The sequence below is a fragment of the Mesoplodon densirostris genome, chromosome X, assembly GCF_025265405.1.
Source record: "Mesoplodon densirostris isolate mMesDen1 chromosome X, mMesDen1 primary haplotype, whole genome shotgun sequence".
Lineage (NCBI taxonomy): Eukaryota > Metazoa > Chordata > Mammalia > Artiodactyla > Ziphiidae > Mesoplodon > Mesoplodon densirostris.
Window position 1 is genome coordinate 4,865,665 of NC_082681.1, and position 71,146 is coordinate 4,936,810.

A 71,146-nucleotide genomic window follows, 5' to 3' on the forward strand; every position below is an offset into this window, starting at 1 on the left:
AAACCAAGAGCTAAAGCAGGGCAAAGGCCCACTGTGCCAGGCCCAGTGCACTGCTCGAGGCCACTCAGCTTGCGTACTTCAGCATTTTACATGGAGGCTGTTCAAAGAACCCCTGCCTGATCCAGACATGGGCCCTCTTCACCCCTGATGATGTAGGTAGAAGACTGTGGAGATGAGGTCTCAGTCCCAGAGCTCAGGCCTCTTCTGAAGGGGGTGACGTATGCCTGTGAGGATCCACCCTGGTCATGCCAAGCTCAGCAGGCAGGAGCTGAGCCGACTCCAGCAGCCATGAAAGCAGCTGCTGAGATGTCATTCCATGAAGACAGCTGTGTTGCATGGGCAGGCTTGATGTCATCCCCCAGGCATCTGGGTAGGATTGCTGAGCCCCCTCCATCCCGCTTTTGCCTCATTTGTGTGTGTACATCTGTCTCCTTCACTTAACTGAGAGTCCCTCCAGGCCAGCAATGGCATCTGATTCCTGTTTCTATCACACTCATCCCATAGACCACACCCTAGAACCTGGCACTGAATAGATGATAGCTCAGTACTTGCAAGGGTGCCTAGTAACCCAAAAAATCCATAAAGATGAAGCGTGAAGTCACCACTGCAGATATGGGTCAGGAGATCAGTAATTCTGGGACAGTCAGCCTCTGCCCTGGGACACAGCTGGGGCTGGGATTAATGTGAGAGCTGTGTGTTTCTTAATCTAAAGGACAGCTGGCTTGCTTCCTCCACCCATGAGGCATGTGTAAGGCCTGTTAAAGAAGCACTGGGCTCTCCAAAATTTTCCCACACCCACACTCCCCCAACCTTCCTCCTCTCCCTCCTCCTCCTATTCCTATTCCTATTGCTCTTCCATTTTTGCATATGTATTGACTTTCTCCATTTTACCAGCAGTATATGCTCATTAAAGAACATTTGAAATATTTCAAATAAGAGAAAGAAGCAGAAAATGTCCTCTACATTCCACCCACCCGAAGATAGTCACGATTAATATTTTGAAATGTTTTCTTCCAATATTTCCCCTAATCTTTCTGAGCAGTGAGGGTTTACATGTGTTTGCTTTATTTCCACTGCTTAGGGACAACTGAAAACCCGGTGCAGAAGAGGGAGCAGAATGAGGCAATGTAAATGTCAGGAGAGTGTCATTTGAGTCCCTGCTGTGCTTCTGATGTGCTCTGTGGTGTTTGGCGTGCCCTGACCCTCCCTGGGCTGCAGTTTTCCTGTCTGTGTAATGGGGTATTGGATTAGAGAAGTTCACAGCTTTCTTCCAACTTAAAGGTTCTTGGAATCCATTAAGGAGTAGGGAAGGCTGCAGGAAGAGGTTGTTATTTGAATTGAGATTTGAAAATGGAAACTCTGTTGATAAATTTGGAAGAGGGCAGTCTAGGGAGAAGAAAAGGCAGTTGCAAAGACAAAAAGGTTGGAAGACACAAACTGCCCTTGGGGTTGGCCCCTGTAGGTGGACTGTGTGGGAAGTGTCAGTGGGAGATAAACTGGGGCCAGACACCAGATACCTGGAATTCCTTCAGTTGAAGTCCCTCTGCGTCCAAGATGGGACCCAAGCACAGGGTGTCTGTGAGCCTACAGAGTAGAGCGTGGCTGTTGGGAGATGAGCAGGGGAGAAAGCCAGCTGCTGCTCATCCAGGTATGAAATCTCAGGCAGAGCTGGCCTTGCTAGCCAAGCTGAAATGGAAGCCTGTGAAATCAAGGAGGGTCGAAGCCGGAAGCCTAAGGACTCCACCAATTGCAAGCACAATACAAATCTGAGGTTAAAGGGCTTAAAAAACCTGGAATCTGAAAGAAGGAGCAGAAGCCCCAATAAGAATACAACTCAAAAAAAAAAGGAAAAGTTGTAAAAAGAGTAAACTGATGACCTAGACACAGAGTTTAGATTATCCTGGATCTCAACCAGCTTTATTCTCATGACTCCCACACTACTGTGGACAAGCTGGCAGATGAGAATGAAAATTTTGAGAGAAACAGTCAAACTTCCTAGGAAAGAAGAGGGTTGGGGATAAGGAGCTGGGCATTCATTCACCTATTTATTTCACAAGCATCTCCAAGGACCTGCTGAGCAGCCAGCCCTGTGAGAGAGGCTTCGCACCAAGCTCTTGACCCTCCCTGTCAAGACTTAAATTTACAAGATAAGCATATCAGAAACAGTTGACCATTGCCCTGCACTTTGTTCCAATTTAAACAAACTTTGAGGGAATAGTGGTGCTGAGATTACTGCCTCATGGTCTTACAGCTTGGCTTCTCACAAACATCATTAACTGGATCAAAGAAAATGTAGCCTGTGTTTCCATTTATCCATAATACTTTATTATCACAAAACATAATAAGAGTATTGCAAGGTTGGACTGAAATTTGAAAGTCAGTTAGTCCAGAAGCAGTATTACTGATTTAAATAGATAAGCATACATGTTTATTAGACTCGATGTTTCTAAAAAGAGATACATGTTTCTAAATGCACGCAGCCGCAGAGCACAGGGAGATCAGCTCAGTGCTTTGTGACCGCCTGGAGGGGTGGGATGGGGAGGGTGGGAGGGAGGGAGATGCATGAGGGAAGGGATGTGGGAACAGATGTATATGTATGACTGATTCACTTTGTTATAAAGCAGAAACTAATAAAAAAAGAAACTAGTAAAGGATTGGATAAATTATAATATCCTCTAAAATAAAAAATAAAAAATAAAAAAAATAGGGCTTCCCTGGTGGCGCAGTGGTTGAGAGTCTGCCTGCCGATGCAGGGGACACGGGTTCGTGCCCCGATCCCGGAAGATCCCACATGCCACGGAGCGGCTGGGCCCGCGAGCCATGGCCGCGGAGCCTGTGTGTCCGGAGCCTGTGCTCCGCAACAGGAGAGGCCACAGCAGTGAGAGGCCCGCGTACAGCAAAAAAAAAATAATAATAATAATAATAATAATAATAAAAATAAAAATAAAAAAAATAAATGCACGCAGCTGAAGAAAGGTAGGTCCCCAGTCACCAACCTCCCGCCATCATCCACAAAGCAAATGACACAGCCAGGCTTGAAGAGAAAGTCCTGCAGCATTGCCTCTGGTAGGCTCGAGGCCTTCCAGACGTTTTTCATCAAGTTCTATTCCCAGGCAACCAGCCAACATTTTGTCTCAGTTCAGCTGGACAGACTTGTGGCGGCTGGTTGGATAACTTGGGGGGTAATTATGCTTGGCCTCCCCGAGAACCCTGTTCACCTAGGAGATATCTACCATGGCTCCTTGGCCCCTTGTATTTCCTCTTGTCTCGTGGCAGTGCAAAAGGAAAAAGAAACATTGGAGCTCATCATAAATATCCTGCAGTGGTCTTTTTCTGCAGGCAGTCGCTAGCTCTCAGCTAGCTTCTGACACTAAACAGGTGTCCTATGTAAGGAGAACTCTGGTCTTCCAGAAGTAACCGTAGGCCTATTTCCCACACACCTGCTGTGAAAGGCAGAACCTGATTGGCCCTGTGATCCACCCCGCTGCCCAGTTTGTTTTGCCTCAACTGATCCCAAGAACAATCAGTTACATCCTCTGAACCTTTATCTGTGGCCATTCTCTCTTCCTTCCTCCACAGGAGATTCGGAGTCTTTTAGGAAGACCCTGGAAATCCTGGCATGTGCTGGTAGGGGTGGAGGGAGCCCAGAGAAGGCCCTGGCAGCAGTGGTGGTGGCAGCAATGGCAGTAGTAAGAATGGAGGGTGTAGCCCTGCTTACTACATTCACACGGGGGAACCTCTCCCTGGCCCAGAAGGTCCTCAGCTGCTTCCGTAGCCTGACACCCTGCCCAGCCTCTTTGCCTGCTTGCTTGCTGCCTGTCTCCTTGTTGAAATGCATACAGTGTGCTGCAGAACCATGGAGCATCAGGGCTTTTCATGCTGATCATAAAGGCAGCTTCATCATCAACTCCCTTCATTATCTATGTGTCCATGATAAAGTCAGCCCTGTCAGTGTGGACTGTGAGTCTCCCCTGGCCTCTATCTACAGCTATCACTGTGCTTCCCACTCTGGTTGCAGATTAAATATCTATGAGGCTGATAAATGGCCTCTGCAGCAGGGGCAGAAATGCCAAATCACCTTAGAGCAGCCAGGGGCAGTTGATCCAACCAGGGCAGCCCAATACAGGGAGCCCAGCCCCTGGAGCAATCAGTTTTGCCTCTGTGGCTTTGCACCCAAGCTCACCTGTGGTTCACCAGCCTCACAGGTCAGCTCAGATGGAAGGATGCCAAGGAAGCTTGGTGATGCCCTGGCTAGCCAGTAGCCGTAGGAGAGCAAACACCTACAATTCCTCTCCCGGTATGCCCAGGCAAAACTGGAGCCCCCACCCCAAAGAGACATGAGCCTGGGCTTTTAGCCCAGGCGTGCAAGGCAGTGGGTTATGTATGCAAACTATGAGGTAAGGGGCTGTTGGCTGCTTCTACCCCAGACCAGTGGAAGGAGGCAGCAGGGAGCCCTGTGAGAGGGGGACTGACAAACAAGCTCCACATCTGTGCATTCCTACAGCGTCTCTGGTAACCAAATCCACCTCCATGCCATGGTACATGAATTTGCCAGTTAAATCCTGAGGAGTGTGGAGATGTGAGCTGTGGCTCATCAGCTCCGCCCCCAGGGGCCCACAGTGACGCTCCTGCTTCATGAGGAACTCCAGGCTGCCTCTAAAATTCTTGCTGCTCTGAAAGAGAGGGGACAGATTCAGACTCCTGAAGCCCCTGGGACCTCATTCTTTTCCATACTAATTGGCAAGTTCATCTCCAAGGCTTTGGTGTCATTGCAGTCTGGCCATTCTCACCCTTGGTGAGGCATACCTCCTTGAGGGAGGGCTCCCTGGTGTCTCCGCTGCCTGTGATGCCACCAAGTGCCACTATGATTCTGGTGATAGGCAAGAGGGGGATACTGCAAACACCATGGTGCCAATGATGTTAAGGTCACGGCTCAGTCCCAGGCAAGGTGTTGAGTGTAGCTCCTGTGGGGCTCTATGCCGCATCCCAGGCTGGGCCAGCTCTCCAGCTGACAGATGGCCTCCATCTCCAGCACAGGGGTCATATAGCAGAGGGACAGCCCTCTGTGCAAAGTTGTCTCTGCTCTCAGCACAGTTCTTGCTGATGCATAGCTCAGGGGGCATCTTGCTTCCACAGAAAACCTTCTGGCCCAGAAGCTCCTTGTTGACAAGGTCTGAGTCTTCTTTGCTTCTCAGGAAAGGGTTGTTGAATGAATGAATGATGAGCAAATGTGTGACCAGGAGTGTAAGAAAAAGACTTCTCAGCCTCCGAAGGGTGCAGCTCACTCATCTGGCCTCCCACAATGGCCAGGGGACCCACTGCAGGATCCCTGACACCTAGTCCTACAGTCATCAGGGAACACTTCCTCAGACTCACAGCTAGAATGTACTCATGAAGAAGTCCAATCTGTTATTGGGATCAGGGACCACAGAAGGCACTTGTTTTTTGATGTTGACAAAACAGCCTTCCAGGAACCAACTGCTTCCTCTAACTTGCAGCCTGATGGCTCATCTTAGGATTTGCTTCTGGGGTCCATAAGCAGGCAGGCCTATTCTCTCCTCACCAGGACAGAATTTTAGAGACCTCCAGAGGGTGGCCATGTCCCCTGCAAGAATCTGCTCTTCTCCGTGATGAACAGTCCTTTCACTTATCTCTCCTCTTCACCTATCCTGCTAGTTTTCTTTTTCACACTCCAGGTTGTCTCCAACCCTGTTCAAGTGTGTGGTCCAGAACTAAGCTCGAGACTCTGGGCCCAGTCTGCTCAGTGGAGAGTCACTCCCTCCCCTTCTTGGACAGCTCATTCTCTAGCCACATCACACCCTGGACCCCTTGTGAGCTTTGTGGTCAACCCTACTAGGGATTTTTCTCTTGAGTTTCTTCTGATCCAGAGATCTTGAATCAGGGACACACAATTTATTTTTTAAAAACATGATGGCTTTCTATGTGACCCTTTAAAAAGTCTTCTGTTGAGTTTGACCAGGATGCTGCAATTAATAATGGCTACATCCTTCTCTCCAAGCTTTGTATTGTTGGAAATTTTGGTAAATACACCTTCTATCTTCAAATTTGGGGCTCATCAAAATCAAGAACAGAGTTCTGAGACATGTCACATTCAACCTCTTTTCAATGTTGAACAGCAACTCTCAATGCACACCCTTTTGATATAGTTGTTCAGGTTGTTATGAGTCTACCCAGTGGTAAAAAATTCAACTTATATTTCCAAGATGGTCAAGAGAGTCTTGGTTGTGTGTCTTAAAACATTGAGAATCCTAGAATGTCATAAGTGGAAGGTCCCTCAGTGATCACCTGTCCCTTTGCTTTGTTGGACAGATAATACAGAATCCCAGAGAGTGGAAGAGGTTACCCAAAGCCAGCAGTGTGGCAGAACAGAATGAAGTTCTTGCCCCATACAATCCAGACCTTATCCTCCCTGCCTTGCGGAAGGTTCTCTTCACAAGGCGACAATGGACGGTAGCATCGTCTCCATCACCAGAGTATGTGAATCTTCCTTTTTTTAAAAAATTTTATTGGAGTATAGTTGATTTACAATGTTGTGTTAGTTTCTACTGTACAGCAAAGTGATTCAGCTATAAATATACATATATCTATTCTTTTTCAGATTCCTTTCCCATATAGGATGTCACAGAATATTGAGTAGAGTTCCCTGTGATTTACAGCAGGACCTTGCTGTTTATCTATTTTATATATAGTAGTGTGTACCTGTTAATCCCAATCTCCTAATTTATCCCTCCCCCTTCTGTTCCCCTTTGGTAACCATAAGTTTGTTTTCTATGTCTGTGAGTCTATTTCTGTTTCATAAATAAGTTCATTTGTGTCATATTTTACATTCCACATATAAGTCATATCACATGACATTTGTCTTTCTCTGTCTGACTTACTTCACTTAGTATGATATTTTCTAGGTGCATCTATGTTGCTGCAAATGGCATTATTTCATTCTTTTTTATGGCTGAGTAATATTCCATTGTATGTATGTATATTATACACACACACACACACACCACATCTTCTTTATCCATTCATCTGTCAATGGACTTTCAGGTTACTTCTATGTCTTGGCTATTGTAAACAGCACTGAAATGAACATTGGGGTGCATGTATCTTGAAGCTTCCTTCTAATTGACTTTGAAAACAAAAGCAGAGACAGGTCATCACACAGTCCCTTCTCCAGTACAGCAGTAAAAAAAACAGAAAACATCATTCTTTCTTTCCATTTAGCATTGAATGTCACCCAGCTCTCAGATACCAGTGTCAAGGCAAATCTCGGAGTGCTGCAGCAGTGACTCTTTTCTCCTGCCCTAGAGACACAGATTGAGGTGTGGGAATGAGTGGAGGGCCGAGTGGAGTCTCCAAGGATCCCCCCAGATGCCAAGACTGAGGCTAGACTATGAGGCAGATTAGGGACAAAACCCTCAGCAGGGTGCCCAGACAGCCATTAGTTATTTTGGGCTCCTCTCTGTGGGTGAGAAGCCTGTGTACCTACCTTCATGCATAATTTTCACAGTTTGGGCTTGAAAGGAAGAAAAGCAATGGATATAAAAATTTTGCTGGTAAACTTCTTAGCCAGCTAACAAGCTTATTTTTCACTTGGCTTCCCTTGGTATTCTTTCTTTTTTCACTTAACTTCCAACTGCAGAGCTCATACATACCTTTCACTGAAAGGAAGAAGTTGTTTATCAGGAGCTGAGCAAGTCAACCCACCAGTTACACACATCTGTGTTTCTGACTAGGCCTCTGAGCCTTACTCACTGGTGTCATGTCTCTGTGGTTCCTAGGCCTTCGTGGTCATATGTCTCTGTCTTTCTCACCCTCTCTCTGGCTTGCTTTCAGATTGTGTCTGTTTCTCTCTGTGTGTCATCTCTTTCTCATTCTGTCTGTCCTCACTCTGGCCATAGGTCCACGTCCCAGGCCCTGAAATCTGGAGGTTATAGTGACTCTAACCCCTCTCAGAAGCACCAACAGTTTCTATCCAAACTTATATCCATGGCCCTTGACCCCAGTTGTCTAACTTTGAACAATGAGTGTTAATGGAACATCTGGTGCTGAGGATTTAGCACATGCTTTTCTCAAAGGAAAAAAAGGGCTCTTAAGCTTGGGAAAATGTAACATAAGAAAGAAGGTGAATTGTTGGGACTCCATGGGGCTTAGCCTGGCTTGCAAAAATACACCCCAAGCACTTGGAGGTGGCTTATTATGAATGAGAGATGCCTGGGGCCAGATGTAGGAGGCAGAGTCTACATTTGAGGGCATTCTTTCCCATAGCTTACCCCTTCCATAGCCCCTCCTTGCCCTCCAGACAAAAATGAAGCTCTTTAGCCTGGAGCACAAGGTCTGGCATGTCATGCCCCTGCTATAATTTCCAATTTCACCTCCCAGCTTGCCCTGCATATACCTTCTTCAGCCATTCCAAGACCCCCACCTTTATCTCAACCCACCCTCAATTTCCATGGTTTCATGCCTTTGGGCATATTGTTTACTCACCTAGAATCCCTTTTCCTCTTTCTACACCACCCAAATGACAATCTCATGTAAATTAAATTGTTAAAAAAAACCCAAAAACCCTGCTCATCCCCCAACACCAAATCAAAAGTTGCCTCAATTATTCAGCCTTTTAATAACTTTTGAGCATCTACTATGTGTTAGATACTCTTTTAGCTACTGGAAGCAGATTTGAACAAAATAAAGTCTCTGCCCTTATGAAGCTTTTAGTTTTAGTGAAAGAGAAAGATATTAATCAGATGAGCATACCAATAAAGTTATGACATCTGGGCTAAGAGCTATGAAAGTGGAATCTGGGGTGAAATGAGAACACATAATGGAGAATTTAATCTAGTGTAGGAGGTCGGGGAAGTCTTCCTTGGAGAGATAGTATATGAATTGAGGCATAAATAGGAGGAATTAACTAGGTTTCAGCCAAGGAGACCAATAGAGGCTTTGAGGTAAGATGATCATCTGTGTTTGAGAAAGAGCCAAGGAGTCAGTGTAGCCAGAACATAGTGGAGAATGGGGAGAAATGCAGAAGATGAGGGCAGAGAGGTGACCAGAAGCCAGATTAGGCACAGCCTGGAGGCCAGGGGCAAGAGTTTAGATTTTATTCTTCCTGACATGGAAAGAACTGGAAGGTTCTTTCTCCTGTAACTGGAGTTACAGGCTGCGTAGGGTTCCTCTGGGCTGCTGTATTAGGAGTAGACTTTGAGAAAGTGGGCAAGAACAGAGGCAGGGAGACCATTTAGGAGGCTTATGCAGTCATCCAGGCAAGAGATGGTGGTGGCTGGGACCGGGATGGTAACAGTAAGGATGGAAAAAGGAGATCTTTAAGAATTACAGTTGCCACAATTAAAAATATATTGGGATACTAGAAAACAGAATCCAACAGCACATTAAAATGACCATACATTATTGTCAAGTGGGGCTTATCCCAGGAATTCAAGGATTCTTCAATATATGCAAATCAGTCAATATGATACACCGTATTAACAAACTGAAGGATAAAAACCATATGATCATCTCAATAGATGCAGAAAAAGCTTTCGACAAACTTCAACACCAATTTATGATAAAAACTCTCCAGAAAGTAGGCATAGAGGGAACCTACCTCAACATAATAAAGGCCATATATGACAAACCCACAGCCAACATCATTCTCAATGGTGAAAAACTGAAAACATTTCCTCTAAGATCAGTAACAAAACAAGGTTGTCCACTCTCACCGCTATTATTCAACATAGTTTTGGAAGTTTTAGCTACGACAATCAGAGAACAAAAGAAATAAAAGGAATCCAAATCAGAAAAGAAGATGTAAAACTGTCACTGTTTGCAGACAACATGATACTATACATAGAGAATCCTAAAGATGCCACCAGAAAACTACTAGAGTAATCAATGAATTTGGTAAAGTAGCAGGATACAAAATTAATGCAAAGAAATCTCTTGCATGCCTATACACTAATGATGAAAAATATGAAAGAGAAATTAAGGAAACACTCCCATTTACCATGGCAACAAAAATAATAAAATACCGAGGAAAAAAACTACCTAAGGAGACAAAAGACCTGTATGCAGAAAACTGTAAGACGCTGATGAAAGAAATTAAAGATGATATAAACAGATGGAGAGATGTACCATGCTCTGGGATTGGAAGAATCAACATTGTGAAAATGACTATACTCCCCAAAGCAATCTACAGATTCAATGCAATCCTTATCAAACTACCAATGGCATTTTTCAGAGAACTAGAACAAAAAATTTCACAATTTGTATGGAAACACAAAAGACCCCGAATAGCCAAAGCAATCCGGAGAAAGAAAAACAGAGCTGGAGGAATTCAGGCTCCCAGACTTCAGACTATACTACAAAGCTACAGTAATAAAAACAGTATAGTCCTGGCACAAAAACAGAAATATAGAACATTGGAACAGAACAGAAAGCCCAGAGATAAACCTACACACATATGGTCACCTTATCTTTGATAAAGGAGGCAAGAATATACAATGGAGAAAAGACAGTCTCTTCAATAAATGGTGCTGGGAAAACTGGACAGCTACATGTACAAGAATGAAATTAGAACACTCCCTAGCATCATACACAAAAATAAACTCAAAATGGATTGAAGACCTAAATGTAAGGCTAGGCACCATCAAATTCTTAGAGGAAAACATAGGCAGAACACTCTATGACATAAATCACAGCAAGATCCTTTTTGACCCACCTCCTAGAGAAATGGAAATAAAAACAAAAATAAACAAATGGGACCTACTGAAACTTCAAAGCTTTTGCACAGCAAAGGAAACCATAAACAAGATGAAAAGACAACCCTCAGAATGGGAGAAAATACTTGCAAATGAAGCAACTGACAAAGGATTCATCTCCAAAACATACAAGCAACTCATGCAGCTCAATATCAAAAATACAAACAACCCAATCCAAAAATGGGCAGAAGACCTAAATAGACATTTCTCCAAAGAAGAGATACAGATTGCCAACAAACACATGAAAGAATGCTCAACATCATTAATCATTAGAGAAATGCAAATCAAAACTACAATGAGATATCATCTCACACCGGTCAGAATGGCCATCATCAAAAAATCTACAAACAGTAAATGCTGGAGAGGATGTGGAGAAAAGGGAACCCTCTTGCACTGTTGGTGGGAATGTAAATTGATACAGCCACTATGGAGAACAGTGTGGAGGTTCCTCAGAAAACTAAAAATAGAACTACCATATGATCCAGCAATCCCACTACTGGGCATACCCTGACAAAACCATAATTCAAAAAGAGTCATGTACCACAATGTTCATTGCAACTCTATTTACAATAGCCAGGACATGGAAGCAACCTAAGTGTCCATCAACAGATGAATGGATAAAGAAGATGTGGCACATATATACAATGGAATATTACCCAGCCATAAAAAGGAATGAAACTGAGTTGTTTGTAGTGAGGTGGATGAACCTAGAAACTGTCATACAGAGTGAAGTAAGTCAGAAAGAGAAAAACGAATACTGTATGCTAACACATATACATGGAATCTAAAAAAAAAGTGGTTCTGAAGAACCTAGGGGCAGGACAGGAATTAAGATGCAGACGTAGAGAATGGACTTGATCACACGGGGCGGGGGAAGGGTAAGCTGGGATGAAATGAGAGAGTGGCATTGACATATATACACTACTAAATGTAAAATAGATTGCTAGTGGGAAGCAGCTGCATCACACAGGGAGATCAGCTCGGTGCTTTGTGACCACCTAGAGTGGTGGGATAAGGAGCGTGGGAGGAGACACAAGAGGGAGTGGATATGGGGATACATGTATACATATAGCTGATTCACTTTCACTTTGTTGCCTTACAAGGCCCAGTAGGTGATTAGAGCTATGGGTCTGGTGATCAGAGGAGAGGTCTTAGCTGGAGCTGGAGGATTAGCAGTCACAGGCATAGAGGTCATCACTGAAGCCACAGGTGGATGAGCTGGCCTAGGGAGAAGTCACCAGTACACCTTGCCCTCAGCTTCCCAGCATCTGCACATTTATTCATCCAAAGATCATTCAGGAGGACCACTCAGGGCAAATCCATGATGAGGCACCATCATTACACACAGGAAGGCAACTGTGTTCCTCCCCACAGCACACTCACAGACTGCTGGAGAAGACAGCAGAACTCACAGCCAGCTTGAATAATGCTCAATGGCTAAGAAACCTGGGGGTTGGAGTGGAGTTGAGATGTGGTCCCAAAGGATAGAGATATAGATATACTGATTCTGTTTCTCTGGTAGAATCCTTTAGATAGATGATTGATTGATAAGTAGATAGATAGATAGATAGATAGATAGATAGATAGATAGATGATAGAGAAATAGATAGAGGTAGATTATTGCAAGGAATTTGCTTACTCAATTTATTGCGGTCATTTTGTAACTCAACTGTGGGGCTGGCTAGGCAAGTCTGAAATGCATATGACAGGCCATCAGGAAGGGCAGGCTAGAAACTCTCAAGCAGGAGCTGATGCTGCCATCCATAGGTGGAACTTCTTTCTCATGGATAGCTCAGTTTTTTTCTTAAGGTCTTTCAACTGATGGGCTGAGGCCCGCCTACATTATCAAGGGTAATCTCCTTTACTTCAAGTCAACCAACTGTAGATGTGAACCATATCTACAAAATACTTTCACAGCTACACCTAGATTAGTGTTTGATTGAATAATTGGGGACTATAGCCTGCCAAAGTTGACAGATAAAACTGTCTGTCAACCACAGTGCCCACATTAGGAACATTAAAGGGCTTTCATTTAACAAATACTGAGCAATCTCCAGGCATTGAGCACACAGTAGTAAACAAGCCAGATGACAATCCCTGCCCACTTGGAGCTGACAACCCAGCCTGGTCATTGCTTTGGTGATTGTGTCCCATTAGGGAGGTTTACTTTCTATCTCCCCACAGGAATGTGAGCTGCATGCATCTCCAGAGGTGGGGCCACGTGTGATTCTCACCTACCTTGCCAGGGCTCAGCACAGGGACTAGCAGCTAGAAGATGTTAAGTGTTGAGGCAATGAATTTGTCTTTGTGGCCATGAGAGAAAGTGAACATAGATCAGTCACACCAGGCATCTTAGCCAACATCCCTTTTTGAACATTCAAGTGGTACAGAGCCTCAGTGATCACTGTGGCACATTCCATTCCTTTGACATCAGATAGCTCATTTCCCTCAACATAGTCTTTCCTTGGCCTGCCCTAGGAGCTTTTGTGCAGCTGTTATTCTGCAGTAAAACCCACCCTAAAGCTCTTCCACCTTCTGGACAACAGCCTCTGGAGTGCAGCCAAAGAAGTTGGGCCTCTGGTTTGGGAACTCCACTTTGGAGACCGCAGTGGACCCCTTTGGCCCAGGCCAGGTTTTCGCAAAATCAATGTATGCTTTGCTTAGCACTCACAGTGCAGAATGGGAAGGCCTGGGCCCTCTAAAAGAAAGACTAGACAAGCATCTTGCTCCATTGCTCTTTGAGCTCTGGGAAGGAATTATGACATCTGCTACCTTCACAGAGAGTGGGAAATTGAGCAGCCAAGACAAACATAGAGCCAACTGGGTTCTCAGCTGGTGAACCAAGCCCAAAGACCCTGGCCCCAGGGGAGCCTCACAAGTTGGAGTAGAGGCAGGACAGCCTTTGCTGACCAGAAGCAGAGGCACAGTGGCCTAGAACCTCCAAGTTGGCAGTGACCTCTAGAGGAATGGGTCCTCTGAAGTCATGCCAGGCAAAGCTATACTGGCTGATAAGTAAGTACAGCAATAAGAGTATGTGTTTAAGTACTGTTTTGGCAACTTGACATGGCTGCAACAGAGAAAGGTGTGATTTTGTCTTTTGTAAAATATAGATTGTGACAAAATAGAGATTGAAAAACTAGTCTTTCCATCCCAGATAGTTTGAGAAGCACTGCTCTAAACTACTGGTTCCCCAGACTAAGGGTGGAATCAGCAGAGTAGGAACTGGCATCTGTGTTTTTAACCCAACCCCAAGGTGAGTCTCAAGTCTGCTTGTGAACCAGTGGGCCAGTGGTGTAGACGATCTCCACCCCAAACACACGTGTTCATCCTCCACCTTCCTGTGGCCATGCAACCACTCCTTGCACACTTCCAGGGGCAAGGAGGGCACCCATTCTGAGGCAGTAGCCCTGACCTTGAAAAAGTGCTTACTCAGATGGAGCTGGAGCGCTGATGGGTAGCTGGGTCCTGTGAGACTCCACTGGGGCAATGTCTGATCTGCTGATCAGGCTGAGTCCCTATTTAGATTCCCAGCCCCTCTTCAAGGAACCCCTGCTATGTGCACCATCTCTGCCTGCAGAACCTACTGCTGGCTTTCTCACTGCAGTCACAGGATCCACCATGTCCTTTTCTCCCTCCTTTGACCCATGCTCCCTGCTTGCCTGCTGAAGTGTAGGAGTGTAGGAGAACTTGATTTGTTAAGATCCATTAAACTGTAATGTCACTAGCACTGAGTTGCCATGGCCATCCTTGCAATGTCCCCACATCTGGCTCCAGAACTACTTCCACTGTCTCACAAACCATCCTCTGCTTTGACCATAGCCTCCCAACTCTGCTGATGACCTCCCTTGAAATGCCTATTGGTCTTCAGTTTTTGCCTCTTCAAAGCAATTCTGGCCATACTGTCTCTTTACCTTGCTCATTTGAGTGGAGACTGGGTGGCAAGTATTTGGGCTTTGGAGCATGAGTTGTCTATGGTCTTTGAACGCTGTATGTTAGCATGGTGTGGTGATAATAGCCAAGGACAGAGGCTCAGAAAGCATGGGTTCAAGTCTCACCCTTCTGGCTAACTCACTGTGCATGTCTGGAAATCCCTACCTCTCTCTGAGCCTCAGTGTCCTCATCCATAAAATGGGGTTGCCTTCCTCAGGGGCTTCTTTTGGGTCCTGAAATAAAACAAAAGCTAGAAAGAAATTTGTCATGGTTGAAGCATTAGCTCCTATGAAGGAGTAGCCCTACTCAGGACCCAAGAGGAAGGAGGTCTTCCCATTCTGCCAATGCAATGAGCTTGTTTTTATGGGAATTAAGAAAAGAAGAAGAAATTGAAAGATTAAAGGCCTTGAAAGAGGTAAGTCAATTTGTGTAGAAGAAGAGGAAAGAGAAAGACTTGTCCTACCAGATATTAAGATACAATACAAAGTTATAGCAATTTCTTAAAAAGCAATATGTACTGGTGTAGGAAAAAACAAAAAGACCCCAAGGAAAATAATGGAGAGTTAAAGCTGGAACCACAAATCAATAAGCAAAAGAAGGGTTTTTAAGTAAATAGTGCTGAAAAGAAAACTGGCTACATTCCCACCTCACACTGCAAATAAAAAGCGACTTCTGATGGATTAAATAACCTACATATAGGGACTTCCCTGGTGGCACAGTGGTTAAGAATCTGCCTGCCAATGCAGGGGACACAGGTTCGAGCCCTGGTCCAGGAAGATCCCACATGCCGCAGAGCAACTAGGCCCGTGTGCCATAGCTACTGAGCCTGCGCTCTAGAGCCCATGAGCCACAACTACTGAGCCTGTGTGCCTAGAGCCTGTGCTCGGCAAGAAGAGAAGCCACGGCAAGGAGAAGCCCGTGCACTGTGACGAAGAGTAGCCCCCGCTCGCCACAACCGGAGAAAACCCACGAGTAACAACAAAGACCAAACGCAGCCAAAAATAAAAATTAATGAAAAAAAAACCTAAATATAAAAGGTAAAACCAAAAAGGTATTGAAAGAAAATGTAGAATACCCTTAGGCCTTGGAGAGGACAAGGATCAGACTGAAAATAAACCCTTCAAGCCATACAAATTGATAGGTTCGAATAAACAAAATTAAGGATTTCTATTCATAAAATGATATCATTGACAAAAAAGATAAATGACTGAGAGGTGAATATATTCGTGATGTCTAAAACCAAACCAACAAGAGGGGATCATTCAAAAAGAAGACAGGAATCTAAATTTAAAAAAAAAACAGCGAAAGCACTTAAACAGGCAATTTACATAGTAGCCAATAAACCTGGGAAAAGATGCCCAAACTCACTAGCAATCAAGCATATGCAAATTGGAAAAGACTATAAGATTCTCTTGGCCCCTATCAGTTTGGCAAGTATTAGAAAGTTGGAAAATACCAGGTGTCAGAAAGGACTAGGTGAAACTGCAGCCCCCATGCCTTCCTGGTGGGACTATAAATTGACCTACCTTTTTTTTTTAATTGGGGTATAAAAGATTTACAATGTTGTATTGGTTTCCATTGTAGAGCAAAGTGAATCAGTTATATGTATACATATATCCACTCTTTCTTAGATTCTTTTTCCATATAGGTCATTACAGAGTATTGAGTAGAGTTCCCTGTGCTATGTAGTAGGTCCTTGCTAGTTATCTATTTTATATATAGTAGTATGTATGTGTCAGTCCCAATCTCCCAATTTATCCCTCCCCCTCTGACTCCCCACCCTGGTAACCATAAATTTATTTTCTACATCTATAACTCTATTTCAGTTTTGTCAATAAGTTCATCTGTAGCCTTTTTTTAGATTCCACATATAAGTGATATCATATGATATTTGTCTTTCTCTGTCTGACTTATTTCACTCACTATGAGAATCTCTAGGTCCATCCATGTTGCTGTAGATGGCATTACTTTGTTCTTTTTTAACCTACCCTTATAGAGAGCAAACTGACAGGGCTTAGTAGCATTAAGTACATGTGTACTCTGTGATCCACTGAGCCCATATCTGGGGGCCTATCCCAATGCAGGTACTGTCGGGACATGTCCAAGGAAGGCCACTGGGGCACGGCATGGAACTGGGGACAGACCATTTTTCCATCCCCAGGAGAATGGATAGTCCAAATAGAACTCTAAGCAGCAGTTTGAAGTAACCAGATGTATGTGCAACATGGGCTGATCTCAAAATTATAGTACTGATTTTCTTCAAGTAAGAAACAGAACAAGATTTATAGCACAATAATATTTACGCAAATTAAGAACACATACACAAAAAAACAGTATATTTTACAAGAACACATACATATTCAGAGACTTATCTCAAATGCATTAGAGTGGGTGCCCATGGAAGGGGGGAAAGGAGGTGAGGATCTGGAATAAAGGAGAAAAAACATAAAAGGAGAACGGGGCCTTGCATACCCCGTAGGTGATTCTAGTAGCCAGCCCTGAAATGAGATGTGGATTTAATTCAACTATGTACCTCAATTCCACAAATAAGTCTTAATAATAAGTTTGTTTTGTTTTTTTTTTTTTTTGCGGACCTCTCACTGTGTGGCCTCTCCCGTTGCGGAGCACAGGCTCCGGACGCGCAGGCTCAGCGGCCATGGCTCACGGGCCTAGCCGGGCTTAGCCGCTTCGCGGCATGTGGGATCTTCCCAGACCAGGGCACGAACCCGTGTCCCCTGCATCGGCAGGCAGGCTCTCAACCACTGCACCACCAGGGAAGCCCCAATAAGGTTTTTTTTAAGGGAAAAGAAGGGAGAGGAGAATTAGAGGTGGATGCTTCATAAATATGAAGTTTACTTTTGGGGTGATCAGAATTCTCTAGAACTAGACAGGGGTAGTGGTTGTATAACATCGTGAATGTACTAAATGTTAATGAGTTGTACACTTTGAAATGGTTAAAATTGTGAATTTCATGTTATGTGAATTTTACAACAATACAAACAAAAAGGGGTGGGGGGAAGTAAGAGAAGAAAGAAAGAGGAGCCAGCCATTCAGGGCTCCTTAGAACGCAGTCCACTCCCCTCACCTCTCCTCACTACAACCCTGTCTCCAGTCTACTGGCCCTCGAGGCCAGGTGCCCCACTGCAGCTCAAGGACCTCTCGGGCCTGGGCCTGGGCCTATGCAAAATTGGCACAGATGGCAGTGCCCTGGGCTGGGGGCTTGAGGCCTGGCTTCCAGCCCCAGTTCAGCCCATGCCTCCTTGGGTAGCTAGTCCTGGCCCTGTTTACCTTGCAAGCCATTGAGAAGATCTGGCGGGCTGATGTACAGGAAAGACCTCAGCACCCGACAGAGAGCCGTGCTGTTGTGAAGGATTATTGCGGATATTTATGACCAAGCCAAATTGCTCACAAGGCAATTTTCTCTTCCTTATTCCTTCCTGATATGGCAGTCAATTTCCATTTCAGTGACTTGGGACTTTGAGGATGCAATATCACAGTTCTTACCCTCTTCCCCAGGGCTTGCCAAAAAATTGGTCATCTCTCCTGATGTCAAATTAAAACAACAACTGCAAGACTGAAAGGCATGCGATGCAGGGGGGTGGCCAAAGCTCAGAGCCCATCCCTCAGACACAGGATAGCTCCTCCAACAAAGGTTGCTGCGTCCCAGAGCCCCAGGCCTATAGTGTGTGTGTGCAGGTTCAGGTCCATGCACCAGGCTGCATGCTTAGGGACCTCCACCCTCACTCTGCATGGAGATGACCTCAAAGGGGCTGGCTCTGGTAGAGTGGGACACTTCTAGGCTGTAGGACAAGCTGGTGAGAGGCATTAGGACATTTCTTTTCTTTAGACGGGCTGCTGGCAGCTCTATATTTGTTTGGAGGCCCCTGCAGTTCCCTCATTGGTACCTCTGGGTCTCAGGGTGCTTAAGAAGGCAGCCCTCCTCCAAGGTCTTGGTGTTCAAGTCCAGCACCTTTGGTCAGGGAAGTTCAAGGCTGGAGCTGGTAATGCTAAATTCTAATGCATGTTTCCCTTACTAGAAAAGTCCTGTCCTGCTTCTCTGCCTGGAAAACTCCTAATCATCCTTCAATACCTTCCCTAGTTCTCCCAGACAAGGTTAGTCACTGCCTCCGTGGGCTTCACAGCAAATACTCATTGAGCCCCTGCTGGGTGCCAAGCACAGTGCCAGGACTCAAGAATACAAAAGGGATCAAGACGGATGTTGTCTCACACTCACAGAGCTGGCAGTCTAGTTAGGAGAGAGAGAGACTGAACAAAGGAAGAAATAAAGGAGGACAATATAAGCAAGTAGTGCTGGCCAGAAAATTAAGATGGGATGATGTAACAGAGTGGCTGAACAGCCACTTCAGAACAGGTGGCCAAACATGGTGACATTTAAGCTGAGTACTGAATGTCAAGGAACCAGTAGAGATTGGGGGACAGAGGATGCAGACAACAGGAACAGCAAGTGATTAACCAAACATTATGAGCCTCTGCCATCACAAAACAATGATAAAACACACAATGCCTTGGGCAAAGTGCCCAACTGCTCAGCTTGTAGTGGGGATGAAAGGAAAACAATGAGCAAAAGGCAATCACCTCCCTTGAGCGCTTTGGAGGTTTTCCCCCTCCAGCTTTCCTTTTCACCCATCAAGCTGCTTCTGCTGGACAAGAGCTCAGAGTACACCAAGCTTAGAATCAATATTTTGTATTATGAAAATATTTCCTCTGATTACTTTGTCATAGTATCTGAACAAACATTTGAAAATTAGTAGACATATTACAATGAGGATAATAGTCAAAATGTATCTCTGAACGTATTGTTTCTTAATGGTTAAAGCAGATGTATAATGTACGTTTAATAGGCCACAAACAGGCTGTTTTGGTTAGCCTAAAGTTCAAATTAAATCATGTATAAGCCAGAATGATTTCCCCGTATTTCAATATGTGAACATTTCTTCCATCATTTTCCCCTTTTAATTGCAAATCTTTTCATAGAAAGCATTGATAATCAGTATATTTTTCTAGCTCAGTTGGTAGAGCATGAGACTCAATCTCAGGGTCATGGGTTCAAGCCCCACATTGGGCGCCAAAAACTGTAACCAAAACTGGGGTCCAGCTGCTCGCCGCTCAAAAGCCATTAAAGAGGCAAGGTTGGTGGAAAGGAAAGTTAGGTTTATTTTGGATGTTGGCAAACGAGAGTAGGAATGAAGGTAAGGGTGGACGCCTGTCCAAAGGCTGACACCCCCTCTGACAATCAGTGGACAAGAGCTTTTATAGGCATAGGGAGGGGGCTACATGCAGATACAGCACAGTCAGCTCTGCAGTCATCTTGAAATTGGCCACCGATGGTCTGACCAGCATCATCTTGATTGTTTTAGGTACAGTTAATCTTCAGTTCCAGGGTAGGTTTGTTTCCATTTCTTGATGCTAGTTCTAGGAATTGTGGCAGCTCATGTCATGGCTACAGTCTGGTCATCATGTAGTTAACTTCTTCCACCTGGTGAGGGTTTCAGTCTCTATAAGACAGCTCCCAGGCTGTGGCTCAGAATATTACCTATAGCCCTTGAGAAGGAACTAAAGTCCTTGACTTTGCTTAATGACTATACTATTATGTTGTCTCCTTTGACTATTTCCTTTGTTTCTGCATTTTCTCACTTCTCTGATTAAACTTATTCTTTGGCTAAAGTTTTTCCACAGACAAAAGGCAGGCGGAGGACCTGGGGGGCAAGAATCACAGGGTCCCGCCCCACTTCAGGATGAAGAGGAAGAACAGCCAAGAAGACAAGAGTAAGGTGGGGGAGAGCAGCCTTGGGGGAGGCAAGGAAGGGGGGGGGCCAAGGGAGGCAAAGGGGGAAAGAGGAAGGGAAGGAGAAAGAAGGAGCAGAGGGGGGGCCTCCCTGGTGGCGCAAGTGGTTGAGAGTCCGCCTGCCGATGCAGGGGATGCGGGTTCGTGCCCCGGTCTGGGAGGATCCCGTGTGCCGCGGGGCGGCTGGGCCCGTGAGCCATGGCCGCTGGGCCTGCGCGTCCGGAGCCTGCGCGTCCGGAGCCTGTGCTCCGCGACGGGGGAGGCCACGGCAGTGGGAGGCCCGCATACCGCAAAAAAAAAAAAAAAAAAAAAAAAAAGAAGGAGCAGAGGAAAGGCAGAGAAAGGGCCAGAAAGTGCAAAGACAGCAAGAGAGCTACTGAGGGAGAAAGACGAGGGGCAGGAGAAAGAGGGCAAGTGATTGGGAAAAAGAGAGGGAACTGGCAGAAGAAGGAAGGAGGGAGAGAGGAGAGCTAAGAAAGAAAGATCCAGGGAGAGGAAGCCAAAGGGGGTAAAAGGCAGGGGTGGACCACTTCAGGTGGCACCTGAGACCTTGGTGTGAGGGATGACGGGCCAAGCCTGTGAAGACGCGTTTCAAAGAGGACATGACCGTGGCCGGCTGGCCAGGCTCCCAGGAGACAATGCGGCATTTTGCCAAGAGTAAAGCCAGCACACCGGCATGCTGCCAAGATTCTCTCCACTGCATGAGTGACACTTGCGCCACCCCTCGGAGTGAGCCCTGCCACCCCGCAGAGCTGTACACTAAGCACTGGGTATTGGGTGCTGCCTGCTGTAAGTCACCAGGATAGGGGCCCCGAAGTCTCCCTGCCCCTCCCCCTCTCTCCCTCTCTCCTTCCTTCCTCCCTCCCTCCCTCCCTTTCCCCTCCCTCCCTCCCTCCTTCCTCCCTTCTTTCTTTCTCTGCTGAGGACTGGCCACAGCCTTACCTCCCCTGCAAGTCCCTCTATGCCCCAGTGAGACCCACAGCGGAACCCAGGCAGAACCCAGGTGTGTGAGGCAACACCTCACAGCTGGCCGCTCCCTATACAGCCCTCACTCCTCTCCAAGTTGTGGCTTTGCAGGGCCACTAGTCCAAAGGACTAGGTCTCCCCAAATGTAAGGGGGGGACACGACACAGAACTAGTTATGGTCACTGGCTATGAAAACTATCCTCTTAAAATGACAGGCAAATACGAACTAGTGGATGGGATTTTCATGCCATTCAGAAATGATTCAATACACGGCAACATTTGAAAATATAAAACAAAAAGTTTTTTAAAAAAAGAAAGAAAATAGGAAAAAACCAAGTTCCAGCCAGATCCAACTCATAATCTTCAAATGTCTCCAATCAGTGCTTACTCCATCTGGCTGTGATGTTATCTCTGCATTTGGGTAAACAACCCACCAGAAACCTGGGTTTGGGGGCCGCCGTCACTGGGGGATGAACTCAGGAGTAGCTTCCAGGTCGCATGCCTTCGGCAACCAGCGCGCTGACCTGCCCACACCACGGGGATCTCCGGAGAAGAGTGTCAAAGCTGTCCTGTAGCGGGCACAATTAGCTCTCAGCACGTTTGGATACCATGGTCGTGGTCTCACCTGCCTTGTCTCTGGGCCAAGGAAAACTGTTTTCTGTTCCACAGGGTCAGAACTGAAAAGGAGGGGCAGGACGATGCCTGTGAAATGAGCTATAGGCTCCCGGGACTCTTTTCAGGAATATTTCCTCTTTCCCAGACTCTGTTTGCCACCCCCCGCCCCCGGCCCACATCTGCACAGAACTGGTTTATTTCCTGAAACCACTGCTGTGGTATGTGTACACTGGACACACGCTTGTTTCCTAAAGGGCTGTCCTTTTATTTCCTAGGTTTAGTAGGAAACACAGACAAAGCCAAGCAAGTTTAAAAATAGAGAAATACACTGGTTTCCTCATTCTTACAACAAATATTTATTGGCATCTGCTCTGCACCAAGCACTGAACGGGGACAAGGAGATGGAGCCACAAGAGGTGACTCAATTCAGCAGGGCTGGAGCCCCTCAAATCAGGGTAGCTTTAGGAAAGGTCAATTTCAACTGGAAAACTGGGGAACTGGTCCCAGCCCTTGCCAAAGAGGGGCCAAGGAGGGGAAAGGACAAGGGCCATGGCTTCAGGGTCCAGCATGAGGAGGCAATGTTCCCAGGCCACTGTGGTGCACCCCAAATAGTTCCATTGTCTGGAGACAGGGCTCCAACTTGGCCTCTCTTTCTAAGCACATTGCATATCCAAGTGCTCCGCGATGAATCGATCGGCAGAGGTGACTCACAGGCAGACAGCCAGCGTGGTCACGGAGCCCTGTCTGCATTCCCAATTTGCCTGCTCGGGTTGTCACTTTGATAATGTTATTTACCAAGCCTGATACCCCGAATGCCTGTCCCCAGCCCCTACTCGAGCCCTCCAGCCATTGTCTCTGTGCGCCTGTCACATCTTGTCACTGCCTCCCTGAATTCAACAGGTCTGGGCAGTCTGTCTACAGACTTGCCTGCTCACTTTTTCGGCCTCAGGGGCCAGAAAGGTGGCCTAGGGGCCCCAGCCCCATCCTTCTCAGAGCGGGTCCCAGAGGGGAATGTCACACAGCTACACCCCTCCTGCCTTTCCCCGCGCAAGAAGGGGGAGTGCCAACAATGGCTCTGCAGCGTGGCACTGTGCTGCTTGCAGATGTGCTCAGGGACCTGGGCAGTGAGAGGAGGGGGCGAGGGGCGAGGCTCCGCTGGGGGAATGGGGATGGGGAGACCTAGGGCAGGCGCTGAAGAGCTTCCTCCTGTCATGCCCTGTGCCCACGGCTGCACTTCTCTCCTCGCCCAAACCTCTTCTCGCCCGGAGGCCTTGGGGAGCCCCCGCTCCCTGGAGTCCAGGTGGAGCAAAAGCGTTCCCGCGATGTGGAGGGCTGGCCAGGGCTTGGAAAGCGCCGCGGCCCGCTCCACTGGCGGCGCGAGAGCGCCCCCGCTCTGCTTTGTGGCCGGAGGCGGAACAGCAGCTGGGCGAGCGGTCTTGAGCCCGAAGCAGCCTGGTCAGCGGGCACCTCTAAAATGCTGGCCCAAGCAGAGGCTGCTGTTCACCCGACCCCGGCCGCCTGCCCACCCCACTTCGCTGGGCCTCCAAGACCTGGGCCCCAAAGGCTGTCCCCTTCAGCACTGGACGGACCAGCTGTACCCTGGTGGGGCTGGGGCAGTTCCCACCTCCCCAGAACTAGAGTGCCCCAAAAAGCCAGAACAGAAGGGTCTCCAGAGACCTTACCCGTCATACAGATAGGAAAACAGAGGCTGCAAATTCAAGGTAGGGCTTTGTTCGTGGGCAACGCTAAGAACTTCTGATTATTATCGTGTCACCACTGCTCCCATCCAACACTAGTCCCAAAGCCCCTCTAACCCAGCTTGCCCTCTTAAACCAACAAAGAGTCAGGCTATGCCCTAGGGACTCAGACCCTCAAGAGTACTACAGATCCCAGGGATACCCACTCCTCCAGCTGGCTTCTGATTCTTCCACTCCGGGAAGAAGTTGGAAGGACTTGGATGTGGCACAAGCCCAGGTTACGAAACTGAGTTGGCATTTAAATGACCTAACGACAAGTTGCCCAATTTAATTTGCTTACTCAATTAAATAAAAGAGAAAAAAGAAAACCCATCTAATCAAATACATTGATCCATAGAAACTGGCAACTCTGAAGTTCTGACTGGATGTTAGCGATTGGACAAACTTGAGTGATGCAAGGGTGTAAGTGGAAATAAGACAAATCAATTCTCCTCCCAACCCCAGAAGGGCTGCAAGGGGCCCTGAGAAAATTGTTCCTTACAATAAGTGGGAAACCAAGCCCAAAAAGGGAAGAAACTTGTCCAAGTTCCACCAGGGAGGCAAAGTTAATTCTAGGGTCTGCGGAGCCCAAGAGAGCACTGGGTTCATGCTCCACTCCAGCCACAGACTGGGACCCTTGGCCTTACTCTTCAGCATCCTTCCCCTATTGGCACCTTGAACCCCGACCTGGCATGCCACCCTGCTTGTCCAGACAGCTCATCTGCATCCTTCAAGACCTTAGGCAACTATCAGTTTCTCCAGGACAAATCTGTCCATGGAGGACAAAACTGCAGCTTGCTCAGACCCCCCTTAGAGCACTGCCCAGTTTGAGTAATGTGAGTACGACTAGATGGAAGGTTCTGGAAAAGAGCAGAGCCTCACCAAGCCTGGAGGAGCCAAGAAAGGATGATCTGATTGGAAATAAAGACAGTGCCTTCTTCCTCAACTTCCTCACTGTGCTGTACTGCAGGTCTCCAAAGGTAGAAATTTCCAAGTCCCCAGCAAGTTCCTGGGCTCCCAGGCCAGTGCCCATATCAGGACCTCCACATGACCCTAGTCCCAGCCACAGCACTGAACCCCTTTGGACCTGTGCTTAGCAAACCTTTTAGCTCGAAATGCATCTTCATCACCTTTCTGATTGGGACTAGCTGTAGCAGGCTTGGTGTCAGGCCCTAAATCAGGACTGGCTTGTCCTTCTAGGGAAATGTCTGCCTTGGAAAGAAGCTAAATCACTTAGTCCTTGGCAGCTCTGTCTCTGCCGGGGGGAGGTGACCTGCAGCTGAACCCACAGCCAGTATGGCAAGCCCTTCCTCCCACTGGGACCAGATGCCACCCCATGCCTGCCTACAATCACTCCCTGTTCAGCTGTGGAGCTCTGCCTTCAGCAGGTCCCTATGGGGCCAAGCCCCCACCCACACCCCCGGTCCCAAGTAGCCTCAGTTATGGGGAGGGCATTATGAATTCCACACAGACCTCTCCGCAAGGAGCAAGGAGAAGAAAAGACACAAATACAGATGAGCACTGGGGACAGGGACATTACACCTGCTTGTAAGGGATCAAAGAAAGCTTTGAGGGGAGGTGGCATTAGGACTGACTTTGAAGGATGAGAAGGATGTTGCAGGCAGAAATTTGAGGGAGGAAGTGTGTGTAAGCTGAATTCCCTCTGGGGCAGCTGCAAGTGGGTTATGAGTCCTATGTGGCCGCAGCATGCCCAGAGCATATGAGGGTTGGCGGGGGGGCGGGGGGGGGCGGGGAGGGATCCAGCCCTGCCGAGAGTTACAGGCATTCAGCATGTAAAGAGCACTGTGATGGCTAATGGCTGCTAGAGGTACTGGCGACAGGAAGGGGACCAGCAATAATGTCTGCCTCGGGGGTGTGGACAGTCAAATGGGGTTTGAAACAGACAGTAAACAGGGAAACAAATATACAAAAAGATGAGAGAGTGATGAATGCCCTAAAGAAAATCAAACAGGGTGATCAAACGGAACGTGACAGAGCAAATGGGAGCTGTTTTCAATGTGGATCTCAGCAAGGGCCCCTTCAGAGCCCCGAAGACAAGGAGCCAACCACAGCAAGGTCCAAAGGAAGAGGGATCAAGGCAGAGGAAAAGCAAGGGGCAAGGCACAAAAACAGGAAGAAGCTGGGCATGAGTGTGCAAGGAATTAAAAGGAGACTGGAGGGCCTGGGGTAGAGAGAAGTGGGGGGAGAGAGGAGTCGGCAAGGCCACAACACACGGGAACTGGAGACCATGTCTTGAGTTTGGATTTTATTATAAGAATAATAGAAAACCACTGGGAAGTTTTAAGCAGAGGAGTGATGTGATAGGATTTTCATTTTTTAAAAACCTCGATGGCTGGGTGGAGAGGATTTCAGGGAGGCAAGGTGGGAACAAGGACACCAGTCTGGAGATGACTGCAGCCCTCCAGGAGAGAGCTGGTGGCAGCCTGGACCAGGGTGAGGCCAGTGGAGGCGGGAGAAGTGCATGGATCCTGATTTTACTTTGAAAGTTAAGTAGAGAGTGTTTCCTGGATGGTTGGATATGGTGGATGAAGCAAAGAGGGGAGTCCAGGATAACTCCAAGAATTTGGCCTGAGCAACTGGAAAGGTATATGTGCCATGGATGACATGGGGAGGATGGGAGGGAGCCGGTTTGGGAGAAAAGTAATTAAGAGGTGTTTTATGACGGTGTTCATTTTGAAACGCCATGGTGGTGTCAGGTAGGCATTTGGATATTTCACCATCATCCGTGCTCTACCTTCATGGGCCATTGGAATAGTTATTTACATAATTCTTTTCTTTAAATCAACCTTAAATCGGCTCTCATTTTTCTTTAGCTCCATGCTAAGGAATAATATCCATAACATCAAGTGTTTTGTGGGTTAGTAGCATTTTTTCTGAATACAGATTAAAATAATAACCACCAGGTCCCCTTGCAGTTCAACCCTGACATTTCCTCCATACCCAGCCAAGTCTGGGCATCTAGCATACACAGACTTGAACTGAGCCATTTGGCTTTGACACGCAGGAATATCTGAGGGCATTTGAAGGAATCACAGCAGGGCATTCGGGAGAGAGACGTGGTCCCACAGCTCAGTGAGGCTCTGTAAGTAGCCACCGAGCTGCCTCCATGGCCCTTCTCAGCCCTCTGCTTGGGGATGGGGGGTTCACAGAGCAGAGCCCACCACCCTTTCCTTAGGTCCAAGCGCCCTCTGGTGGCCGGGTTCCCTGTCTGTGTGCACTGGGGGCTTCCCAGCTCCCGTTTCTGGAAGAGGGGGACCCTCTGCCTTGGCCTCTCCCTGGAGAAAGGGGCAAGATGTCAGACTAGCTTTACGCTCCAGACTGAGGGACAGATAGATGGTGCTGAGTCTGGGACTCAGGCTGGGCAAAGGTGGGGCCGGCAGTCTGCAAGCCAGGCAGGGGCCACCGAGGGTCGGACCGAAAGGGGAGGGAAAGTGGTGGGCGGTAGAAAGGGCCCTTGTTTCCTATAGAAGTTCACCAATGCAGAGAAATGCAACTTGATGACCATATACAAATAGGGCAACTTACCTTCGGTGGGTATTTTCAGAGGAAGAGAAAAAATATTCCAATTTAATCATTTTAAAATTAAGAGCAGGGAACATCAGACTGTGCTGAATAAATATGACCCATAATGGAAAATGTACTCTTTATATTCCAGCCAGTTATGGGAGAGAAGCGGGGTTGGCGGCCAGCGACAAGAGGGAGAGAGTCAACTGAGGAGGTGGCTGGACAGGCTGACGGAGGGCGCAGAGATAAGCACTGTCCGCCTAGGCTGACACCCACGTGCTCACTCAGGCGTCCATGCTGCATCCACACAGGGGTTAACATTGGTGCACGCACACACGCATTCACACACTCACACGCCCCAAGCTGCACGGATATTCCTGCTGTTACTCCTTCATCCTCTTCTCAATGAACAAACTGTGTCTAGATGAGAAGAGACCAATTGCCAAACAGACACTGGCAGTCCAGTGTGCAAGGGAGTCTCACATAGAAGGCTGTGGTGGGGCTGAGAGAAGGAGGAACTGAGTTTTAGAGGAAGAAAAGGCAGAAAAGAGTGATCCATGCAGAGGGAACAGCATGAGGAAAATCCTAGAAGCCTAAGAGAACACAGGCATTCGAGGCACCACAAAAACTTAGCGGTGACTGAACTCGAGGATGTCTGGGGAAAGGGAAGCCAAGGAGAGAGTGGGAGCTGAGAACCCTGAAGTCTGCGTCTCAAACCAGTGGGCTCCCCATGTGACCCAGATGTGTCACCTGCTTTGGCCTTGGGAAAACCATATCCAAGACACAATGTTCACCTGATTGACGTGGACTAGAAGTCATGTACCCGTTGGTGCTGGACTGAGGTGAACCAGGCTCCAGGGAGAAATGCTGCAGATTTCTTGCTGAAACCAAGGCAACATTCTTCAATGCAGTCATCCCCCTGCCTCTGGGCCCAGTGCCATCCTAGGGCTACAGAACTAACATCTACTTGCGGTTCTAGCACATGGTGGAAACTGTTGTCCTTAGCGCAGCCTTAGCCGTGAGAGTCTGGGCAAGCAGCTGGCTGCTCTCCAAGGCTTCTACCTCCTAGTGGCTTAGCCTTTCTGGAAGTGAAGGGGCTTAAAGCCTTTTCTTCCAGTCCCATACCAAAAGCGAGAGCATACACAGAACACTGGCCTATCATGAATGCTGCCTCCCTACCTCTGCCACTCTCAGGGACCAGGGCCTAGGCACGGGTAATGTTCCAGATCTCTCCAAGTAAGTCTTCCCCTGACTAAGATTTATTACTACAAGCTAGGGAAGAGGCCAAGAAATTACATTAAATTTAAAAAGAAGTCTGGCTAGAAGAATGAATCCCAATAAAAATGAATGGTGACACCAAAATTTGGGCAACAAAAGAAATAAATAAATAAACTGGACTACAACAAAATTAGAGTGTTCTGTGCATCAAAGGACACGATCAGCAGACTGAAAATGCTACCTATGGAATGGGGAAAATTTACAAATAATATGTCTGTTTTGGGTTAATTTCCAGAATATATAAATAACTCCTACAACTCAATAACTACAAAAAACAAATAATCCAATTGAAAATTGAGCAAAGAACTAAATAGGCATTTCTCTAAAGAAGACAAACAAATGGCCAACAAGCATACAAAGAGATGCTCAACATCAATAATCATCATGGAAATGAACCTCAAAACTGCAAAGAGACACCACCTCACACGCATTAAGATGACTACTGTCAAAAAAAAAAGCAGAAAACAACAGGTGTTGGTGAGGGTGTGAAGAAATGGACCCCTTGCACACTGTTAGTGGGAATGTAAAATGGTGTAGTCACTGTGGAAAACAGTATGGCGTTTCCTCAAAAAGTCAAAAATAGAATTGCTATATGCTGCAGCAATTCCACTTCTAGGTATATACTCAAAAAAAGTGACAGCAGGAACTTGAACAGACATTTGTACACTCATGTGCATAGCAGCATTATTCATAGTAGCCAAATGATGGAAACAACCCAAGTATCCATTGTCAGATGAGTGGATGAACAAAATGTGGTCTATCCATACAATGGAATATTATTCAGTCTTTAAAATGAAGAAAATTCTGACACCTTTTACAACACAATGAACTTTGAGGACATTATGCTAACTGAAATCAGCCAGTCACAAAAGGACCAATACTCTATGATTCCACTTATATAACATATCTAGAACAGTCAAATTCATAGAGACAAAAGGTAAGATGGTGATTGCCAGGGCTGGAGGGAGGGAGACTGAGGAGTTGTTAATTAATGGGGACAGAATTTCAGTTTCACAGTTTGAAGAGTTCTGCAGATTGGTTGCACAACAGTGTAAATGTACTTAGCACTACAAAATCATTCATTTAAATTTTCTTTTTTTTTTTGTGGTACGCGGGCCTCTCACTGCTGTGGCCTCTCCCGTTGCAGAGTACAGGCTCTGGACGCGCAGGCCCAGTGGCCATGGCTCACGGGCCCAGCTGCTCTGCGGCATGTGGGATCCTCCTGGACCGGGGCACGAACCCGCGTCCCCTGCATCGGCAGGCGGACTCTCAACCACTGCGCCACCAGGGAAGCCCTAAAAATTTTAAGATAGTAAATTTTATGTGTACTGAACCACAATTAGTAGAGAGATAGAGAGAGAGAGAACTGGTATGCACAAAGGCATCTGAGTCTGCACCTAGATCTTCCTGCCCACTAATTAGCACTTGTCCTTGGGGTTCCTGATCATCTGGTGGTACCCACTCAAGTATCTGAGCCTTCAGGAGATCCTCACCAAATCCTCAGACATAGCCGGTGTTTCTGTAAAGACATGGCTTCTGGCAAATGGAAACATAGGTGTTTTGGTGTGTTCACTTATTGTCCCAGTGAATAAACATTCTCCAAATTCCTCCTCTGTGCCAGGCATGTCTCCAAGGCTACAGACAGAGCAGTGAAGGAGACTGTCTTGGCCCTGCCCTCAAAGAGTCTGGAAACTGGATCCATCAAAATGGACCACCCAGTGTGGTAAAGAGCCAGGACAGAGACACGCGAGCAGCCTAGAGAGGGGGTGATTGACTGCCTAGTGTGGGAGCCGGTTCAGTCAAGGGAGCCTTCTCCAACAAGTTGTTACCTGAGCTGAGTCCAGAAGGACCAGTAGGGCTTAGGCAGGCAACAGAAGACAGCAGAGGGGATTCCAGGCGGAGTGAGTCCTGGGTAAGGGGAAAAGAGAAATATGGGGAAAAGAGAGGGGTTGAGGTAGGAAGGGAGAGAATGTTAGCAGCGTGGAGCAATAACCACATATAGTTCAAAGGAATTTATTAACTTGTAAGTGTCTCTACTGCAGATGTTAACTTGAAGAGTCATTCACCCACCACTAGCCACAGGGCCTCTTCAGAAATGCTCTGCATAGAGAGGTGATGACCAGAGCTCCTGCCCACCACCTTCTCCAGCACTGCCTGATGGCCCACTGCTAGTTCCTCACTCCCTGCTCTGGAATGGACTCGAGACCAGGAGCATCATCATCCCCCTGGTCTAGAGAAGACCTCAGGGGTCGCAGTCCTGGTTGGCAGACAGGCAGACGGATCAACAGAGCAGGACTTGGAGTGAGCACCTCCTACCTCCCCCCTTCATATTTTTGTCTGCCTTGAAAGACAGACACTGAGACCAGTGCTAAGTGTCTGCCGCCAGTGCTTGAACTACATACTCATGCAGGGAAATGGAGATATTCAGAACACATATTAGAAAAGAACCAAGTGAACTGTATATAAAATAGATAACCAACAATAACCTGCTGTACAGCACAAGGAACTCTACTCAATACTCTGTAATGGCCTATATGGGAAAAGAATCTAAAAAAGAGTGGATATATGTATATGTATATGTATAACTGATACCTGAAACTAACACAACATTGTAAATCAACTATATTCCAATAAAAATTTAAAAAGAAATTTTTTAAAAAAGAAAAGAACAAAGTGGGTGGTGACTAGGTACAAAGGAGCCCAGAGAGATGCTGCTCTCCTCTTCCTTCCTTAAACTTGGACAGGCTGAAGCTTCTGGAAGCCGAGCCAAACATGGTCTGCACTCTGCACAAGATGGGCTGTTATTTGGACTTGGAGAAGGGCTTCTGGGTGATTGAGTCAAAAACCTGCTGACAGAGAGGCTTCTGGGAGAAATCAAGGGGACATGGGGGTAATGCATATATATGTGGGGACCTACACAACTCTTCTAGCCTCCGGGGTCAAGGCCAAGACTGGAGAGGCAGTTGGGCCCAAGCCATTATGGCTTCTCAGCAGCAGCTGGCTTGGGGCTATTCATTCCATCTGACAGGTAGTCGTCCTCATTATTCTGCTTCATCTTGGTTTCCAAAACCATGATGCGCTGCTTGAGCTTCTGCTGGGCCCCTGTGTACTCAGCCAGCAGGCAGGCAAAGCGAGTGTACAAGGTCTCCATGTTGGTTTCCAGCTGTTCTAGCTTCTCCTGCACATCCACCTTGATGCTGGCTGCCTCCTCATTCTCATCCAACAATCCCTCCTTCATCAGGATCTCCCGGCATCTCTCCTCCAAGACCCTCTTGGCATCAGGGTACTCCGTCACAGCTTCCATAAGATCATCCTTGGACAAGCAGAAGAGATCTGAGTAGCCAAGACTTCGGATACTGGCTGTGCGTCGATTGCCCATTTTGCTGCCTTTAATGTTAAGGATACTGATCTCTCCAAAGCAACTCCCAGCCAAGAGTAGGGCATACTGAGTGACACCATCATCAGCCACCACTGCCAATTTTCCTTCCTTGATTATGTACATCTCCTTCCCAATATCCCCCTTGCGGCAAATGTAATCCCCGGGACTGAAGACCTGAGGACGGAGCTTTAATACCAGCTCCACCAGCAGGCCAGCCTCACAATCCTGAAAGATGCACACTTTCTTGAGTGTGGACAGGTGGACATTGATGGCTATCTCAGCCCTCAGCTTAGATGGCAGTTTCTTGAGAACTTCCCGCTCATCCACACTCTTCTTATTGGTCCAGAGGTAGTCAAGCCACCTAATGACCTTGGCTTCCATCTCCTTGCTGACCTTTCGGAACTGCATATAGTGTTTGACAGCATCGGTCTTGGCCTGGAACTCAGCCCGGGTGGCGTTCATGTTGGAGATCATGGAGCCCACATTTCCCACGATGGTGGCAAAGATGAGGACACCAATCAGGAAATCAAAGATGACAAATAGATACTCCTCATCTTTTACAGGGGGTGGTGTCTCCCCAATGGTGGTGAGGGTCAGTGTAGACCAGTAAAGGCAATAGATGTATTCCCTAGACAGGTAGCCATACTCAGGGTCAGTGATGTTGGGGTAAACCCAGGTGTCGACCCCAAAACCAATGGACTTGGAGATGGCGTAGTAGATGCAGGCATTCCAGTGGATGATGACCAAGATGTAGAGGACCAGGTTGCTGATGCGGAAGATGTTGGGGTAGCTGGTGCGTGTCTCAGTGTGGTCAAAGAACTCAAACATGCAGGCAAAATGTAGCAGGCGGTTGAAGCACAGCTCAGGGCTGTGGAGGCCCACAGCAAAATAGATCAGGTCTGTAGGGATGATGGAAGCCACATCCAGCTTGAACTGCAGGGTGTGGATGTAGTTGTCCCACAACTTCTTGGTATCTTTGACCAGCAGCCCCTGCTCCAGGAAACCTGGTGGAGACACAGCCAACATATCACCTCTGCCTTCAGGCCTGTCCCTCCTGGTAGACTAATGTTCAGCAAGGAACAAAGTGATCACTCAGCTCTCTTTCCCAAGGAGGGGTATAGGAAACTCAGAGCATGGCTGGCCGTAAGTACCCTAAGAGATCACCCCCAAATCACCACCAACCTGTGCCCCAGACAAACATTTGAGGCTAACACCATGCCAAGATAGCTTCCTGAGAATTTGGATCCAAGCCTTTGGTCTTATGGGCCATGGCCTTCCTGCACATCCCAGTTATCCACTTACCTGTGCACAATTGGATGAAGAGGTCTGCGATGTAGACCACATCTGAGAAGTAGTCCAGCACCAGCCACACTACGTAGTAATCTTTCTGTAGGTCACTGGAGCAGGATCTGCAGGAAGACAGGGCTGGGCTTCACCAAAAGCTAGCCAAGGCCCCCTGAAGTCCCCAAACTGATTGCCCACTGTGAGCAGGGCTTGGGATGGCCACCAGAGGCACTGATGAATCACAGTCAGTCCGCTGCCCAGAAGACACATACTCACATATTCTCTGACTACTTGGTTACACTTAGAATAAAACCCAGCCCCCTCCCCTGGCACACAAAGCCTGTCTGGTGCTTCACCTGAAGCCCTCCAGCCACACTAAGCCATCCTGAAACAGGGGCTTGGCACCTTGTTGTTCCCTCCTCCCAGAATGTTCCCTCCACCAAACTCAAGCATCTAAATAGCCGACTTCCTCTTGTCACTGAGGTCTCAGCCAAGGTACCACCTCCTCAGAGAGGTCCACCCTGAGTGCCTTTTCTCTAGTAGCTCCCTTCCTCTGGTCCTTGGACTCATCTCAGGCATTGGTTTGTTCATGTTCACTGTCAGTGTCCCCCACTAGCCTGAGAGCTCCAGGAGCGCAGACACCACGTGTGTCTTTTTCACCATATTGTCCCCAGCCCTGAGCACTAAGCCTAGCACCCAGTAGGTGCTCAGTCAAATCCTTGCTGAATGAATGACTGAGGTAGGGGATGGGGGGGGCAACACTGTCAGGAAAAGCTACGTGTGGAGGATGACTTCGGAACTGAGACTGCAAAAAGAATCTCCATAGGTTGAAAATGGGGAAAGGGAATTTTCTCTTGAGGAAACATCATGTTCTGATCCAAGAGTAGTGAGCGCTGGGGCTGGGGTATGTCCAGAAGGTGGAACTAGAGGGAAGGGCCAGGTCCAGAGGGCCTTGAAGGCCACGCTGAGCTCTTGAACTTCATCCTGTGGACAATGAGGGACCATTGAAAGGTTTGTGAGGAAGGCCTGACATCATGAAATCCCAGTTTCTATCAACCATGCTAGTTTCAAGTGTGGAAGATGCATTAGAGGGGCAAGAGTGTCTGTAAGGAATGGCTGCAGGGCTGTTGTACTTGCCCCAGGGAGAGAGGGGGCCGGCCTCACCTAGGACAGTATCGGTGTGGATGAGGAAGTAGGAAGAGATTACAGACACCAGGAAAAGGATAGACATGAAGCTTTTGGCAGCATGTTAAATCGGGGTGGGGTTGAAGGAGCTGGGGGTTAATAGGGAAGAGGGAGGGGCCACTGGCAAGCAGGGAATCCAGAAAGAGGGCTGGGTTGAGGTGAGCTCTGTGTCCACAACTGGGACTGGGTTGCTTTGGCCACACCCTCCCAGACCACCCCCTGCTCACCTGGCCACCAGTAGGCAGCAGTTGTAGAGGACAGGCATGGCAATGACAAATAGCCAGCGGTAGTACCAGTCCCCAGCTGGATCCAAGACAAACAGTTCACATTTCTTCCTGAGGAGACAGAGGCCAGGCTTGGGAACTAGCTCCCCAGTGTGGCCCCAGCCCAGCTTCCAGTAGACAGGGGACCCTGAAAAAGCAACACCTAAGGGTATATGTGGGGTGAGGGACGGGTTGTCTTAGGGCCTCATTTTTCAGGAAGCCACAACCTGGCACTGTGCATCTGAGTAGAGCTTGGTGGGCGAAGAGACCCCACATGGGCCCACTGGCTCTTCTGTCCTCTGGAGGTCTCTTGCCCAGGGGGTACATGAGGGGTAGTGCTTTCACTGAGGCGGGCTTCAGGCCCTGGGGAGGGACGTCCACAGCATGGTAATGAGGGCTCAGGGCTGGTTCCCACATCCCTCCAGGGAAGAGAGGGGAACTCCAAGCAAGCGAGCATCACGTGCTTCCTGTCCCCGCCCCCGCCCCCACTCCCTGTTTAGTCCCCGGCCTCCAGCTTCCAAATCACTTTCCCAGATGCTGTGTCCTGCCTTGGCAAGAGCTCTTTTCCCCTACTGGCCAGACATCCACAGTCGCCTACTCATTCCTCAAAGAACAGACCCTCCAGCTCCGCCTTCTCTGGCCTCCCCGCTTGTTCTGTCTTGCTCAGTTGTTCCTGGGCCTTCTCCCGCCAGGCAGCCCCCAGCATGGCCTCTTCAAACACCCACCCCTGTGCTCACATGGGCACCGGTACTGGCATCACCTCCACAGCATTCCCTATATGCACCCTCCTCTGTATTTACTGACCGCTAGAACCCAGGCTGGGCTGGCGCACCATTGGCTGAGCCCTCTCCCTGCCCACGTTCAGATGAGCAGCAAGAGGACAGCCGGCAAGAGGCAGCTAAGGTGAGAAAAGCCAGCAGGGGTTCCTGTGGCAGGTGGGCCACTGGCTGTTAGAGAGGACATAGGCCCTGGTCAGCCCCTGGCTGTGGTATGAGAAACCCCACCACACCCTCCGACTGCATGCTTGGTAGCCCTTCCAGTCCCACAGGCCGGACAGCTATACTTGGTGCCCTTGCCCTCGCTGTCCTTGTCGCCTTTGCCACCTCCTTGCTGTGTCGTCACGGTCTGGAGCTCAGGCCCACGAGTCAGGTCTGGGCTCCTCCTTGCGGAAATTCTTGTTGGCCCACTCTCTGATGACCCCCACCAGGCAGGCAATCCTAGAGAGGCGAGAAGAGAACTGCACTGTGGAGAGAGGACCTGCGCCGAGGACAGGGGGAAGGGGCTCGGGTGTGACTCCCAGCACAGCAGCCTGAGGGGTAAGGGGCTAGTCTGGGAAGACTTCCTGTAGGAGGTGCCATCTCTGTCGATTGTGAAGAACAAACAGGGGGTCTCTGGGGCAAGATGGAGATGATGCTAAGGCAGGACAGGTCAGGAGGAAGGTTGGCTCAAGCTTTCGGATTTCCCCATGGGGCCTACAACTCTGGGCTGGAGACCTGGGAGCCCTCTACCTATACCCTTCCGCTGGGAAGCATCTCTCCTCCCAACACTGCCACAGGCACGTCTGAAGAGGAACCTGCACTGCCACTCCGAGCCTGCTCACAGGAGCCTCCTCCCGAGAAAAAGTTGAGCTAGGACAGCATTGACAGTGCTTCCCACAGGTCTCGATAGAGAGGCCCCTTGGGACGGAGGGGTTGCAGCAGGGCAGTGGTGAAACCCACCTGCGGAAGGCACCCCTCCTCTGCAGGGGGGCATCCATCTCTGCCAGCCTCTGTAGTTCTGAGGAGATGTCATCGTTGGCCGCAGACTGTGGCCTGCAGAGGAAGGAGCAGGGGTGACCAAGGGTTTGTTTGTTTGTTTGTTTGTTGTCTCCTATTAGCACTCTCCCCTCCCGGGAGATGCCTAGAAATCCCGTCGTCCTTTTAGAGGCTGTCCTTGAGCCAAAGATTATTTACTCTGTGACAATGAGGCACAGTTGGGAGAAAGTCGCAGCCTCAAGACCACCTCTGCAATGATCCAGCCTCAGCAGACACACCTGTTGCTGGCCCTGTGGTCATCTTCACCATTGACCTTGATGGCAGGAGGTGCACGATGGTTGTGGTTATTGGCTGGGGAGCTCTTCACTCCATTGGCTTTTTCTGTCATCTTCCATGTACAACCAGGACCCTCACCTGCCAGGGAGAGGCCCAAGAGGAAGGTCACAGAACACCCTGGCACCCATATAAGGCAGGAGGGACTCAGGTGAGCACTGAGAACAGAGCCGGGGCCCACTTGGCAAACCCCAGCTCCCCTGGGTATTGCTGTGGCAGTGCAGGGCAAGGGCATCTGCATCACCAACGTGGCAGGCTCCAAGCACCCAGGAGATGATGGTGCTCTTCCCACCCCCATAGGTAATTTCAAAGGCAAACAGTGCTGAACTGCATGATGTGTTTCTTTTCCTTTTATCTCAGTGAACTTTTTGACATATGAACTAACAAAGCTAAAACAAAACAAAACAAGAAACTGTTTAAGCCATCTTCTGTTGTCTGGCACAGGCTTAAGCTGCTGAGCACCTCCAAACTAGCCACTGCCCCCAAATTCCTGCCCTGTGGGAGGAGATGTATCTCCTTGGCCCAAAGAAGCTGCCACCTGCCCCCACCCCCAGCTCTCTGGTTCTCCTCAGGTGGGAGTCCTACCTCTCACTGACTTTTTCACCAGGGGCAGTGACTCTGGGGATCCTTCTTTTCTGCTCTGATCACATTCTCTCCGGCACCTCCAAGCTGAGGAACAAACGGTAGCCCGGTGGATGGGGCAAGGAGTGAGGAAGAGAGAAGGGAGGGCTCCCATGGGCTCTATAGGCAGTGGTCCAAATCAGGACTCTCTCCTTTGGGCTATGGGGAGCCTTGTAAGGGCTGAGCAGGAGCATGACAAGGACAGCATTATATTCGAGAAAGATCCTTCTGACTGATAGGTGGAGACTGGATTAGAGGGGGAGCAAGAGTGGAGAAGTCTGGAGAAGACGGTGCCAATGAAGCCCGAGACAAGGGGGAGGGGATTGGGTGTGTGGAGTGAGGGAGAACAAGTGGGTGAGGCCACGCAGGAAGAATCCTGGAGAACCCCAACATTTAAGAATTGAGTAGAGGAGGAGTCATCCACAAAATGGACTGAGAAAAAGCATCCTGAGGGGAAAAATCCAGAAGAGAGACAGGAGATGGTGATCCACCATGTGTTTTGCATGGGGTCAGGGAGGATAGGATGGCGCTTCCCTGCTGAGGCATGCCCCACCAGATTTGGTCAGAAATGATGAGCACGCCCCGCGGATTACCTACTGCTGGAGCTCATCGTCCCAACCCCCTCCCCAAGCTTGCTCCAGCTTCTGAAGCCATCACCATGGCGATGGCAGGCACCTCAGGCTCTGCAGTGAGTGGTAATAACAAGCAGCCTCAGAGCCACTCGCCTGTTTCTCTCTGTGGGACTGTGGCACCAGGATGCTAATGAGGGAACCTGAGGGAGAGGAACCTGGATCCCTGAGTCCCTGCTTGAACCCTAGAGGTAGCTGACCATGGAGACAGAAAGTTCCAGGCAATGCAAACAAAGCTGGGGCCTCTTGCACTGATCAGGTTTCGGTGCTGGCCTCCTGGAAGCCTGAAGATGAAGAGGGGCTGGAACTCAGGCCCAGAGTGGAACACGTTAGAGCACTTTTCAGGGGATGAACGGCAGGGGTAGAAGAGGGGCAGTGAAGGTCAAGTTCACTGCAGGGATGGAGGGGTCCCTGGTGTGGGAGGGTGGACCCGGAGTACAGAGTGAGCTATGCTTACAGCAATAGGGCAGAGGAGTCCAAGGCCCCCCAGGGAGGCTGCAAACACCAGGCCGAGGATTTGGGACAGCCTCTTGCTGATAGAGAGCCAGCGTTGGCCCTGCCTGCCACCACTTGGACCCCTCCTCTCCTTACTGATCATCCCCAATAGCAGTGGTACTGAACCCACAAGAGGGACAGCTCTGGGGGCACATGACAACATTTATGCCCTTTATAAGTTTCTGGCACCAAGACAGATTCCTCTCCCATGATCCCTGCTCCTTCTCTGCCAGGAACAGGCTCTTCCTTCTGTCTGGCTGCCCTGCATGCTCTGCCACCCACATGCCCCTTCACGAGAAATGCCCCCTCAGACCTCTCACCAGGGAACAAGGGTAGGCAGCTATCCCCAGCCCTCAGGCAGCTAGGCCAGTGCTTCCCATCTGCGCGTTTGCTCCGGAAACTTCATCCAGTCCCAGACTTCGCTTACCATTATGTCCCCACCCAGGCGTCTCTTCCAAGCTGCCCACCCATATCTCCAGCTGCCTGCTGGACACCTTCTTCTCTGAGGTGCCTCAAACCCAACCTACCTAAAACTGACCTTGACATTTTTTACCTACAAATCAGCTTCTCCTCCAATTTCCCAACTCAGAAAGGGACCTGTCCTCTTCGCAGTCACCCAGGCCAAAAACCTTCACTCATCCCCTCCAAGCAGCCCCCGTTCTCAGTTGATTGTCCCCCCGACAAAGTGTCAAAAATCTTTCCATTCACTGCCCTCTGTCCCCAAGGCCCCGGCCTGGTCTCGAGCTTTCAGAGTCACTCTCCAGGCCTGCTGCAGCAGACTCTGACCAGCCCAGCGCTCACTGGGGTCTGGACTGGAGGGGAGACATGGACACCACCTGGCTTGCTGGCAGTTCAAGCTCTGAGAGGGGATGAACGTCACCCCTCACCCCACCATAGCATGAGAGCAAGGCTGAGGGGTGAGTCCTGAGGAGACTGCGGAGGACAGGCCCCAGGAGATGGAGTCTCAGGGAGGGAGGAGCCTGCAGGGCCACATCAGGAGAGCAGGGCTGCCGGCAGAGCCTGACTCTTCTTCCCCCTGAGAAGAGAGCTGGAGCGGCCCTGCGTCGCACACTAGGGGCCTCGCTGGTGACCTCATCAAGAGCAGCCTCAAGGAGTGATGGTAGAGAAGACTGTTTGTAGGGTTTCAGACTCCTTTTACAAAAAGGAGATAGTAAAGCAAGTGGAAGGTTTTTGAGGAGGGATGGTGAAAATATCTCTGCTTGTGACCAACCCCGGTTAGGGCTGGAGCTCATGAAAGATGGATAGAATGCGTGGGTCCAGGTACCAGAGGAGGTGAGAGGTGACTTATGAAGAATGCAGAGGGGAGGGGTCCCTGATGAACAGGCCAGGAGGGGAAGGAAGTGATAGGCAGACATGTTAGATGGGGGTAGGGGAACAGTGAGAGACAGGTCAAGAAGCTCACTCATGCCAATCCCCAGCATTCTCAGCAAAATGGGAGGGGGTTTCATCTTCAGAGGCATCAGGCAGTGGTAGATGCGGATCTTGCAGGAGGCCAGAAAGTTTGCAATAGCTGCTGCAGGAATGCACTGGAGAAACAAAGCAAGTGTGAGGGCAGGGCTAGGCTGCGTGAGGAAGACTGCAGATGTGTAGTTGGCAAAGAGAAGAGAGATGGGCAGGGGACCCAGATAGGAGGGAAGCTTACAAACCAAGGGTAAGGCACCATAATTCTGTAAAAAGCCCAATATCAATCGTAGTGCACTTCTGGGCCTCCCTTCTCGTCGTCCACTAGTTGAACAGCCAGCCCAAGACTTTTATAGAAACCCCAGCCTGGTCCAGGGAGTCTCTTGGACCCTGGTTAAAAGCATTCTAATGATGATCCCTTCAGAGATGTTAAGGCCAGGAAGAGAAGGAGGAAGCTGGAAATACAACCAAGGCTCGAAGCCAGAGCTACTACCTTCCAGTCTGTGGCTCATTCAAATCTCACCGCTGCCCAGTGCTCTTTTAGTCATTCATCTATTCCATGCATATGGTCAAGGCACCTGGTGTGCACCAGGTCTCCACAAGGTGCTGAGCTGAGAAAGATGAGTCTGGCAGAGTCTCTGACGTCAGTGTTGCTCCCAAAATAAAAGAGAAAACCAGGAACACAATTCATCCTCAGAGTCAATTCTCTGTCCACATCTATTCTGTTTCTCAGCAGCATTTGACACAAGTTAGGCACTCTCTCCTTCTTGAAATAATGGGTTCCATGCTCCTGGTTCTGCTCCTGCCTCAGTGGCCACTTCTTATTAGTGTCCTCTGAAGAAACCTCCTCCTCTTTCCTGATTCTAAACTTTGGAGTGTCCTGAACTCAGTGATTGAGTAGATTCCTTATCTTTTCTCTCTTTGTCACTTCGTCATCCAGTCTTCTGGCTTTAAACACATCTGTACACTGATGACAACTTCCCAGCCTCTCTCCTGAACTGCAGTTTGTCTCCCTGACGTTACCACTTGGATGTCGAATCTCAGGCTGAATATGTCAAAAACCGAGTACTTGATCTTCCCCTCAAAACCTTATCCTCCAGTACTCGTCAGCAACTCAACAAAGGTAATGCTGTTCTCCCAGTTAGTCAAGTCAGAAGCCAACAAGGACCTACTATATAGCACAGGAAACCCTACTCAATACTCAGTGATAACCTGCATGGGAAAAGAATCTGAAAAAGAATTGACGTATGTATATGTATACCTGAATCACTTTGCTGTACGCCCGAAACTAATACAACATTGTACATCAACGATAATCCAATGAAATTTTTTTAAAAAACCTTAGAGTCATCCTTAACTCCTCCCTTTCTTTCATACTGCCACACATTGCAAATCATGTGCTAGTAGCAATTCTGGCCATTGCGGTAGAAAAAGTCCTGGGCAGCAGACAGAGAACCATGCCAAGGGGAGAGTTGTGCACGTCATGGGTGGCATGGAGGTGGGCAGGCAGGCAGACATAGACAAGGAGAGCCAAGAGGACGCTAGAATGGGGGGGTGGGGATGTAGGGGGCAACTTCTCGTTCATTGAGCAGCTACCACTGCTGCTAACACTTGACCTAAGTTAACTCATTTAATTCCCACAAAAATCTGGCAAGGCTGATGCTATTACTATCCCCATTTTACAGATTCACACCTAAGCAATCTGGCTCCAAAAGCACATTCAACCATAGGGCCAGCCTGGAAGGTGAAGAGAGCCAGGGACGTGGGCATGAGTACCAAGAGGAGAACTAGGTCAGCACTGCACCAGGCACAGCGGCTCTCAGGGCTGACTTTGAGTGTGGAGCCGAAGCTGCAGTGACCCCTTGTGCCCCAGGCCTGGAGGGACAGTTGGAAGGGGCTCTGCAGGTGGAGTGAGGGCCTGGCACTCACTGGGCAGGCGTGGCTCCTTGATGCCAGTTTGCCTCTGGCTATCATCAGCCACCTTGAGGTCAGGCTCGAGGTTAGCACCTCCATGAAAAAGATGCTTGACCACTATTTTTTAAATGAATGAAATCTCCAGTGGGACATACGGAAAACAGGACTTTGCCCAAGAGGTCTGGCAGAACAGTGTGCTTCGTCATTCCTTTGACAAGGGGCAGGAGCCTCTAGTGTGGACACCATTACATCAGAAACTTTCCAAGGTTGGGCTGTTTTTGCCACCAGAGGCTTTATTTCTTTACAGATAAAGATAGGACTGGGGCAGTGTGTCTGACATCAGCCACAGTCAGCCCACACCCCAGGGGAGGCTCCTCCTAGGACAGACAGCACCCTAGAAACAGCAGCCCATCCCCCCAGCCCCTGCTGTCCTTACTGAGAAGCCACTCCTGCACTCAACATGTCCCAAACTGACATGACCCTCTGACTCCAGCCCCAGCTCCTATCTCCCGAGTGCCTCATCTTGAGAAAGGCACATCTTTCCCCACCTGTGCTCAATCCAGAAACCTAGGTAGGAGTAATCCTTGACACCCCCTCTGCATTCTCAAATCCTGTTGGTTTTACTGCTGAAATCTCTCTCTGGTACTTTCTTCTCTGTCTATCCTGACTGCTGCTGCCCTAGGCCTGGCCCCAGCCCGTCCTCTCCTCTACCTTCCACACCACCAAGGTGAGTTCAGTCAGTCCACACCTGGATCTATCTGTCACTCCTGCTTCTAAAACCCGTGGACAGATGCCCTCACCCTAGAAATAAACTTCATCAGGACAGGGACTTGTATGTTTCGTTTTCTCATTAATCCCCAGAGCCTAGCTCCATGGCAAGCACATACATATTTTAGATGTGTGAATGTGAATGAATGAATGAATTCCCTAAACTTGCTCTGCACATTCCGAAATCCACACCTTGTTTCATGTTCACTTTTTCATTCTTCATTTGTAGCATAGACTTATCGTGTCTTCACAATGATTTATTTGCTTATTTTCTGTCCCCCACTAGATGATTACATCTATGTGAGCAGGGACCAGGAATGCCTTGTTCCCTGCTGTGTCCCAGGACTAAGGATAGTGTCAGGTACTCGTTGAATGGATTGAAAGCTCATCTATGTAATAAATTTCAGACTCTGTATTTGGGCATTCAAACCCCATCCGGATCTGAGCAGACACATATTTGCAGCTTCATCTCCAGTGGGAGCATCTCATGTTGGAGCCTGGTGGGGGGGGGGTGGACAGGGCTAGTCCTGGCAGTTCTGAGGCCACCATGGCACCCAAGCACCCACCAGGTACACACCTTGTCAGTCACAGTTAGGACTCAACTCCAAGCACATGTGCCCAGTCCAAGCACCCAGTGACCCTCCCTCTGGAGAAGGCAGCCCTCACCCTGGAAGCCTGCATTTGACAAGTGGTACTAAGGGCTCTGCCCATGCTCCGCCAACTGCAGGGCCCACACCTTGGCAGGAGATATACAGAGTTGGCTGCCCCAACACTAGCTGCCTCCTCTTGGCCACAGTCTGACATGGATGGAGCTGCTACTTGCTGGTCTGGGCTCAAGCTGAGATGCATGGCAGGCTCAGCTGGACAGCCAAAATGGGAAGCCTATCCCTGCCCCAGGCCTGTTGGCTGGTTCCGGAATCTTCCCTCAGCCAGAGGCTCTAATGGCTTCACTGCAGATGCATTTGTCAAAATGGCAAAAAATAAATAAAATAAAATTCAAAAAATCAAAAAAAAATGGCAAAGGTGCTGGCCCCCAAAGCCTGAGAGGCGTGCAGCAGGTGCTCTCCTTTGAGGCTGTCCTGAGGAGGCCAGGCTGCAGCTCGAAGGGCTGAAAGCAAAGGCTACAATCCCAGCAGGGTTTATGGGAGAAGTGCCGTATATATAACCCCACTCCTACATCTGTTACTCCTCATATGCAGGGAGCCAAGAAGCTCCAAGTGGCACGGTCCCCATGCTCTGAGGCTCGGATGCCCAGAAATGTCCTGGACCAGGCAGGCAGTGGGGGCAGATGCAGGTGGTGAGGCCCACAGACTCCTCCCTCTCTCCCACCCCACCCCTCCTGGCCAGGCAGGCTCTCAGCCCCTCCGTTGTCCCCTAGGAGGGTGGCAGGGAGGGTGGCTGGAAAAGGCTTGGAGCAAAGGCTCAGCTGCTTCGAGGCAAGCCTAGCATCACACTCAGTGCCTCCGTGCTCCTAAAGGCCCCAAGACTGCATTCGTGTACTTTGACCAAGGACAAAGTCTCCCCACACAGCCACTTTCGCTCAGCTCCCTGGCAGACCAGGCACACGAAGGCCCATGTCAAGCCCAGCTCTAGGACCTACACACGTTCACGGGCTCTAACCCTGACCCTGTGGAGGCCACCGGCCCTTCCTCACCAGTCAGACGGCTTCAGAGGCAAGGCGTCTTGGCCACAGTCAGCATCTGTTGGTCCGTCCGAGAAGCTTCCAATCAGAGACGAGCCCTTGGGGACTCATCAGCACCTGCGGCCAGCAGAGACCTCCCAGTGCTCCTGTCCCCAGGCCAGTGGGGTCCCCGAACCCCGAAGTAGCTCACAGCTTCACAGCTCTCAGTCAAAGAGCTGCCCACCCTGCCCAAGGCCAGCAGTGGCCCAGAGGAGCTCATGCCCACAGCTGAGGCAAAGTGGAGAGGCAAATCCCAGAGTGGCACTTGCCCACTGGAGAAGTTGTACTGCCCGCTGGCTGGACGCCTGACCTTCTCACTGTGGGCCCTGCACACCCCAGGCTGCCAGCAGGTAAGGGTTGGATGCCAGGCTGCCTGGCTGTGGAAGCTGCTTGTCTGCCCAGACGCAAGAGCCAGCCCCTCCCAAGCTCCCCGAGGAGGCCTCCCTTACATAGAGCACATATTGCTCAGGGCTTTGTGTCTGGGGACCCAGAGTCACCTGCTCACCACCCCCATGCACCTGTCTCCAGCCTTGTTCACAGTTCCAGCCTACCTCCCTGGCCAGAGGGCAAACCACAGGGGAAACCTGGGAGAGAAAAGAGGTACCTGAGGTGGGGCAGGGTTGGGGGGAATCAATTCCTTCCCCTCCAGGGTTCCCTGGACTTGGCCTCCAAGAGGGGTCAGGGTTGGGGAAGGGAAAGGGGGAAAGACCCAGCCCTCTCTTCAGGAGTCAATTAGACCAGAATTGCTGCTGGGGACCCTGGGCAGAGGCCATCCAGCCAGGGAGCCCTGTGGAGGGGCCAGCAAGGAACAGCTCTGGCTCCGCCCTCTGGAGGCCTCTGGGGATGGAGAGGGCAGACAGGGCTAGGAGCAGCGAGCAGTCACAGCACAGGGGTGGAGGGGCAGCCAGGGCCCAGACCAGGGCTCCACCTTTGCTCACTGAGCCCGGGAGGCGTTTCTCCAGGAGCCTCCACACTGTTTGTCTGCACCTCAGCTAAGGTGCTCCCAAGGGTGAACCTTTGTTTCACAACATATTTTCAAGCAGACTTTTCTGCACACATGTCTGTGTTCGCTCACACGCTCACTCCCACGGCCCAGAGGGTAGACCTTGCCCAGCCCCGCAGAAGTCTTCCCTTCCTCTGAGCACTCCCACGTGGCCGGGTTGGAGCAGAAGAAAGGAGCAGCTTCAGGAGAGGCACCTGAGGGCCGGGGGCTGGACGGGTGGCCTGCAAAGAGGCAGCCCGGCCTTCCTCCAGGTCCTCAGGGGATTCCTGGGGCTCCAGGGCCCACTTGGCGGGGTCCTCCCTGGGCCTCTTGGCTCTCCTGACTCGAAGCACTTGTATCTGGGCACTGCCTTCTCCCCACTCTGCAGGTGTCTTCCTCTGGCACCCCAGTACTCTCTCTTCTCTGGGACCAGAGAGGGAATCTTCCAACTGTTTCTTCACCAAATGTTCTTGCTTCTACTCTCAGCAGAGCCCGAGCTCCAGCAGCCATGTCCACGGGACGGCACAGGGCCGACAGGAGACCCACGCCCTGCTGTCAGACGTACCACAGGCCCCGGAGGCTCAGGAACTCCCTCGTGGTGTGGAGCCCACTGAGGGCCAGAGAGGGCAAGGGCTCAAGTCTCTGTCCCTCTCACCATCCCTCCTCACTTGTGTTCTCTCTCTCTCTCTCTCTCTCTCTCTCTCTCTCTCTCTCTCTCTCACACACACACACACACACACACAGGGTCATGTTTATTTTATATCTAGTAACTAACACTCTCTCTCACCTTTATAGATGGAGAAGCCTTGACAGACACTTGGGGGCTTGGGTAAGGTCCGTTTAGCCACTAAAGCCAATGACAATGTAATGATCTAGGTCCTTGCCCCTGAGAAATGTGTGTTTACCCTTTGGTCCCAGGGAAAGAGCAGCAGCTCTTCTGAAGGCCTCCTGCAGCCCAGTACATTTGCCCTGAGGCCAGGCCCCAAGCAGTCACACTCCTGCCCTCTTAGGCCAAGTCCCACTGCCCTACTCAGCAATCTGCCCTGTATGAGGTGAATGTTAAAGGGCTGTGGACACAGGGGAGAAGGGTTCAAAGGCCCTCTGTGTGGTCTCCCATCCAGCCTCCAGAGCCGAGTCGGGGTTGGTCCCCGACCAGTCTGTAGGAGGCAGGCTGAGCCCTAGACCCTAGATGGGTTCAGGAGACCCTAGACCCAACCCTGTCTCGGTCTTGCTAGATGACCCCGGGGCCATGTTTCCCCTCTCTGAGACTCAATTTCCTCCCGAACAAATGGAAAAGTCTCTGTTCCTGTCCAGGAGATTCCTCTGACTGAGTTCCTGTAACACCCAACCAGGACAAGCTACTGCTGCAGAACCGCTTCCCCATAAGCTGTCGCTGGTGGAAGCCACACAGGAAGGACCTTGCCAAACCCTGCCCCTAAGGAGGCCCCCGACTGGTCTGGCGATGGGGAGGGAGGAGGGGGCTGGGAAGAGGGAACCAAGGTCATTGTCTAGAGGGGCTGTCCCCACATGAGTCCCGGATGCAAGAAGCTCAGCCACCAGTGTTTGCTGCTATCACTGAACTTTTTTTTTTTAATTTTTTTTTTTTTTTTTTTTTTTTGTGGTATGCGGGCCTCTCACTGCTGCGGCCTCTCCCGCTGCGGAGCACAGGCTCCGGACGCGCAGGCCCAGCGGCCATGGCTCACGGGCCCAGCCGCTCCGCGGCATGTGGGATCTTCCCGGACCGGGGCACGAACCCGTATCCCCTGCATCGGCAGGCGGACTCTCAACCACTGCGCCACCAGGGAAGCCCTCACTGAACTTTTATTGAGAACATTCTCTGCGCAAAGCCCTGCACACAACATTGAAGAAAACAGGGAAGACACAGCCAAGCCCATGCCGAGGATGGAACAGAAGGGACGCTGAGGGCCCGGAGTCAAGGTCTAGCTCTAAGATGGTCACCATGGAGCCCTGACAGGCAAGCAGGAACTACCTATCACTGGTGTTACTGTGGGGACAGGAAGCCACCCTCCTCATCCTCCAAAGGGGCTGCATGCCAGCCCATTCAGGCCTTTGGAATTCCACACTTCCTCCACCTTCCAGCAGCTAGGGCTTCCCTCAGGCAGAGTTGGGAAATGGCCCTCATGCTGCTGATGGCTGCTGAGAGTTGGAAGGAGGATGGGCAGGGGTGGCCGAGGGAGAGAAGAGAAGAAGGGGAGGAGGGAAGGGCTCCAGCTCCACGGCGGGTCGGCATCACTGGCGCATCCACAGCCAGAGGTTGGAAATGCAGGTAGACAACAGCATGGTGAAGAACACGGCTTCCCTGTGGCGCCAGGTGGCACCCTGGTCCTCCACAGCGCGCAGATGCCCAGTGATCATGTGCAGCTGCAGAGAGACCGGAGCCGGCTGGTGGGCAAGTCTCTTCTGGGGAGGCCCACGGCACACCAGTAGGCGGAAAAGTAGGACGTTAGCACAGGAAGGGCCTCTGCTGCCCTTTGGGAGGCCAAAGTGTCTCTGGGCAAGGAGAAAGCAGAGCAGCTGAGACCAGGGGCTTGGGGTGGGCCCAGAGGGACCTGGGGGCTGGGCTGCCTGTGTTTTCAGGTCCGGCCGCCTTGCCCCGACCCTGGTGTCCTTCCCGTTGTCCGGAAGAAGCCAGCCAGTCCCAGCTGTGCCGGGGAGAGCCGGGAAAGGTGTGGGGACAGCAGCACCAGAGGGAGGGCCCCAGGATGGGGTGACACGCTGGGCCCAGAGAGGGCCACCAGGGAAGATGCCCCTCCATGGCCACACCCATGCCTGCTGGGGACTCTTCCTGAGGAGACCTGGACTTTGTGTGAATGAAGGCGAGCCCTCACTCAGACCTCTTGGCCTGTTCTCTCTGCATAGACTTCTCCTATCCTCTGACGTTCCCTCTTCCTCCTCCTTTTCTCCTCCCCTCTCCCTTCCCGCATCTCAGGGAGAGAGACAAGGTTGAGGCCGGGCGTTAAAATAGGACATGAGCCAAGACGGCTGCGAGGAAGGGGAGGCGAGCCCGACTTCACCTCCAGTGCTAGAGGGTAAGATGATTGGAGAGGCTGCGCATCCTCAGGGTGGGTGGCCCCAGCCACCCCAAGACACCATGATTCTGCCTCCACCCTCCAAGTGGGTCCTGGACACTCGCCTGTCTTCTCATGACCTCCACCTCCAGTCCATTTAGTTCTTCCAGGCCTATCTCAGTGACCATATCTGCCTCCGAGATGCTGGGAAGGAAGAAAAGACAGAGACTCAGAGCTTCTGGTGGTCCCAGGCCGGGCCTGCCAGGATGCACAGGAGGGCCATGAAGGCAGGCGGGTAAGGTGGGGACAGCGTCCAGCTTCTCTGGACAGTGAGTCTGTCGGCCTGCGGTCCTTCCCTTCCCGGGTAGCGGTCCTCTGCCAGCACTGTGACATGCAGACATTGGCTGAGTCTGAGCAAGCACTGAAGGGGAGAGGAAATCCTCACTTTCAGAACCAAGGGAATTAAGGCCTAGCAAGGTGACCACAGTTCCCAAGGGCACACAGGAAGCACCGGAGCTCAGGAGAGAACCCTGGCTACTGGGAAACCAGGGTGAGCCCAGTCATTCCCTCAGCCTTCGTTTTGATCCATCTGCTAATGACTCCTGGGACTGAGGGAGCGGGTCTCTGGCCCAGAGCTCTGGGGTCAGAGGGGTCTCATGCCCTGAAGAGCCAGTGTGGGCCAGAGGAGCAGAATATGCCCGACCTGCCTGGGTTCAAATCTCAGCTCTAGGATTCCAGGGCAGGAGGAACTATTTCACCAGCTGCTTGTTTAACACACACTCACCACATGCCAGGGACCATCCTCTAAGCACTTGCCAATACCAAGTCATTAAATCGTCATCAAGACCGTTCGAAAGGGGTATCACTATCACCTCATTTTGAAAGAGGAAAACTGAGACGCAGAGGGCAAATAACTTGCCCAAGTCACACAGCTGGTAAGTAGCAAAGCAGTCATTGAACCCAGGACGTTTCACTCCAGAGGTTGTGCTCTTAACCATGACACTAACATGCCTCTCCTTTTTGACACTGCGTCCACCTAAGACTCCATTAAAGTGACAGCAAAGACAGGAAAATAGTATAAACCCATAAGAAACAAGATAACAGGAGAGGCAATGAAGAATGAAAGCGCTCAACAGGATTGTAGAATTCAGAAAGTGCCGATAAAGAAACCCAGCAAAGCAGGCCTCTGCTGGGCTCGTGGCTCTTGGAAGCAAATGGGGAGCAGCTGAGAGGGAGCTCCCTTCCCGGCAGCCCTCCGAGAGGACCCAGACCTGGAGTCTGCAGGACCACTAGGGTGGAGGAGGACTGAGGTAGAAAACAGGAGCACTAACTGAAGGTCTGGACATGGAACAGTCACCCACTGCTCTCATCCCATCTCGTAGGCAGCCGGGGACTTACCCTGAAGCCCAAACCTGAACTAAATGAGTGGGAAAGCGGAGGTGATGGTGCCTCAAAGTAGGACCCTCTGAATCTCAGTGCTTAAGGATACCGGGCAGGACAGCCAAAGCAGAACCTGCCATCTGACAGGCCTCACCCAGACTCAGCCTTCTGGGCTGCCTCTTCTATTTGCCTCATTCTTAGAAGGAAATAGACAACTAAGGCTTACCTGTCACCTGAGAAAGACCTGCAGCCCTCCTCTGTTCCTTAGAAAATGTTAAAGTGCAAGGTGGAACATCTTCTGTCTAAAGGATTCTCATAAGAACTTTGCCACCACGCTCCATTTGTTGTGATAGGACAACATTTCTTTTTCTCAAAAGTGCACACAGATATTGGTGTGATTTTGTGTGTGTGTGTGAACAGTAGTACTTCACAGCCATAGTATTTTATTTTCTTCTTCCCCCTCCTCTTCTCCTCCTTCTTTTTCTTCTCCTCCTCCTTCTCCTTCTTCTCCCTCTTCTTCTTCTTCTTCCTAAGATACCTCAAAAATAGCATTAAAAGGACAGTGCATGTCAACAAGACTCCAGGACTATAACAGGGAATTAGATGGAGAGTTTTCTCCTAGAACAATTTCCACACTATCCCCTTGATTTTCCTATATCTTGGGATCAGAAGGATAAAAAGTGTTTTGAGAGAGTTGAAGGCAAAATAAGGATCAGTGACTGGGGTGTGCTTGTTCGTTTGTTTGTTTGAGATAACATATTCTAACACATCAATATCATAAGAATTAATTTAACAATATCTGTAAGCTCAATGATAACTTATGACCATCCATCAGATGACAGGTCTAACTGTCCAAAAAGAGTTGCCTTTTTACTCTTTTGCTTTTAATGTTAGAAACCCTCTACTTAGAATTATATACACTGTAAAACATTGGATTTTTATTTACATTTGATGGAGATTAGGAAAATCTATGAACTGCAGCAGGTCCCAGCTTCCCTCTGTTAATTATTTCCAAAACTGTTATTTTTATCTTCATACACTTTTAAAGGCACACTACATTTTTTACCCCCAATGAACAGAACAGTATTATGAATTTTTTGCTCTTTCAGGTTGTGGTTCTCTCAGAGGTAGTAAGGGTTCCATTAACTTTTTTACTGAAAAATAAATAATGAGTAAATAAGTAGAATTGAGAAATTTAACTCTAAATGTCTAAATTTAATTTCTAAATTCAATTTAAGGACTCTAGTTTTTAAAGGTGTCCTCCCGTGGTCCTAAGAGGTAACTTTAATTAATCCAGAGGTTAATTAAATACCCCTAGCACCTCCACCTCCCATGTCAGTGTCAGGGCATGAACCTGACCTGCTGGAGCATCTAGATTTGAGTTCAGCCTTAGGACACATGAATCCAGTTCAATATTTCTGGCTTATTTTCATTCCCAGGAGCTCTGTGACCTGGGAGCTCTCTTTCTCTTTATTCATTGGGGGTGGAATAATATCACCATTTATTGTAACACTCCCTAGAACAGTCAGTTCTCCCTCCTCTCAGGTGGGGTTGCCTTTCCCCAGTAACCTTTGCAACAGTATAACAACCATGTTTCTGCAACTTGCCCTCATCCAAGGTGAATGTAGCTAACAGAATCAGCCACAGAACTACCAGACTCAAGTAGTTTCCTAGAACAGTCATGTCTCCCTCCTCCCCAAGATGCCTGCCTTTCCACAGTATTTGATGCAACAACGGGGCCACCATTTTCTCTAGAACATTCCTTCAGATGGTGAGGGTAACTTAAAAGATTCATTACAGAACAATGGAAGTCAGGTGACTTTCTAGAACATCAGTTCTCCCTCCTTTCCAACCCGGTTGCCTTTCCCCGGTAACCTTTCCAACAGTATAGCCACCATGTTTCTACAACTTTCCCTCACCCAAATCGAACGTAGCTGAAAGGATAGGCTACAGAAGGACGGAACTCAGGGGCTCATGTGATTCTCTAGAACAGTCAGGTCTTCCTCTTCTCCAAAATGGCTGCCTTTTCCCAGTATCCTTTGCAACAGTATAGCCACCATTTTTTCTGGAACATTCCCTCACTCAAATTGAATGTAGCTTAAAGGATTGGCCACAATATACTCAGATTCAATTGACTGGATTTCCTAATAGCCAGGGAGCATATGAATTTCACTTGCCTTACCCTTGTCCAAGCCCTAAGATATAAATACAGATATATTTATATGTATATCTAGATTTACATATTTATATATAGTTATATATAATTATTTTTATATATTTTATGTAGAAATAAATAATTATATATATAAATAGATATAAAATATAGATATATAGAGAAAATATACATATATAGATGTACATATATAAACAGATATATTTATTCATTTATTAATAAAAGAAAGTGTCATTTCACACACCCTGGACTTTTGTACGGTAAAGTATATATGTACTCCCCAAGCAATGTGTGCTTCAGGCATTCTGGGCTCTAGGTTGAACTGCCAGCCAAATAAATAATGGCCCTGACCTCTTGCTGGACCTTGCTGTCCTCGTTTGCCTGCCTAGTACACAGGAGCTTCATCCTTCCCCCAAAGTCAACATCTGGCCCTGCTCGACTTACTATCTTCAGACTAGAGCTGGTACTCCCAAACCCAATGCAGCCACCAAGTTTAAAGGGCCCCATACAGTACACTTTCTTGGACCAGGTTGCAGCCATATTCCAAACCGCAGCAGAGCCAGCAGCCTTTAGATCCAACTTCTGTTGCCACTGACAAACACCCAGGGACTGGGATCCATGCTCCTTCATTTCTAGGGTGAAGAACAGAGGACCCAGGAACACCCATAGAGGCTATACCAAGGTTTCATGGGCACAGAACACACCAGAAAAAGGATAGGGTCTCCCAACTTCTTAGGAATCACTCGACACCCATTCACTGATGTCTACTGGCTAATCCCAGGTCTCAGTTTCTTCGTCTATTCAAAATGTAGCAAATATTTACTGAGTGTCAATATCTGGGCTAGGTTATTTAAAAGCCAGCAATGGCCAAGAGACAAGATGGCAGCAATCAAGAAACTGACCATCTCTGTGTGTAGAGAGAATGGGGGAGGGGGGCAGAAAATAGTCCACCAGTGTAGATTCAGATCAAGACGTACATGCTGCCAAAATGATAAAAACAGGATAACAAGACAGAAGGAAGGGATTATTTCTAGAAAAGTCAGAAACAATATTGAGGCAGAGACCTGAAAAGGAGTCCAGCCATGGAAAATCTGTGGAAAGAGCATTCCAGGCAGAGGGAAGACATTGCACAAAGGCTGTGAAGAAGAAACACTCTTGGGGTGTTATAAGGACAGGCATAAAGGCACAGTGGAGTGGGTTAGCATGCCACAGCGGGAAGTATATTGAGGAGATGACCTTGTTTGGATCTTGTAGATCATCGTAAGGAGTTTGGATTTTACTCTAAAGGGCAGAAGAAGGCTTTGGAGGGTTAGGAGAGAGAGTTGATTTGATTGATCTTATAAATTGAGCTTTCTGAATGTTTTGCAATAGACACACTGGTAGCTTGGATGCTGGGGGGGGGGGATGTTGGTCACAACCTCCTCCATCACAGGCTACAAAATGCTCACATCATCAATCCCTTTCCCCCCAACTCGCCTGTCACTCAAACCACAAATATATGTGTAGGCACACCAAGGCACAGACACACACATGTATCACACATACATGCAAACACACACACATGCATATATGAGTGTCTGCCTAGCCACACCCACACGTTTTCCAACACACATGCACAGGTGCAGACACCCAAGGAAAGGGACATTACAGGGGATCCTCACCTGCTGGGATCACGTGCTCTTAGTTATACCCTTGGCTTATAGGAACCAGTTCTTCAGCCATGGACATTTCTATGTCTTCTTTGATGTTAGAGGGTCCTCCTGCCATCATAACCAGTTGCTCACTTGTAAGCTGTGGCCAAGAATGCACAGGGAGCAGGGCACAGAGGATACACTTGGCAAATCAGCTCTTTGAGGGGTAGGAGCTCAAGGAAGATACACCTGGACATGGGGGTGGAGCCAGACTCCCTCTCTGGGCTTAAGCCTTGGACCCAGCACCTTCTGTTCCTGCTGTATCTTGCTGGCTGGGTTCGAGGCCTTCTCCCATGCTACTCTGTAAGCAACTTAGGAGAAGTGACAAGGCTCAGAACCTTTGCCTGTGAGAACTGCCCTGGCTCTCGGGTCATCTGATTTGACCCCACTGGGGGGCAAGTAGGCTCCACCCAACATCATTTCTAGATAGAGGCAGACTAGCACAGGACTCCAGAGTCAGTCAGTGGCCAAAGCAGGGTTAGATCCCATCATGGCTTCTGCAAGCTCAGCTCTGGCTAATAATCCAGGCCACAGCACCCTTAAGAAAGCACCCTCTGCAGGGCATCCCCCGCCTTCCCCAATCCAGAGTTCCCAGACAAGGGACATGGCTTTTCCATGCCCTGGGTCAGCCTGGACAAGAGCCATGAGAACCAAAGTAGGGACGGGCAGGAGAAGAAGGACCTGCCTACAGCCACCGAAGCCCCAAGTGTCCCCAGCCCTGCCCGCCCTGGTCTAAGTTCAAATTCTCCCTCAGCTTCCCTACTGATTAAACCTCTGTGAGGGTCAGGCTTATGTGGCCACTTGGCTAGCCTAAGGCCCCCAGTTATTCCATCAAGCACTAGTCTAGGTGTTGTTATCAAGGCATTTTGTAGCTGTTGTTAATATCTACAATTGGTGGACTTTAAGTAAAGGACATTATGAATCCTTGATAATGTGGGTGGGCCTCTTCCAATCAGTTGAAGGCATTAAGAGCAAAGACTGCGGTTTCCCAGAGAAGAAATTCTGCTCAAGACTGCAACATCAACCCCCCCCCCCCTAAGATTCCAACCTGCTGAACTGCCCTGCAAATTTTGGCCTTGCTAGCCCCACAGTGGTATGAGCCAATTTCTTAAAATAAATTTTTCTATACACACGCACATATATATGCACATTTATATACATACACATACATCCTATTGGTTCCATTTCTCTGGAGAACCCCGACTCATACAAGCTCCAAAGGTGAACCCTCAGCTCTTGGGAACAGCCCCAGAGCCCCTGGGGAAGAGGAGGTTATTTGCAAAAGAAAGCAAGCACAGCTGGGACCAGGTGGGAGGGAGAGGAGGGAAGGGGGGAGGGGAAGAGGAAGGGAGGAAGGAAAGGGGCAAAGGAGAGGAAGAGGAGGGGCCGGGCTCACTTAGAGAGGGTGGCACGATGTGGGCTGCCTGACCCCCTCCGTGGCCCCACCTGTCCAGCTCTGGGAACAAGCTGTCCGGAGCTGAGCTGACAAAGGCCCTGCCTGCATTCCTGAGGACCCTGGGAGAAGCCCTCTCCAGCTCCAGGAGAGCAGCTGCAATGAAATCTGAGCTTTCTGGAGGGCCACCTCAGGAGCAGAGAAGTGTGCTCTGTGGGACTCTGGGAGCCTGGGCAGCAGAAGCCGTGGGTCTCTGGCAGGCCAGGGCTGCCAGACTGAACAGGTAAAACTATAGGATGCCAACTGAATTTCAATGTCAAATAAACAACAAATAATTTTTTAGTGTAAGTATGCAGTATTTGGGACTTACATACACTAAAAATTTATCCATGGTTTATCCGACATTCACGTTTAACTGGGTACCCTGTATTTTAGCTGGCAACCCTATGCCCTGCCCATCCTCCACATGAGTTCAAGATTTGAACTTACCTTGAGCAAGTCTTTGGGCCTCAGTCTCCCCATGGGACGATGGATGGAACTTATAGTCCCCCCACTACAGGGTGGCTGATTGTGAGAGCAGTCAAGTCAGCTGGATAGGTATGGGCATGACCTTGCACTATTGACCTCAGATCAGATTCCCCTCTGACTACTAACTGGCCTTGGCCAGTTGGGGCTTCCTGGGCCCTGGGTCACTGGGTCCAGGTGTATGCAGAAGAACTGACCCCTGGTGGCAAAGGACCCCACCACCTAAAGCCAAGCAGAGAGGGTGGGGAGACTTCCTTCCCAATCCCTAGGGCCCCCAATGCCACCCAGAAACCCTGTTATTTCACCACCTTGGCCTGTCTGCCTCTCTTGAATTGGGCACCAAGGATGGCTGGGCTGTGGGAGATTGAATTTGCTGTGTGACTTTGAACTTGCCCCTTACCATGTCTCTCTAGCATGCTGAACTTTTCTCTCCAATGGCATAATTTCCTTCTGGAATCGCCCCAAACCTTTACTCCAAACAAACACTCCCCAAATCCCCCACTGTCTGGTGTGACAACCTCAGGGGCCCGAAGAGCTAGAGCACTGTGGGTACAGAGTGATCTTGCAAGTGTTACGGGGGCCAGGAGGATGGTTCATGGCCAAGTGTGAGTGGTGGGCTGAACAGACCTAAACCCCAGTGGAAGGCTCCCAGAGAAGAGAGCCAGGGAACCCGAAGATCTTCCCCACATGGAGGTTAGACAGATGACTCTGAGAGTGGGGTGGAGCGGTGCAGAGAACATCTGGCTTAGATGTGTGTGTGTATATGTTTGCAGTGTTTTACATAAATGAGATCATACATCTGAGGTACGTGCTGTTCTGAAACTTACTTTTTGAAGTGAACAATGTGCCTTGGGGATCTCCCTTGTCAGAACAAATCTACCTCACGTCATTTGAACACAGTACAGTATTTTGCTGCACGGCTGCACCCCTGTTTATGCACATGCTCGTGGACATCTGGGGTGTCTAGAGCCTTTTGCTTTTATAAACAACGTAGCGGGGAACATTCCTGGACATGCCTCTTTGCACATGTGTCTACATGTTTTTGTAGAGCTGGTGCCTAGAGGTGGAATTGTGGGGTTCTAGAGTACGTGTGCTGACAATTTTGACCAATATTGACAATGTCCCCTCTGAAGAGGCTGAACCAAGGGGGACCTCACCAAGGGGAAGAAAGTGCTGGTTTCTTCACAGACTTGTCAATAGAAGATATTTTATGAAACTTTCTAAAAAGCATCACTGTGATGTGTGAAAAATGATCTCTATCTCAATGTTGTTTTAATTTATATTGCTTTAATTATGAATAAACCTGAGCATTTTTTCATATGTTTATTGATCTTCTGTATTTCTTTCCTCTGAACTGTCTGCTGGAGGGCTTCAATCTTTATTAAAATAGGAGTTGTTTTATTAACAGAAAGGGATGTGGGTGAAAGCTCTCCCTCTCTTCAAGCTAAGCGTCTCCAAAGAAAACATATCATCTTTTTCCCTAAAGGTGATCGTGAGCTTAGAGCCTTCACTGGGGACCAAACAAACCCAGTTAATTGCATGCAAGTTTGTGTTGAAATCTAGAGGGCATCCAGCCCCCTCCTCCCCACAGAGCAAGTGTTCACCTCGGGCTGTTGCCTGCCTGTCTGCCTGTCTGTCCTCGTCTTGTGTCTGTCTGCCTGTCTGCCTGCCTGACCACTTGCCTCCACCAATACCTTCCAACCACTGGCCTCTCCCAGCTGTTCAGACAGCCACGTACTCTCTTCAGTCTCCTGACCGGCTTGAGGTCTCATAGCCATGTCTGCTACCTGCTCCCACTTCCCTTGCAAGCAGAAGAGGGAGGTAGAGGGAACCCAGACCTGGGGTCAGTACACCTGGGAGTGTCTCCTACCTCTGACACTGGGGCATCTTAGGCAAATTGCTTCCTCTGCTCTGAGGCTGTTTCCCATCTCACATGGAAGATTGGACTAGAATCTAGTTTCCAATTGTTTCATGGTTTCAGGGAAGTGTGTTAGGGCTATTCCAGCCTCTCTTCACCCACTGCAGTGCTGTTTTTATCACTTTCTTATGTTGGGGTTCTATGGAAGAGGCCTTTCAAAGCTAGTGGGTGCGATGGTCTGCTGCCCCCCAGCTCTGTTCACAGCACAGTCTCAGGCAGCTAGTCTCAAGCCCCAGTAAGTGACCCTGATTTTGGCTGCAAACCCAGATCTTCCAAGCATCTGGGAGCTTCCTCTCTACTTGCTAATGAAACTTAGGAACCTGTAAACAATTCTGCTTCCTGCTTCTGGAAGCAGCTGGTACTGAGGTCATCCCTGGAGCCCCAGGGCCCTCCCCAAGACAGAGGGGAAAGGGAAGGGGGACTCACAGAGCCTGGCAGCTGTCCTTCCATTCCTTAAAAAGACAGGAAGGACAGCAAGCAAACGTCAGGGACTATAGCTGGCCTAGGGAAAGAGGGCCACCTCATGAGCAGAGAGAGGGAAATAAGTGGCAGGGCCACCTGGGGAGCCCTTAGAACCCACCCCTCCTTGGGGACAGGGCCATCAGCAGGAGGCTACAGGAAGCTCCTCGCTTTCCACATGTGGGCTTCTCTCATCCAGAATGACCGCCCTGAGTCAAGACTGCTGGGTGCCAGGCACTGGGGCTAGGGACAAGGTCCCCGTCCTCGCGGAGCTCCTGCTCTCGAGGGCAGATAGAAACAGATGGGCCAGAAGTCCATGGGTCTGTGGCGACAGTAGCAGGGGGGTTGTTTTGTGGCGGTCCTACCCTTAATCCTGCCACATTCTGATTCCCTGGGAGTGTGGTAGGTGCTCCCTAGAGCTTTGCCTTCCCAGGGGACTCAGGTTGATAGAAAAGTCTTACGTGCTTTGAGTGGAAATGCTGGTCACGCCTCCTGAACTCTGGTCCAGTCTGGGAGGGAGCAGCTCCAGCAGAAGTGAGTTAAAGACATTGACACAGCCCCAGATCTGGCTGACAAGCCTACCGGCAGAACCGTGCTGCTCAGATAGATGCTCTGGGTCCCTTCAGATCCGCTATTAAAGGTTCCCCTTGTGAAGAGCAGCTGCCTGGACAAGGCAGGGGGAGCTGCAACCACCTAGTTTAGGGTGATTGTTGCTGGCTGATGGCCCGAGGGATAACTTTGGACTGCCCCACAGGTGGGGCAAGAGCAGGACCAAGAGCGAAGCATGATGACAGGAAACCTGCCCTCTGTCCCCAGACCCCACCCCACCTCGGTGTAGCAGCTGCTGCCCCCGCTGTTCCTTCTTCCTTCCTGTCTCTCCGTTGGTCCACGAATCCCTTCCACACAAAGCTGGCGGTAGATTCTGAAACCCGGAGGGCATAGGCACTTGCCTATCGGTCAACTGTGCGTCTGGTGCAGGGAACCCTTGTTGTGGGTGGGGAAGGACCTCTCTCCTGATTCCCCAGGGATGGGATTGGATAAGTTGACCTTGCAGAGTCCTCGGCTTTGCCTGCCAGGTGATTCCTCATAGAGCACTGCATGTGCTTTCAATTGTCTCCATAACCAATGACTGAAATGTGACGTGTATGTAAAATTCAAGAGGGTCGGGGGCCAAAGTAAAATGTCCAACAATAACGAAGAGGTGGAAAAAGTGCTGTAAAGGTGCAGATGCTGAGCTGCTCGAAAGCACATGCAGCCGCAGCCCCTCTGATCTGGAGGAAGGCACAGAGAGGAGAACCCTGGGTGAGTGAGAAACAGTCCCGGTAAAGTAACGACAAGCTCTCCCATCCACGAAGCCGATCCTCTTCCCTGTATCCCCCGTTTTACAGATAGACAATTTGGAGCCCATGGAGGGCCGGGATGTGAGCCAGTTCACTTAGCCAGTTCAGTGGCGGGGCTTAGATGCAAACCCATGTCTTCAGACAGGCTACCCAGGGTCTTTGTGGGAACAGGAGGAGGTCTGAGGGAGGAAATGGCTCGAGAGTTCCAGCAAACATCCTCTAGCCCCTGACCCACTCTGCCCTGACCTTCACTCTTGGAAGAAGGGGCCAGCAGTCTGGCTGCTCTCCTCCACCCCTCCCGCCATGGCTTCTCATTTACTGGCTGTGTGGCCCTAGGCAATGTGGCTTGGGGAAGGGGCCATGGAATGTGAGGCACTCAGCTCCTAGCAGAGTTCGAGCTTGAAGCTGGTGCTGTGGGATATGCACACCGTCCTCAAGACCATCCTGCTTGTTTGTTTCAAAGGATGAACTGTCCGCTGCTGGCAGAGGTGGTGGCCCTCGAGCTTGGGCCCCGGCTTCAGTTCTATCAGTGACCTATCTCTGCATCCTCCTGGGCCTTCAGCTACTACCCTCACGGGGGTGACTCTCTTCAGCCCAGAAACATTGCCACGTCTTTCTCAGCACTAAGATAGCAGTTCCATGAGGGCAGAGACCTTGTGGGCTTTGCTCACCTCTCTCTGTTGCCCCTGCACTTAGTGCACTGCCTGACTCGTGGTAGGAACTCATCAATTGTTGAATAAAAATGACCTGAATGGTAAACTAACAAACATAAAAAACCCCAACTGTCCTCCCATGGTGTTTGGTCTACCTCACGCCACTGTCCTCCCATGGGGTTTGGTCTCACTCATGCTAATGTCCTTTCTCAACTCCTGGAAAGTGTTGCCCCCACCACAGACTCTGTCTCCACTCTTTTTTTTTTTTTTTTTTTTGCGGTATGCGGGCCTCTCACTGTTGTGGCCTCTCCCGTTGCGGAGCACAGGCTCCGGACGCGCAGGCCCAGCGGCCATGGCTCACGGGCCCAGCCGCTCTGCGGCACATGGGATCCTCCCAGACCGGGGCACGAACCCACATCCCCTGCATCGGCAGGCGGACTCCCAACCACTTGCGCCACCAGGGAGGCCCTGTCTCCACTCTTTTACCTCCCAGATATTCCTCTCCTCATTCGATATGGCTTACTACTCAACTGAAAGTGCCCCAGGCCAAGGTCACCAATGACCTCCTAGCATCTCGATCCAATGGACCCGCCTCACTCATCTTACTTGATTTCCTGGATGCATTTCATATCATTGTCTTGTCTCTTCTGCTAGAAACCCTCTCCTCCCCCGCTTTCCAGGACTTTATACTCCAGTGAGTTCCCCCTGCCTGTCTGACGTCTCTTGTGGCCCATTGGGCCCATACCGACTTCATTTAGCATCTTTGTGGTAACACAAATGACTCTGCTATCTGCTGCTTCAGCCTAATCCCCCCTCTTTAGTTCCCCCTCAGACACACTCCACACCACACACTCAATATCCTCCCCGCAGCCTACTCTTCCTCCAGGGGAAGTGAACCTATTCTACCTTCGTGGAGAATGGTCCCAACATCTAACCCACTGTCTGAGCTCCCAAAGCTGAGAGTCATGTGGGACTCCTCCCAACCCCCTCCCAACCCAGTCAGTGACTATGCATGGTTCTGTTCCTTCTGTGATGGTTAATCTTTTGTGTCAATTTGACTGGACTACAGGGTGCCCCGATATTTAGCTAAACATGATTTCTGGATGTGTCTGTGATGGTGCTCCGGGTGATATCAACATCTGAATTGGTGAACTGAGTAATGCACATGGCCTTCCCCAATGTAAGTGGGCGTCATACAATCCATTAAGGGCTATGAATAGAACCAAAAGGCAGAAGAAGGGGAAATTTGCTTCTTCTGCCCCTCTCTCTGACTACCTCAGCTGGTACATTGATCTTCCCCTGTCTTTGAACTGGAACTCACACCACTGGCTTTCCTGGGACTCCAGCTAGCAGAGGGCATATTTTGGGACTTCTCAGGCTCCATAATTGCAGTTGCCTGAGGCGATTCCTTACAATACATCAATCTCTTTCTATATCTATCTCTATATCTATATAGAGATAGATATCTATAGAGATATATATTTATATCTCTATATCTATCAATATATCTCAGATGGGTTCTGTGTCTGGAGAACCCTCATACAACCTCTTAAACATGTAATTCGGTGTTTGAGGAAACATCTTCTCCATGGTTTACTTCTGTCTGTCTCCTCTCTCACCAACATAGACAATCCCATCACCATCTCTTGCCTGGATGACTGCCATAGCCTCCTACCTTATCTCTTTGATTCTGTTGAGCCCGTTCTCCATACAGCAGGCAGAGAGATTGTTGTCAATATAATAGGCGTGATCATGGCCTCTTGCTCCCACTATCATTAAAGACTACAATACTGAGTGTGGCCTGGGGATCCCTACATGGACTGACTTCCCTCTACCTTTTCCAGTCTCATCTTGCACAAGACTTTCCCCTTCTGCTACCCTGGCTTCTTCTGTTGTCTTAAAAACATGATGGCCTTGCTGGCCTCCAGGCCTCTTCACATTTTCTCCCTCTGCCTGGTTTAATTGTCTTCTATTCTTTTTGCCTGACTGATTTCTACTCATCCTTCAAGCTTTAGATTGGATATGGCTTCTTCAGGAAGGCTTTCTCTGGCAGCCCCCTACTCCAACCTAGCAGAAATTTCCACATGCTCTGTGGCTATGGCTTGTCTCATGCCTCCCCGACCAAACTAGGCCCAGAGCTCCAAACAGGTAGGACCCTTCCGGAGCCCCATGGCCTGGGTGGAAGCAGGGACACACCCAGGTTGGGGGACACAGTGATCTGCCAGCACTCCTCCCTCTATGCCTGTTCAGCCCCAGGACTCTGGGATGCTGGCATCAACCAGCCCACCCACTGTGTTTCTGTGATTAAGTGTAACCAGCCTGATATGAATGTTACCCAGCGTCTGTAGCCTCTATTTTTATAGCACATAAAGCCCAGTGAAACTGAATCCATCACACAGTTTGAGCTCGTCAGAGAAATTGTTGAAAGCCACTGTTACTGAATTTGCTAGGCTTGTGATTCATGAAAACAACATGTTTTGTCTATTAAAAAAATTTGAGAGCGCACAAATATTTTGTCTGTTCTTCAGACTTTGGGTTCTCCCATCACTCTCCACAGAGAGACCCTGGTAAAACCATTCTGAAGCCCACTTCGCCTCTCCCAACCCCACCTGCCCTGTGGGGACCTTCAGCAGCTGTCCCAGGCCCATCCATCTGTGGCAAGTAAGAATCTGCTCTGGGGCACGGTTTGAGAATGGCAAGGTGCCCCTGTCTTTGTCAGCATCTCAGAGAAGTCATGATGTCCACCCCCAAGCTTTTCCAGAGTGTGCATGATGTGCTCAGGGTTGGGAGAAGGGGCAACAAAGACTCCTCCTGCCATGAATAGAATGTTATGGGCTGAACTGTGTCCCCCCTCCACAAGTTCATACGTTGAAATACTGACCTCCAGTACCTCAGAATGCAACTATATTGAGAGGTAGGGTCTTTAAAGAGGTAATTAAGGTTAAATGAGGTCAATAGGGTGGTCCCTGATCCAATATGACTGGTGTCCTTATAAGAAGAGGAGATTAAGATACAGACATGTACACAGGGAAGACCACATGAAGACACAGGGAGAAGACGGCTGTCTACAAGCCAAGGAGAGAGGCCTCAGGAGAAACCAACCCTGCCGACACCTTGATCTCAGACTTCTAGCCTCTAGAAATGGGAAACAATACATTTCTGTCATTTAAGCCATCCAGTCTGCAGGCCTGTGTTATGGCACCCCGAGCAAACTAATACAAGGAGCTTGGGTTATGACTGGAGAATAAAATCAGTCAACACATTTTATTTAATTGAACACTGACTGTGAGCCAGGCACTGTGCTGAGTTCTGGGGAGGAAGTGGTGAGAAAAGAACAGTTATACATGGTCCCTGCCCTTGTGGAATTAACAGTTGGGCAGGAAGCGGCGGGGGGTGTGCTGGGAGGATGAACAGTCAACAAGAAAACAAAAGCAAAGTGATCTCCAAAGGAGAGCAGCAATGCCATATGAGTGGCCTGCGCTGGGACAATCTGGACAGAATGGGGTTCACATGATGAGGCCGATACTTCTTCTCTGGGAGGCCTTGGTCGAATGGCATGCCTTTTGGGCCTTGCTCCCCTCAGATGTCACAGGTTTATTGAGAGGATCATCTCAGTTAATGCATCTACAGGGCCTGGCATACACTAAGTGCTCAATAAATGCTGGCTTTGATCATTTCCAAGCACAGCTCATGGCTCCTCTCCACTGTCCTTCAGTCCCTTCATTCTGTGAGATCTCAAGCCAGCTGCTGTAAGGGTGTGGCCATGGTACAGGATGGGGTCTGGGGAAAGGGTGAAAAGAGGGGTCCTACCTTCCCAGGACCTCATGTATTAGCTTCCTTGCATGGACTAGGCTGGGACCCTAAGTGGCTGCCTAGAGTGCTAGTTTCTAACAAAAAGAGCCTGAAGTTGAAAACCTATGCTCATAACATGATCCCATCTGTGTGCTGGAGTCTGCTTGAAGAGTCTTCATTTGACTTTCCAGCATCTCCAGAAGCTTGGCATCACTCAATAAGCCAGCTTGGGATAAGAATGGAACCTAAGGCTTCTGGCTGTCATTCTTGGCATTGAGCCTCCACATTCAATCCTTGAAAGAGGCCCTGAATTTCACTGCCATTGTCTCATCACTGCCATGACTTTTCCTATTAAAGGGTGGATTACTTTCATTACTGGGGGTGGGCCCAACTTTCACCAGCAACTTCCCATGGCCATACCTCACTCCACACCGACAGCTGGGAGTGCTCGGGGCTAAGACCACACTTCCTCCAAGGGGAGGCTAAGGCATCATTGCCCTCTGAATGGTCTTGTACTCCTGCCATCATCAGAATTCAGGAAGCTGAGCCAGGGCAAAACCTGAGTATTATGTCCCACCTATGTAGGGCACAGAGAAATTTCTCCCTTCCACCCCTCCCCCAGCGCTGAAACCAAGCAGGACATCTTTTCTAGTAAAGGACACGTCTATTAGTAACCAGAGATCAGGTGACAGGGAACTTGTTAACGTGATTTGTGACAGACCTTACTAACCTCATCCCAGCGGGACGGGTCAGTAGATCATCTTACACGTATGGGGCAAACTTTAGGACCCAGGACATCTCTGCTTCCTGCTTCTAAACTGGTTTGGGCTGTTTCCTTATCTACAGCCTGACTTTTGGAAAAACAAGTGTGGCCCACAACCATCCATGCCCCATGGAAGTGTGAGAGTCAGCAGGGATCCAAGGTGGGTGAGGACAGAACACAAATGAATACCATTTGCTCTTTATTATTATTTATTATTATTCATTATCTTCTGGTACAGAAAGAGACAAACTTAACAGCTAAACCCAACAATTACAAAAGGAGAGAGAGAGAGAGAGAAAGAAATCAGAAGTACATTTGTGTGTTGCCCCCAGGCTCCAGTGAAATCCTGACATATTCCTGAATGTACAGATTTCCCAGCTGACATGGGTCAACACATGAATTACGAGCACAGTTTAAAGTGGTACCAAAATTAATCCATTTCACAGTAATCTTGTCTATAAGCTCAGTTGCACATATCAGGGTTTCCACTGTCACAAATTCACGACCACAGAGTGAAGGAGCAGGTGTGTTCAGGCCTGGGAAAGTGGGATCCGTAAGGGGAGACAGATTGGGAGGCATAAGCAGCTGTGGGATTTGTCCCAATCTTGAATATCTGTGTTAATACTTGGGCTGGGGGCGGGCGAAGGGCGGGCACTGGGCAACGGTCACATAGCTCAGGACAGTGGGACAACTGTTGAGGCACTGAGCCCGAGGGGGTGTGCTGCGCTGTTAGGATATCTTTGTCAGGAAAATACTTGCTCCAGAGAGACTCACCGCCCACAGCCTGTGAAAGGAAAAGCTCGATACATTCGAATATTTGGGGGCGGATGATGGGAGCGGCCGGTCTTATAGAGAAACATCTGCTTTACAGACTATTTAGCGAGATATACAGTTATATTACTTTAAATTGCAGTTTAGTTCACAAACTATTTTATTCATAGAGCAAATAAAGGAGGAGAATGAAAAGCTGCCATACCCAACATTCCCACAGTACAGAGAGAGAACCCGAGATCGTCCTGTACACGAAGAGCCCGACAAATGAGAACTGCCGAAGGCACGGTGAAGGGATCCATAATATCTTGAGCCTTTTATTTGAAAAAGGTACTCATTTTAAACTAGATCCTTCTTACACATATGACCCCGAAAACTAACTGAAGGGAAGAATATCGTGAATATTTCTACGGAGTGAGAAGCGCAGATACCATGAATTATCGTAAGTTGTGATTTTCTCTAAGTTTTGAATTAGTGGGCTTCCAATTAATGGGCTTTTACCATAGTTGCAGGCAGTCTGATTAAAGTACTTTTAAATTAGCTAATTATACTGATTAGTATGAGTAGAGTTCAGTGGGGAGGATGTGCTTGTTTCTGAATCGGTGCGATCCTGAGATGGAGCTGCGTTCCTGTCAAGCTGAAAAGCAGCCTAGACAGCAGCTTGGCTGCCCAGCTCTCCATCTCAGCCTTGAACGTGAGGGCACACACATGACACATAGCACACACACACACACTCCTAGAAACAGAGAGTGTAGGTAAGAGAGTTTCTCTTAATCCCTCTCTCCCTCCCCCCCCCCCCCCCCGCCCTCTCTCTCTCTCTCTCTCTTTGACAAAGGAACAATCTAGAGGCAGTGTTGTTTTCAGTTCTTCTTGTGGGATGCCATTTGGTTGTGAAAAGATCAACCCCCAGCCAGAGAAGAAACATCTGGCTCCAACTCCTTAGCAAAAAGATGCTTTCCTGACCCGGATCCGTCATCTTCAAGCTACCAAAAACACAAAGTCCAACAAATTGGGCAGATTCCTATTTTCCGAAGCACCCTACGGAATTCAGACTAGTGGCAGTGGGATTCGCAAGTAGAAGAGGAGGGCCCTGGCCTCCGGGTCAGACGGCGCAGTGTTGCGTGTCCGTCAGCCAGGGCGCGTCACAGCTGTGCAGGGCTGCACACACTGGGCACCTGCGCACTCCACTTCCTGTTGTGCTTTTGTTTTGAAAACCCCCAAGTGATGGGGAGTAGCAGGGGAGGGACAAGATTGTGATGCTTGTTTGAAAAAAGTCTTTAAAAGATTTTGGTTGAAGACATGTGACAGTCACATTCCAAGGAATTTGCCAAAGCCTTTTCTATTTTCTTTCAAGTGAAAATTATCTAAATAACCAGCCCTGCCATTCCCAAAGTCAACAGTCACACATCTTTCCACCAAAAATAAAAATAAAAAACGAAAAGGCCCAGGAGTGCTCAGATTTCCTTCAGCGGCTGATACCCACAGAACAGGAGCCAAGGCTGGGGGCACTGCTCCAAAAGGGCGTGTGAGGGGGGTCCCACAGTGGGGAGGCCCACAGGATAGAGCTGCTTCATCTTCATCCAAAACCTTTTGTGAAGGAGGGCAGAAGGCGGCAACTCTGGCGGGCTCGCTCCAACAGCTAATCTCGGCTTTCCTGACTCAGGGTCCTGTCCTCAGGCTGCCTAGCCCTAGGAGGTGACATTCCTCCTTTCAGACCGGAACCCTCCTGGTACAAATATAGCCACACGCCGGCTATTGTTTCAGATAAGCATGTGAAAACAGGCAACGTTCACACGTGTATACACACACACACACACACACACACACAAGTCCAAAAACAATGAAAATGTGGCTACTGCAGATGAAGCGTTGTATCAAATCAACATCCATACAAAGACAGAGTTCGAAAAGATATGTACAGGGCATTCGTAAAAGCCAAATGTGCACCGCGAGGAGTTATGACCATGGTGTACTGTACAATCTTTTTTTCTATGATATACTGCGAAAAACGTCCCAGAGACCACGGTGGCAACCCCACGTGGAAGAACGCTGCAAAGCACCTGAACCGGAGAGCTCGGCGCCTGCAGGATGCAGGCCGCCCTCCAACGGGCCGGGCTCCTGCATCCCACCCACTCCCACCTCCAGCCAGCTGCAAACAGCAAGCAGCTCAGCAGAGAGGGGCTCGACGGGGGCCAAAGGGAGCAGGCAGTCCCAGGCAGCCTCCCTCTGGCTCTGGTGAGTGGGGCCCATGCCTGGCTCTCTCCCGTGCTCCCGGGTCACACGTAGTCACGGCCCCCGAGGAAAGGCTGGGATGGCAGGGACCGGCCCCGGAGCCTCAGGCTGCCCCGGGTCCTCCAACATGGCTGAATAGGATGGACCCCAGCATCCCTCATGGACAAAGCAGGGGCTTTCTAGGCCCAAAATGCCTTTGTGAGAAAGGGCAGGAGTGCAGTGCTGGAGGCCAAGAGGGAGGAAAAGAGGAAGGAAAGAAAGGTGGAATGCCACCTGGTCAGCACCTCTGGCTTCAGGGAGCTCTCGGGAAAGGGAGCAGGGGTGCAGAACGGTCCAACTTGCAGGAGACTGACTCCCCAGGTTGAGACTCGACTTCAGAGTCCTACAAAGGCCTCCGCTAGAACTGGTCCCTTATAACCTACATATTTCTAGAAGAATCTTCCTAAGGGCAAACTGCACTGGCTTCCGGGTGTCTCAAGCACTACACAGGCATTAGCTCAGTCAGCCTCCAGGAGGCCTGTGAGGTAGGGGTAAGGATGGAAAACCCCGGCCACAGGGTTGTGTTATCCAAGCTGGTGGCCTCGCTGGGGTAAGAACACAAAGCCTCCTCGTTTGAAGCATGTTCCTGGGTGAGTGCCCAGGACTGGAGGAGCCTCCAGAAGTCATCTGTGGCCTCTAGGCAGGGCCACATTCAAAGAACGAGGCCTGAGGACTGCCTTGGAGAGCTGTTTAGACAGAGAGAAGCTTGTCTTCTCAGCGGGTTTTAAACTGCTGTGGTTGCCAATAGACCCTGGCTGTGCACTCTTTGGGGTCCCACAAAAATGTGCTACATTTTTTAAAGCACCACAGAGGAAACATGGTTTGGTGCTGAGGCCAGGAGGATGGAGATGGAGGGGTAGGGCAGTATTGACAGTGTCTCTTGCGCGGTCACTGACAGTTAAAGGGCGGGTCACCTCTGCCCCGCTGCGGCCTGAAGCCTCACTGAGATGGAGAGGTGGGCAGCTCCTGGGCCACAGAAAGCGGTTACTAACAGTGGACCAAGCATCTGCTATGACAGAGCAAATCATTGATGGGCCGTTAACCCCAGGTCACGAGCTTCCCCATCTCCCCCACAGAGAAATTTCCAAAAAGGGACACTTTTGGATCTTCTCCCCAGGTGGGCGCCATCATTAAGAAGAAATCAGCCATCTGAAATTCAAGTTCATCTCAACACACCCACTCACGAAAAGGGCAGTAGCCTAAAAGTTCACAGCCAGAGAGCACAGTGCTGAGGAAGCCCAGTTTGTGGGTTTAATCATCCTACGGGCCAACCTCACAAGGAGAAAACTTCAGCTCTCTGCCCAAGCCTGGACCCCGCCCATTCAAAGGCCATGGGCTCCACAGGCAGGGTCAGCAGCGTCCGTTTTCCCAAGGCTATGCTAGGGCTCGTGCCAGTGGGTAGCGGCTTTAGCACAGCTGGTGCCCGTGCCTGGAGAGCCAGGGTCTAGGGGAGGCCAAGCACAGTCGGATCAGAGCTACCCTCCAGATGGCAACGTCCCCAGTCTGAAGGGCGCAGCTCTGTCGGCCAGGCCCTGCCCTTCATCCTTCACACACCCCGTCCTCCTTCCAGGTGACTCCAGACATTCCTTTGAACCTGGTCGGGAGTGTGGGGTGAGTGTCGGGGGAGGGGAGTGTCACAGATGATCTGCGTGACTGATTTCCCTCGAACCCCTATGAGTGGCCCCGGTGATATCGTTTTGTTTCATTGTGTTCGTTGTGTTATGACTCTTTTTGTTTCTCTTCTGTCCTTGTCCTTGACAAAGGTGAGCAAGGACAGAAAGCACAGGGCTAGCGAGGGAAAAGGGCGCTGAAGGGCTGGCTTCTCTCCCTCATCTCTGTGGCGAGGCTTCAGACAAACAGGTCTTCGGCCAGATGCGTGGCCCCCGGGCCCGAGCCTATGGACCTTCTGACCACAATCAATTCAATGGGGTGATTCCTTTGGCATAAGAGAAGCCAGTCCCTGACAGGAGGACAGAATGGCAGGGGCGTGAGGGCTTCTTGAAGAGCTCGGCTCTCTGGCCCGTGGCTCTCCCCAGAGGTGTTGATGCATGCACGATCCCTACCCCCTCCACCTGTCTTTGACACCCGACTTCCTACAAATCCACGGAGAGGAAATTATTTGGCAACAAGGAGGCTAAGGCTGTTTCGTGGTGGCACAGTCTTAAAAAAGTTAAAAAGAAAACAGGAGGCCCCTGAACGAGGCTTTCACACTGGACAGGACACGAGTCCTACTACTTGTCTGAGTCAGGGTTGGCGGCCACTATCTCCTCATACTTTGGGGGCGGGTCACTGTAAGAGACGCTCGCTTCCTCACTGCTGCTTTCCTGGGGAGCAGTCACCTCCTCATAGGATGGGGGAGGGGTGGCACTGGACAGCCTGGAGAGAGACAGCTCAGGAAGGTAGAGGGTGCTCTCGAGGCGGACCGTGGTTCTACCCCCACGACTAGGCCCGAGCACCACCTGCGCGGGGCTCCCTGTCTCCCGGTGCCCTGAGGCCTCCCCCTGGCTGTGCACGGTGCCCCGGTAGACCATGACCCGGGGCAGGCTGTGCCCCGCGCGACTCGCTAAGTACCGGTTCTGAGCATATGAGGGGTGATGACGGGTGGCCTTCTGCAGCTGGCACCTCCAGATGATGAACAAGGCGATGACAATCAGCAACGCCACCCCCAGAAGGGGCACCACCACGTACATGGCATCTGAGCTCTGCGCAGGGTCTCGGACTGAATAGACTGCATTCGGGTACCCTTTCCAGAACTCCATCTGCAAAAGTAGGAGGAAGGTGGCTGACACTTACACGTAAGCTCTCGTATCCCAGATGGAGCTCAGAGCCCTTCAGCGGGTCTGGTTTTACGTTCAGCGGGGTCTGCGGCTGGCCCCGCCCTGCCCTGTCTGACTAGCCTCTGAGAGCCATCAAAGAGGCTGTGGAGTGCCCCGAGGACAAAGGACAACACTCACAAGTCAGGAGGCCCCCAGAGTCAGGCAGATGGGACTCTAAGGACAGGTGATCTGTTCTTCTGTAGTCCCAGTGGCCCTGGCCTGGACTTGGCTGGCTTCCCTTCATTGCTTCCAATTCGTCTGAGATCCCCAGGGCCCACTCTGCTTATTCCTGCGGCTATCTGTGCTCCCAGCGCCCAGCCCCAGGGTGGTACATGCCGTTTTCTCCTTGTCCTCAAACACCTCCTTGACCTCCTCGTAGCTGCAGATCTCCTCCATGCACTCCCGCTCGATGGTCCCCTGGCGCAGCTCCTCCAGGAATTCATTGGCACGAGGGAACCGTTTCAGGACCGAATGGGCATTCTTGGCCTCCAGAAACACTGAGGAGAGAGTCACACTGAGGTCTGGAATGGGGAGGGGCCCAGAGCCTCCTGCCGACCAGACTCAGCCCAGGCACAGAGGCACCATTATGGAGGGAAGCGAGACAGAGACAGCAGGTGGGACACCACCCCAGACACATAAAAGGGATGGAAGGGCTGACTTTCTGTGATGCCACGGTGCATCTGCCTAGAATACCATGGACCCGACAAGACTCTGGAGGAAAATGGGGCCCTTCTGAGAGTGAAGTCCATGTTGCATGGGAACCGTGGACATGACAGATTTTGAGTGTTTCAGTGAAAAAGTACCTAGTATCTTCTGTCTGGCCTCAAAAAGAGAAAA

General features: G+C 49.7%; 3 protein-coding genes across 3 annotated transcripts; all 3 read right to left on the reverse strand.

The window, feature by feature from the left end:
* Positions 1-31,602: 31,602 nt before the first annotated feature.
* CNGA2 (cyclic nucleotide gated channel subunit alpha 2) lies at positions 31,603-36,878 on the reverse strand. The gene is given in 7 exon segments (XM_060087301.1): positions 31,603-33,008; positions 33,307-33,413; positions 34,701-34,808; positions 35,800-35,880; positions 35,882-35,953; positions 36,455-36,547; positions 36,769-36,878. Coding segments are annotated over 7 exon segments (1,977 nt in total).
* A 10,707-nt stretch (positions 36,879-47,585) lies between these two features.
* FATE1 (fetal and adult testis expressed 1) lies at positions 47,586-53,684 on the reverse strand. The gene is given in 4 exon segments (XM_060087959.1): positions 47,586-47,717; positions 48,490-48,568; positions 52,432-52,549; positions 53,579-53,684. Coding segments are annotated over 4 exon segments (435 nt in total).
* A 16,040-nt stretch (positions 53,685-69,724) lies between these two features.
* Positions 69,725-70,804, reverse strand: PRRG3 (proline rich and Gla domain 3). Its single transcript, XM_060087302.1, has 2 exons — positions 70,646-70,804; positions 69,725-70,252 (listed from the first exon to the last, which is right to left on the reverse strand). The coding sequence occupies exons 1-2, from the start codon at positions 70,703-70,705 to the stop codon at positions 69,725-69,727; spliced, it is 588 nt and encodes a 195-aa protein (XP_059943285.1). The 5' UTR covers positions 70,706-70,804.
* Positions 70,805-71,146: the final 342 nt, after the last annotated feature.

Coding starts and splice junctions, on each gene's coding strand:
- PRRG3 (XM_060087302.1), bottom strand. CDS start 70,705: ATGGAGGAGATCTGCAGCTACGAGGAGGTCAAGGAGGTGTTTGAGGAC. Junction 70,253..70,645: donor TTGAGGACAAGGAGAAAACG/GCATGTACCACC, acceptor CTACTTTTGCAG/ATGGAGTTCTGGAAAGGGTA.